This window comes from Magallana gigas, chromosome 3, assembly GCF_963853765.1.
Source record: "Magallana gigas chromosome 3, xbMagGiga1.1, whole genome shotgun sequence".
NCBI classification, from domain to species: Eukaryota; Metazoa; Mollusca; class Bivalvia; order Ostreida; family Ostreidae; genus Magallana; species Magallana gigas.
In genome coordinates, this window is record NC_088855.1 from 29,575,684 (window position 1) to 29,647,772 (window position 72,089).

The following is a 72,089-nucleotide window of genomic DNA, read 5'->3' on the forward strand; positions in this document are numbered from 1 at the left end:
GTCGATGACACGTCCTTGTATCAATTTCTCGCGGGTTTTTCTTCTCCATCACACCTATTTATTTAATTAGTAAATAAAAAACATATTATGCATACACACGATAGCATTACACTGACACTTCTGAGTTTCATCGAAATTTAAAACAATGATACTAAAAGGTGAAATTAAATGCATGTGGTTTTAATTTCAGCGTTTTCCTAGAGATATTCAGTGCTTGTATAAAGTGTAAACAGAAAATTCTTCAGGACACTTCCCCAAACACCTGTTACCCATTCTCCCGAGCACCTTTTACGAGAAGATTGGGGCGGAGCTTCGAAATCTGATTGGGTCAGGCGTTGTCAAACTTCATGAAATCACGCGTTCTGATTGGCGAAGGCTCGAACTGATTTTCCTAAGAAAGTAAATGTAGTATTTCAGTAGTAAGAGCATGATTTTAAAAAAGAAGAATCTGGAGACAATTGAACTAGGGTTCATTTCATGTCCACTGAGTTACCTAAATCGTTTATCCAAGCGTTTCTCAATCTGAAAAAGGGTCCTGGAATGTTCTCATAATTTTTGTTGTTTAGTTTAAAAGATTTACAAGATGGATCTCGATCGTACGGGGCAAGAGACCATAGATTTAAGTAATAAGTCAGCCGCAGATACAACTATTCTAAAGATACCCAAAGAGAGGGACAGTCTGCATAAATTCGCTATCAGCAAAATGTTAGGAATAACTGACGAGGAAGAAGACGGGGTGCCAGCAAAAGCCCCCAAATTGACCAGAACCGACCCAGAAGTTAAAAAAGTAGACGAAAACTGCAACAATGTGGCAAATACAGGTATGTAATGCAAAGAGCTTTGTGTAAGAATTAAAAGTGATTTCATTATTGTTTCAAAAGTAGAAATGCAATTTTTATGAATTTTATAAAAATAATTATTTAATTCATACGAATTGTATTCCTAATTTTGAAAAAAAATGTGTCGAATGATTTTTATTTTTAATATTTGTCTGCCTGCAGTAAAAAAGTGTGTCAAAACAGTAATGAAAATGGGTTTTCTATTACCTTTTGAATATTGATATTAAGATTGAAGAGGGTTCAATAAGATTTCAGAAATTCTCCTGCAATGCCTTCTTTTCTTTGACAGATTTTAGAAACGGTAAATCCTTGAAAGAATTTTTACATTAAAAATATCCACTTGACTTAATAGCAAATAAGTCAAGAGACAACGTGAATAATTTGGGAACAGGTGTATCTGTTTTATTATGTTAGTTTGGTCAAACGTGTGTGGTGTGTCGCCATTTGAATACAGATCAGCCCTCAGGGGGAAAGGGATGGTCCTGTAATTGTCCCATAATTTTCTGTTGTATTGTAGTGGCTATTTTCAAAGTATTTGTATACAAATGAATACAAATGTCTCTGTGAAAAACAAAAAATAACCTCGTTGGTCGTAGGGCTTTTAAAAAATTGTTTTAATAAAAGTATAGTCTCTTTTTCTACAAAACGAATCATTTTCTCTATCAGCATTGGAAATTCAGCCTCTAATATAATTGCTAAATAAATACAAGTACATTTTTTGGAATTCTAAGAATCGATATAATGTATTTTTTACTTGTCTTTATATAATATGAAATTTATTTTTTAAATCTATTTTTGAATGATTTATTTGTTTTATTTATTTGCAGAGAGAAAATCTCCTTCGGCCTCCGGATCCCGGAATTCCTCGCCACACAGTGTAACCGGTCCCTCTCGGTCCAGAGAAGAACAGCCCGAAAGATTAGGGCCCTGTCCTCCCCTCAGCTTTCCTCACACATCATACGATTTTTCCTCATGGCCAGGTTCCCTATTTCGTGGAATGGCTCCTCATTTTTCACCCTATCTTCCATTTGGCATGCCCATTCCCGGGTTTCCAGCAGCATTTCCGCCATTCCATTCCATGACGTCAGAGCACCAATTTCCGTTGAAAGCACTCGGTGACCCATTCTTAGCATTCAATGCTATGCGCCATGCTTTCCCCCAGCGGCCTCCGCTGTCAAGTCCCCATCTACCATACCCAGTACCTGTCTCCAAATCGATGAAAACATCTAACAATGTAGACGAAAATAGTTCAAAAGTTCTGACCTCGGCCTTTGATCCAGTTGTTTCTAAGTACAATAGTTATGAAGAAAACTCCATGTCGTATGAACTCGATTTGTCGGTGTCAGGAAAAAGGAAAGAAAAAGAGGGGGATACAATGCGATATCATTGCGATGGGTGTACCAAAGTATACGCAACATTCAGTGGGCTAACAAAACACAAACAATTCCACTGTGCAAGTCAAGTCAAGAAAGAGTTCAGTTGCAAGTATTGTGATAAAACCTACGTCTCGCTAGGAGCATTGAAAATGCACATCAGGACTCACACTTTGCCATGTAAATGCAAACTCTGCGGGAAAGCATTTTCGCGCCCGTGGTTACTCCAAGGTCATATTCGAACGCACACAGGAGAAAAACCTTTCAGATGTGACCACTGTGCACGTGCGTTTGCAGACCGCTCAAATCTTCGCGCGCATCTGCAGACTCATTCCGACATCAAAAAATACAGTTGCAAGTCTTGTTGCAAGACTTTTTCACGTATGTCTCTGTTGTTAAAACACGAAGATGGCTGCTGTAGCAAACCTTTATTAGTGTAGAAATCCAGTGTCAGAACTTTGTATTGATAAGTTAATCTCGTGGGTGTCTCTAGTCATAATCCGAGGGTTCCGTGTGCATTTTTTGGAGTGCTAATTGGTTGCAATAGTATTTATGTTCCATTTGACTTGATGTATGGTATGATTATTTAATCATTAATAAATATATATATATGATTTTAAATACCTGTGATCTGGGTTTTTTTTTTTATTTATAGAAACTTCAGTGAATAGGAAAATCATTGAATTAAATTCCAATTAGCATTCTTTCATAGGATCATCTGTGACAGGTATATACCTTGTTAAAATTCGACTTCCGACCTTTCGCGCTGTTCAAAAAGAATTTGAGCATTATTCATTTAGCTATTTAACTTCAGATCAGTTCGATGTTTGAATTATTTCTTTATGTAAGATAGATTAAACTTGCTCCTCTTTTTTATCTTGGAGAAGCTCTCTAAAAACGACTCCCATTGAATCAGATCTTTGAAATATCATTAGCTAAATAGCCCCCCTTCACGGCAGGTGCGAACTGCAGGTGTAATTTGAAAGTGGTCTTCCTAACTTTCTCTTCATACGACAGGTGATTTTTACCTTAGGAGGGAAAGGTTTACGTTAATTAAATAAATTACGCACCTTATCCTAGCTTCTTTACATTGGGGTGAAAGACATAAACCACTCCGAATAAAGATATTGTGTTTGTAATTCACCTGCTCTCACCGAAAAGGGGGGTATACTTAAAACGAATGAAATCGCTGACACGTTTAAGCAAGTCATTATCTGTCTTGCCATTTGTCCCCCCGTATCAAGGTTTCATCAAATAAAAATCAGCATCATTAATATTCCACAAGTGCCTTGACACCATGCACAAGACAAAGTAGATAGGGGATTCGGTTGCCCGCGCGGGTGGGAAATGCCACGCGAGCAGTTTTGTAAGCAGACGATTAAGGTCGCGTGGCGGCAACCAAGTGAAGCCATCTACATCCAATATCCCGCCTCATTTAAATGCATTGATGATTTTGTCTGTAAATGGAACAAAAAATTGATGGACTGGTATTTTTTATCGAGAGGCCCTTTTGACATATCGCAAAGTAATGTCAACAGATTACTTTCTTGAAACCGTTTGCGGTTACCATTGCTGCAAATTAAGAAAAATTAAGTTTATACATGGATATTGTATTTAAACACGCTTTTTATATTTAAAAGAAATATGAAAAAAAAAATATATTCAAACTTTTAGTATCAGAATTCATAAAGAGACGAGGAAATTACTTTGAAGTATTTTGTCCACCGTATACATGTATATTTATATACAGTAACTATTTCTGCTTTTTACTTTTATATTTACATATCATATTTACTTATACTACAAACACCTGCAAGTGTGTCAGAATTTATAAGCTCTCAATTTTAACTTAAATATCTATAAAAACACGGCGAGAATTATACCAAAACATGTGAAAATATTGACATCTCCCCCCAAAATCGGCGGACTGGCAGGTGCGACGTGATTTGGAATCCTCGCACCTGCTTTTTACTCGCTAGAAGTGTTGGTTTTGGGGATCTATGCGGGAGGGTTAAAGGTGAAGGGATACTTGTCCACAATTTCATGTATACGTCATCGGTAAATAGATGACTTGAAGTGGCTTGTAACAAAAGCTAACAAGGACTATTAACTACACATACAATCGGGGGATTCGTGTGTTAAAATTCAAAATTGAAATCGAGAAAAAAATGCCCCGGAATGTCAGACACCTGCAGTTATTAGAATCATTCTTAATTATTTTAAAGTATTTGTCCATGGTGTTTAAGGATTCGTTTCTCATTTTATTCAAAGGGTTTTGAGTCACGGAAGACGATCGGAAGAGAGCGGTAGACAACGATGTAATATAATACTTCCCTAATTAATTTATCTATAGAATAATATACCTTTCTACCTTATAACTATAATTAACAATTAACACTTAAACTAAATTGACATCACAAGGTGTTTACACATTCATAATCTGGTGTGAACGTATAATTTGATTTTAACCTTTAATTAAATTGTGTGCACTCCGTATAATTCACCTTAAAACATACATATGATCTATGCTTTTTTCTGCTAATGTGCGTATATGCGTCAAATTCTCTCTCTCTCTCTCTCTCTCTCTCTCTCTCTCTCTCTCTCTCTCTCTCTCTCTCTCTCTCTCTCTCTCTCTCTCTCTCTCTCTCTCATAATACATACGCGAAATTAACACCTTCTTACGATACAGGTGCACTGTCGTTGTACGTTTCAATGAACTGTGTTTGATATCGTACAGAAAAAAACCCCAGAGATTGCTTTTCAAAGGGATTAAGTTTTCCTTTCAATGGAGGGCATGACTTCATGAATATTTTAGCCCAGCATTTTACTTGTAGAAAATGAAAAATTGAAGATATCATTTGACATCAAGTGACGGGGGTTAAGGTTCTTTAATAATTGAAATTATTTTACACAGATTCGCGCACCTGCGCGAGTACCTGTCGCTAAATTCCTTTTGAATAACTCTATCTAGTGTCCATTCAGAAACTGTAATAAAATCATGGCGTATTGTTGTATCTTATTTAGAGTAAAACCTGTCGAACTGCGTCGGTTTTTTCCTTCTAAATATCTAATTAAACAAGGTAATCTTAACTTCTATACATTTACTGAAGAGTTCACATGATAGCTATTTTGTAAAAATTGGGAAAAGTTCTCATTGCTACCTTGTGTAAATGTATGATCAACGAAATTGTATGCATGTAGGAAAAACCTGAAAAAAATAAAGAAGCACTTGTTTTTTTCTATAATAATCTCAGTGAGCGGACCATTCAGTGAAGTACATCCATTTTGGTTAAAAATAAAAATTTAGAATTATTAGAAAATAAATAAAGTGTTAAATAGGGGATCTACTTAATGCAAGGTTAATTTATAAACATCTTAATTTTTTTTTTTTGACAAGTGTGCTAGTATATTAAACCTGAATTCTTTCCAATTCTGAAAAAAATGTCCATTGTAGGTAGCGCAAAGTGGAAATAGAAAATTGAATTCAGCGGATTATGGATTCTTTGATCAGTATTTTTTAAATCACGACACCTGCTATGCGTGTTTTGAGACAATTATAAAGATAGAAGAGACGTACTTTTTTCTGGTAAAATCGCTCCAATTATTTCACAACAGTCCTAATTTTACCCCCACGTTAACCGTTATGTTGAGTCACGATGATCAAGAAACACTTTTAAAAAAACCTGTACCAAGGTTATTACATTATAGGTGAAGAACATCTATTATTTCTAACATTGTATTTTTAATTTGAATGAATGCTTCAAATATTTCTCCCACGGTAAAAACGAATTACATATCTCTCTCTCTCTCTCTCTCTCTCTCTCTCTCTCTCTCTCTCTCTCTCTCTCTCTCTCTATCTCTCTCTCTCAAATGCATGTAAAACAAAACATTTGATATAAATATCTTAATTATGTAATGTACTTAATGTGAGAGTTTTTATGGCCTTTTAAGAAATTACAATTGTCATTTTCCTTTTTACTTCCGTGAAATGTCTTTCTACTACTTTGACCAATAATCAAAATTCTAGTAGGTTGGTTATGTTCACCGATCGAGCCGCGGGAATATAAGATCAAGCATGGTCAAATATCAACTTGTTAATTTTAGAGGAATGACAAGATTAACATAGATAATCATATCTATATACCAGCAATCCGATTTTTCCTACTTTCGATCAGTATATCTATAAGCGATTATCCCGATTCGTAAAGATTATTCAATATTTTTTTCTTTGAGCGATGGATTAATTCTACACTTGTTGTTAAAAAAAAAAAACTTGGAAATTTTATAATTCTCTGTAAACCTTATAATGCCACTGGACAAGTTTAAATTGTGTTTACTGTGATCTTTATAGTGATCTTTTAATGCTCAATGTGTTCTGAGCACGTTCATAAATACCACAAACAAAAATCTCTCTAAGACTTTGAGCACTTGACGTTACGAAATATAAGTATATCCTGAAACGTTTTGCAAAGGATCTGTCGCATATAGTCGCTGAGACAAGTTCGGTCGGTGTTAAAGGTAGGTTTATTCAATGTGATTAGTACTACACAAAATCAACAGAGAGTCTTTAATTTAATGACTTTACTTGCCTTTTGGCTCAGATCAATAATTCTAATGTGAACATAAGCTTCTTCAAAACTAGCTGGGGGATAGAAAGCTTACTGACTACAAATATCTCTCTCTCTCTCTCTCTCTCTCTCTCTCTCAGAGCTATTAATCATTCCTAAACGAAAAAGATTTACATGTAATTTAGATAGATTTGCAATATATCTTAATTTGAACTGAACAAAAACAAAGAATCCCAAATACTACATCTTGCTACGATACTAGATGTACCACATATTCAGATTTTCATTATTTCTTTCTTTCTTTCCTTCTTTCTTTCTTTCTTTTCTTAAACACTAAAACCGCATGACAATTCTTTCTTTCCATCCACTTTAATCGCCCGGTACGCTACGATCTTCAGATATGATCAGCTGTTCACTTCTTTAATACTGATATCAATAGACTTTCTATCTATTCCGTAAAGCTGCTGAAAAACATAAATCGGACATCAATACTTGACTTGCGTCGTCTGTTTACAAGTGCACAGGTTTTCTTCCTTTGGCAAATTATGATCAAGTGCTTCTTTTGGATGAACGGTGGGACGTCTGTACGATTTTTCATCTCCTCTAAACGGCCTGGTCTATGCATCGACCGGCCGGTGCAGGTTGCTAGGGAAACTATATAAAACTGGATGACATATGGGCTTGTTATATACAAAAGAAGATTACAATCTTATTGAGATAAAATCCGGCTACATTTATTTATGAAATCTACTACAAGGGGGGGGGGGGGGTATACAAATTAACGTCACGTCAGCACTGGGAGTGGCTAAAAAAAGTGTCTGAAAGTTTCCAGTGAGACATATTTCTTTGAACAACCACCATAAAAAAATTAATGAAGAAAAATAAATATTTATAGTTAGAGGTAAATGGGTTTTCTTCGCCTTTTTTGGGGGGGGGGGGGTGCAGAGGACTTGTGGGATTCGTGTATACACTAGAGTTTTAAATTCCCCTTTTATCTTCTTTTTAAAATATGGTTAGAAATATAGCATCTTTGCCTACACCCATGTTTGACTGGAAAGTGTTTGTTACTAAAAATAGATACAGGCAACTGTCGCATCTAGGTATTGATTCTACACTGGTATCTGTAACCACTGATTTGTCATAAATTCAAATTAAACATGATTTCAAATCTAGGTACTGATTTTATTCTGGTATCTGTAACCACTGATTTGTCATAAATTCAAGAAAGCTGCACCGAGATTGAATATGATTACAATTGATATTCTAAATCGCGATAACTTCCAGCAAAATGCAATAAATTCAGGATGAATAGATTCTAGTGTTATTAAAAAGGGTTTTTTGTTTTTTTTATACCGGATGTGCTCATACTCAGAACAATACAAGATAATTTTCAAGAAAAAAAAATCCAGCAGATTTGGTAGATGTTATTTAGGCTCTCTATTCTTATCGTGCTTATGTGAACACAAAATAAATATACTATACTCGGTGAAATTTTTAATCGATCCAACGACCGCCGATAAAATCAAACACACGGACCTACGCGTTACCACGGATATAACACTTCCACAAAATGTCTTTTTAATATGTGCGGCTATATACATGATTGTATTAGAAAAGTCACAAATTAAGATATTTGTCAAATTTTCTATACGAAGACTACGTTAAAACAAAATTAATTCAATGTAAACGTGTACTACAATACCTGTAGAACATGATTTCGGATTTCTTTGGTTTAAATAGTGGTTCAAATAGTCAAATATCCAACTTTTATTGCATACTAACGATTTTTCTGTATATACCTAACGAAACCTGAAGATTTTAACGATGTCGTGTAAGATAATTAAGAATTTTTTGATATAGGCAATTGTATAAATTGCATTAATTTTCTTTGATTATACTTTTATACTTTGTCCCGAGTTTTTTCTTCCACCACTTTTTGTTTGATATTTCGATTATCATAAATACCTTTGTGCTCAAACTATGTTCATCCACTAATATGAAAAATGTCCAGATTATCTGTATTGAAACTCCCCCTCTACCGCTTCAGGTTTCAATACACATCCAAAAATAGAAAGTCTAAGGGGATTTTGAATTGCATCAGCCATTAATAAGCCTGGATGATAACGTTAAAAAAATTGCGCGAGGTATCCCGAGTACTTTCGAATGGAGAAAAAATGTAAACATTTCCCAATATAAATCTCCGTAAGAAATTTGTTTTCGTTCCTGTGAACTTTTATGAGTGAATAATGATAATTGTTCAATAAAGATATCTTGGATGTATTCCCTTTTATCGATTTCAACTGTATTTTATTCACATGTATATATATTTTTATTAAAAATCAGCAAAAAGTGATGGAAGCAATAACTTGGGACTATAAGTTAACATAACTAAACATTGTTAATATTTAAAATGTCTGATTTTGCAAGTAAACTATGTCCGCTATACCCCATTGAATCTGTGTGTACAGTATATGCACAAATAATGTATGTCCTTATTTCTTCTATTGACTTAAAAAGTAAAAAAAAAAAAGGGATAAATAAAGTTTAGATTTTTGTAGGCCTACTTAATCTCCGTAGAATCAATTTAAAACGTTCTCTTTCACAAAATTTGATATCCCATAAAAGTATCTGATATCTTTAGACGGCATAACCTGAGTTACATGTATTTTTTAGCGAAAATCGGGGCCGGGGTTAACTTAGACTTCACGAATTGGTTATTGACCGAGCTAACAATCTAAACAAAATGGCAGCCTCCATGGAGGAGACGTGAAGTAAACAAAAGGCCAAGAAATCACTAGTTTGAAGTTCCTAAGCTAGTTTTTTGCTTTTAAAAATGAGTAAAACAAAAAAGATAAAAAGTTACAGACGTTTACCGTTATACATTGTTGAAGATCACAATGAGGTAATATTGCACTTTAATATTGTAATGTAGACATGGAGAAGGGGGGGGGGGGGGGGGGATTCGGGATGACAATCGCTACTGCTTCTTAAGATTACGTACTCAAACACTTTTAATTAACGACAAATGAAACACTCGCGCTAATATATAACCGTTTACCATCGTTTTCAATACCAGAGACATTAATAACATATGTTATTATTATGTCTCTGTCTAAACACATCCTTTGGTGAAAATTGAAAATACCTAAAAACTGTAGACATACTAGTACCATGATTACATGACCATACATGATAAACTTCCTGATGCCATCACTTATCTTGAGTTAAACGTGCTCTTAAACAATGTTAAACATGCTCACCGACTTTGGAAGAAGATTTTTTCTGTACAGCTGCAGACCTGCAGCTAGATGTGTTAAGAGTGATTAAAGCTAGCTATGATGATGTTTGTCTAATATTGTGCTATGATAAATGTACATGTAATAATGAATACAAATAATTTTTTTTTCTTCTTAATTCGAGTAAAATTTCATGTCATTGCAAAATTCGTGTCATAGAATGCATTTTTGAAAAGTTTCTAATGCAAACCCAAAAATGATGATAAAAGAAAATACATTGTATGATTCAGAAGTTAAGAATAATGTGTCATTGTGACTGAAACGTATGATGTTTGTTCATTTTTCCTTTTTTTCACCACCAGGTTTTACCATACATTCACAGAGCTATTGGAAGTCACCATCTACCATTTTCAAACCTTGTGTTTGTGCATTTTGACTCTCACCCAGACATGCTCATTCCAAAGGATATGCCAGCAGATGAGACTTTTAACAAAGAAATCCTATACGAGTAAATACTGTACATGTAATCATTTATTTCTAAATTGTTTTTAAAAATATGAAATATCAATGACGCCCATTTACTATCAGTTTATAGTGAGGATTGTCAGCCATATAGTGTTTGTGTGACAAATTACCGGGAATGGAAAGAATACATGTCTGTTATATAAATTATATCATATGATAATGTTCTTCAACAATATCCGGTATATAGCACGGATCTGAAATACATGTATTGATAAATGTACATAAATAATGGTATTGGACTGATGTTAAAAAAAAAGATAATTGTCTGATGGACACCTGAAGGATAAAATGTCATATATGTGTCAAATTCTTTAACGCAAACTACACTTTCAAATTATGCTTTATTTTGAAAACATGCTTAATCAACCCTTGCTTTATCAATACCAAAATTATGTTACTCTAAGGGAGGTAACTCATTTCTTCATAAGAATTAAGAACTTTTGAGGATCGATGTTCCAAATGTTGACAATGTGACAGAATTTGAAGACTGCATGAGTAAAATCAGAGTTTATAAATCAGATACTTTTAAAAATTATCAAATGTGCCCAACTCCTCATTAATAAATTGTTTAAACTTACTTTTATAAATAAATTCATGTTTACATAGAAATTCTTAGTGAAACCAGCCAAATTTTATATTCTTACTGTAATAATATGTTTACTCACTACATGTAATTGAAAGAAATCAGATACATGTAACACATATTAAATTACATGCCACAATTAACACAAACATGTATTGAATTACACATGTATTTTATGTTTTCAGAAACATAAGCATAGAAAACTGGATTATGCCAATGATCTATGCTGGTCATATAAGTGTGATTCTGTGGGTCAAACCCCCATGGTGTTCCCAGATAGAGGACAACAACATCCACTTCTATGTCGGCAAATGTGTCACCACTGGAACTTTAAGGTGGGTACAGTGTGCCATAAATACATGTATATGTTTTTTTTAAAACACTTTTTTTGCCAATTTTGTAAAAAAAAGAAAGAAAAAAAAGAAGAAGTAAATCTGCAATGTTTTAATTTTTCAGAAGCCTTTTTTTATATTTACCAACATAATATTTAATATGCATGCATTTACTATTTTTTGAGAAATAAAAAATGGTCATGAAAATTGCCAAATATAGTTAATGACAAAAATACCAGATATATTTATAATGTTCTGTCTGAAAACCGATAATTCTGTTAACTAACATACTGCTTAGAATGCATTGTAAAAATTTGATTCTCTTTTGCATTGAAGAACAGTGTTGTCAGTGTGTAGCTGAAATTGCAATTTTAAGTATTGTCACCCTTCTAGCATTAAGAAGCAAACATCACAATATTTTTCTTGTGCAAGGTCTTGAATGGAACTGAATATCAATATCACAGATTATTTTCCTTGGGTGTCACATGTTCCATCCAATAGAATGGACTGTATTGCTATACAATATTGACTTGACACAGATTATGATCTGTTATGATTAAGTCAGTCTGACTAAAGCCAACCCCTACTAATTCATTCGTTGTAGGGACCCTACAATGAAGGGAATTAGTAGGAGCTGGCTATAGTCAGACTGTGATTGTGTGAAAGATTTGAATGTTCTTAGAAGTAATAAGCAAAGATTGCAATACATGTACATGTACCAATATGTTTAGTTTAGTATGAACATCATGAGCTAAACCAAACTTTTCGTTACCATCAGGTGCAGCTGCAAGGAATCTTATTTTGTGAGTGAAACACTGTACAGACCGGAATCACAGCTGACAAATAAGAAACTGGTCCAGCTCGTTGTGTTTACTCTGAGGCCAAATGGCTGGAGAGAGGAATCAGGCTTGTACAAATCAGCGGAAGATACACAGCAAGAACACAAAGGGAATGTTAGAAAGGGAAATGTCAAAGAGGCAGCTATTAAGGGACAAATCAACAAAAGCAGTAAAGTGCAGGAAAAATTAGCTGGTGGAGAGACTGATAGCAAACAGAATAAAAATAATGTTGATAAATGTGTGACGGGAAATTCTGTTAATGAAAAAACTAACAATACATGTGTGAAATGTGGAGGTTTACGTAATGATTTACTGCAGACAGGAGAATCAAGATACTCAGAAAAAGACAAATTGGTGACTGGTGAAAGACGAGACTTGAATGATGGTGAAATAAAAAAACATTGTACATGTACTGATTTGCATTCAGAAACTTTTATAGACAATGCAAATGACTCCCCAGGCCCTAGTGGAAGCCAGAAATCTTCCTCATGTGATATTACCCATGATAAATTCAGACAGTCTTTAAAAGATATCAGCAGTCTGTTGAATGAATTCTCGGACGGAACTTTAATATTAGATATTGACTTGGACTTTTATTCCACCAAAAACCCTTTTCTGGAGGTGTACACTCCTTCACAGTATAAAATACTACAGGAACTGTACAGATTTCAAGCACCCACCAGCAATTCAGATGAGGTTTGTATATAATTAGAAAAAAAGATCATCAATTTGTTTATATAATGATACAGATGATGTGAAAAAAAGTTTTCATTTTGAACATTTTTCATTATTAATTTTTTTTAAATTGTAGGATATTGAGGCTTGTGTAGTTAAAAGGGAAAAGGAATTGAATTATTTAAAGCAGGAGTTCCTGAAGTTTTCACAATGTTCAGAACCATTGCTAAGCCATCCTAAGTAAGTTGTCATATTTACAGAGCTCCTTTTTGGGAAAAAAAATATATAAACATGAATTTTTTTTTAGTTGTACAATTGTGTACAAAACTTCTGCATTGATCTTTTATATTGTGTTTTTTGAAGAGCGAATCAGATAAAAGCTTTGGTAGAGGACCTGCAATCTTGTCAGACAGAGGGTGGTGATGCCGTGAACTTTGACCTCTTGCACGAGGCGGGATGTACCTGTGACGACACAGAGCTCCCCCACCATGTCAGCAGTCAGGAGCAGATAAATCTCTTGGTCGACGCAACTCAAGAATTCCTGTCCCACCTCAAAAGACCAACCATTATTACAATGGCAAGGTGTGCAATGATCTTGATTATTTGCCAGAATTGAGAACACTTTTACTGGTAGTAAATGTTATAATATTATGAGTATTATGGGTGACCTTATTTATTTACCTATCCTCTTTGTGCCCCGGAAGACGCATGAGGTGGTAAACAGTGACCTAGTCAGGCCAAATTACGGAAAATTAAGAAAATGTAAAATGTAGCTGAACATGCTCATTCAAGTACCAGTATTAAACTTGAAGGTACATGTTATGAATATGATATTAATTACCTGGTATATGGATCGCATAGTATACAATTATTTAATGCTTGAGCAGTCAATAGACCAGAATATTTTCCCGAGGTGCAGGGAACAGCTAAGTTGGCCGAGGGCAATAGATCATACTGAGCTGTTCCCTTCACCAAGGGAAAAAATTCTGGTCTTTTGACTGTTCAAGCATTAAATAATTGTTTTATTACATAATTCCTTTTTTAGTTTTCAGGGTTTACAATTTGCATATTGCAGATGGTTTTCGTGCCATTATGTAATATACTAGTAAGATTTTTTTCATCTTTTACATGCACAGAACCTGTTAATTGCATTACAACATCTCAATTTAATATTAGTTTACACAAAGAAGGGGGAGTCTTAAACCCATTAGATTTTAAATAGTCATTTACCTTATTTGAGGCTTTAAAACTGTTGATTATTTGATACTCCATTTTGATAACATTGAATTTGGTTTCACCAAGTACTAAAAACAGCGTCTACGTAAAGGAATATGCATTCCCTGAGAACTATCGAAAGGATGTAACATTAACATACCCGCGTTCTGAAATACGTTGCCGGTCCAATAGATCGCAGTCTATTGACTGGCGGTTTTATAGATCACAGTCTATTGACCGGCAGTTCAAAATAGACGCAAATATTTAATTTGTAATAAAACAACAAAATCCTTTGATTAGGTAATAATTTCATATGGTATCTCTCCCTGTTTGACAGATCCAGCCAAGATGACTACTGCCCACCAGATCAAGTGGAATCCATTCAGAACAGTGTTTTGGAGATTCTGCAGGACTTGTACTTAGAGATAGAGCTTACTGTTGATTATGAGTGAGAAATGGAATCAACAAACATTTGTTTTTGTGTATTCATGAGTTAAAATAAATACCAGTAAATATCCTGTAGAATTTTTATTCTATTATTAAATGTTCAGCTGTTTTGACTATGCATAGTCCTTGTTGGAGTTGCGTCCCTTTAAAAAGCATTCATTGACAACAGAATTGCTTTTATTTCCATATAATCTGTACATAATTATCACAGTTATGTCAAACATTCAACAACGGTAAATCATAACATTATATTCAATTATATATGAATTTCAAAAACATAATTTGTTAAAGATAAAAAAAAGATGAGTTCTTTATATAAAAAATAGGAAAATGAAGAGGAGCTTGAATCTTCATCTCAATATTAAAGCTGAACACCGCTCGTAAATAGGCACCGTCACACAGATACCTGGTATATAAACCCTTCGATTCCGATACACCCGATTGCACACCTGAAACTCGTGGCCGACGTGTAGTATTCCTCTCGTGGTCTTTCGATTTTATGCATTTATTTCTTATTCTATGTGCATACTCTGTTTGTAAATAATGCATTGACCAAATTATTTGATGTTTGTATTCTCCTGGCTTTAAAAAAGTGCGTAAAATTTGATAATTTCATCGCGACCGAGTAACACAGCGAGGCGAGATGTACGTCCACACAGGTGAGACCTCTACAGCAAAGTACTTTGAACTGTTTAGAGGTCTGTGCCTTATATAGGGGTTGTAGGGACAGCTGTGATGAAAGAGAAATATGGCGGACAGTGCCTATTTACGAGTGGTGTTCAGCTTTAATAAAATGCAACTTTGATTGAGACCAAGAATAAAAATAGGGCACTGTAAATAGTCACAAAGAATCAAGTTTACATCATTCCATCAAATATTCATAATCATAAAGTTAATAATTTATTTGGCACACCATTTTTTAAAATCACATTTTATCTTTTCCGGAGGACATTGACCATTTGCCATATCCAGGTCGTATACCCCGAGAATTTATGACGTCCATCACAACCCCACGCTTAAACTGGGACCACTCACTCTTTAGTTTCTGGTTAATGTATTCTTCTTGAATGTCACTCTGAAAAAATATTTAATAAACTAAGATAAAACAGTTTAGGAGGATAACATCAACATCACAACTTACTGTTTTTACAAATGAAGAGAGAATAGGGATGATAATTGAAATATGTTTGATCTGAAAGTGTTTAAATTGATCTGCATATTTAAATTACTGTAAATTCCTAATTAAACGCGAGGAATTTATATCCGCATTAAATCTCGAGAAGCATGCCTCAGGAATTTTAAAACCCCACTATTATTTTCTGAGAGTTCGGAACAATAAAAATATTGATAAATGTTCTGCGTTTGCGATTTTATATTCTCGCGATTTGATACAAAACAGCGGGATCGCGGAATTAAGTACTTGCGTAATATAAGGAATTTACAGTGTCAGTTTCTTGTATATAAACAGATAAAATAATGTCTTTATGGTTTTAACTTTACACAAAATCTATTTAAAATTAGTTTTCATGGTTAGATTTTATGTGGATTAAATTTCAATGAAATAATACAATTAAATTAAACCAAGATGAAATTAAATCCATTTATAGTATTTGAGTATTGCCAACTGACGTACAGTACTGTAAAAGTATTGGAATGTTCAAATGTAGGACCAAAATCATCAATGTGATTTAACATCTGGAAATTTCAATATTAGGTGCATCTCTCTCTCTCTCTCTCTCTCTCTCTCTCTCTCTCTCTCTCTCTCTCTCTCTTTCTCTCTCTCTTACCTTTTTTAAATTTCCAAAGGTAGGTTCTGCAGACTGTTGAAACAATTTCTTTGTATCATCATCCAATTCTGCGTAAAAGAAAAAAGAAGCAATATTAAAGGGCAATAACTCTAGGAGCACTAATAACCCAAACAGTACAGAACAAGCACATTCCTTTTCAATTAATTTATATATGATATTCCATAAGCTAATTACTTTAAATCCTTTACAGTCATATACATTATAGTTTGGAGCATCCATGTATGTTAACAGTGCACTTGTGTTTGTGTTATAAACAGAAGATTAACAATGAATTTCACCGTTACCACGGTAATCATTTCATTGACATGATAGTTATACCTGTGATTCTTTCCTTTCTGATGATTCCTAGCTCAACGTTTTTATCCGTCAGGATTGTGCAGTCTATTGGTTCGTCTAAAAGTACACTCAGTTCTGAAAATGACTGTGACTCCTTCAGTTTCCCCACAACCACTTGTTTGGTTTTCTTTTCCTGTCAAACAAAAAAGTAATTTGTCAAGTATATGACTGAAAGATAGTATTAATAGCAAACAAATGATGTATACCGGTAAATGTTTTAAATTCAATCAAAAGGAATATGACTCAAATATTGGTGATTTAACATATTGCAAGTACATATTTGGCACATCTCTTAAAATTTTTGGTGGGCATTAAATTACATGCATAAAAATTACTCTGAAAATGGAGAGAAAAATTACCCTCTGTCCATTAGGATGAGTATGCATGACTTCTACTTGTTTGAGAACATGGCAGACTCCAGACTTGATGAAGCCAATGTACGGAGCTTTATATTTCTCACTGACCAGTACTGTTTAAAGGAAATGGGGTAAAAATGAAAAAAAAAAATTATCACAAAAAATCTTTGAATAAGTGCAAAGAAGTTTGCTTGTCCATTTTAATACAAATTAATTTTCTTTCCTCTTTTATATTGTGCATTGCATGGATAAACCAAATGAAGACTTAACTACTGGTAAATATCTAATGTAAACTTTGAAATTTAGACAGGTAGGGGATCTGTTTGAGCAGGGCACTCACATGAATTGGGAGGGGCACTCATCCACTCAATCAGCTCTGCTACCTTCAGCACTGGCTGTTTTGGCCACATTTGATATTGTCCACAGGATAATAGTAAGTTCACCTTTTCCGTATGTTCCCGCTGTTTTATTTGCTGAAATGATGATGAAACAAAGACGAATACAGCAAATGAATAAAAAATTTTAAATAATTGACTAGAAATTGTAAAAGTAAGGTGTATACATAGAGGAATTTTTTTTATGATAGCCGATCACAGTTGTGTCCATATAAGGCATCTGGCAAATTTCACTATTTGCACACAATAGGGCCCTGCACTACCGGTAGTTTATTTGCTATGCAATGATAGCTTCATGTAAATCTTTAATTACATGTACCAGGTACATGTAGATTACCAAAAAACATTATTCTAATGCGTTTGCCCTGAGAGTAAAACATTTATACAGTTACATCCATCATTAATCAAATCTAATTTTTCTCTACATGCGGAAAAATATTACAATGTATTTGGAAGTACAATTCGCCTATTGAAAGTAAATTTTACTCATGCCTTACTATTTTGGAAATCAACAAAATGGTATATATAGTATTAATCATGTTTACTGCGTGTGCCGTAATGCCTTTGCATTAAATTTAGAGCTGACCAATGATATTGCATGCTGATCATTCCTTTAAAAAAGAATACTTGTTATTTTAATCAATTGTAACATACTTCGATCACTCTCATATAGTCTGTGGATGATATCTTCAGGAATTCACAATTTGGCTGCACAGTGACAACACTGAAAATTCTGAAATCAAATTGATACTGTATGTAAATCCCATTAAATCTTAAGCCAAATTATAAAGTAGCTAGTAAAAAGATTCTCAAGTGTAAAACATTTATATATACAGTACAGGTAAAAACTACTGCAAATATACAGTAAAATTTCTATCTCCTGATTTTTACTGACCAAGGCAATTAAGTGTACTGGTATGCTAATAAAATAATACATTAAAAATGCTTATAACGAAGTGACCGGGATGGCCAATTTTGTTTCGTTATAAACGTAATTTGTTATATCTGTCAGTTTACAATATGTAATATAAAGCCACTTCACTTTAAGAGTCAATTCATTATAAGCGTGTTCGTTATAACCGTGTTTTACTGTATACATAAAACAATGACTTCTGTTTAGTCTTACATATATAAATATATATATATATATATTATATATATATATTGTATAATTATATGTACATGTACTTACTTTGAACCTTGTTCTCTTGATACTTTAACTAATGTACCGAAACAATCACCAGCAACCAACTATAAAAAAAATCATGATGTCAACTGCATGTATAAACAATTAGATAAGCCAACAGTTTAAAGAGAATTAGCATTCATGTCCAAGAATCAGTGATGTACCAGGATGTTATGTTTTGTCCGCCTATACATCTGTGCTTTTGTCAATTTTTTGTCTCAGCTCTATATTATCTCATCTTTGCTAGCCAAAGGTTTAAGATTTGCTCCTCTCCTCTACGAAAAATTGTACTAAATCCACGAAGGCTTCTAGCAGAGAGGAGCCTATTGTAAACCCTTGGTTAGCGAAGATGAAAATATCTTGGCCTTTAGTAATAATAATCTTTGAACATATACATGTACACGGTAATCAATCTAAATGGTCTTGTTTTAGAATAAGAGTCTACTAAGGTTCTCATCAAGTATTGTAAAAAAAAATAACAAAGTAAGGAGAACCTTTGGGTCAAGGTCAAAGTCAATATACTGGTAGTTCATATGGTATTACCAGTAGTATCTTAAGGTTTATCATTGTCAAGCTAGTAGTATTCGACATGGGAATTTGTCATTGTCAAGAAGCAGTGGCATTGTGGTTGAGATACAAATTAAGTAAATAAAAAAGACAAAAATCATTTTTTTTTCATCTGAAACAAATAAATTTAAGTCAAAATATCTTAATCAAATTTACCTCTTTTTCATTGTTCTCTGGAAGAAGAGGTGTTGAACTACGCGAGTCTGGGACTTCATTGCTTTCATTTAAATGGGGGTCAGTTATTGGTTTGACAGCTCCCCTCAACACCATATGTAACCCAACTTTTCCAAATACTGCAACATATCACAAATATCTTTGACTAGAACAGTTACTTTGTGAACATGCATGTACATGTATGTGCATACCAGAAAAAAAATGTTAAATGTGAACAGTATCTCTCTTGATTTGTTGTGTAGTTTTTTATCCAACTTCTCAATGCTTAACCTTGGCAAAGGATAAAAGATGTTCTTTAAAGATACTGATATACGTTTTCTTAAATGCAAAGAACTGTACAGAGTGTTGGGAAATCATCACGTGGAATGCTTACAATATAATAAATTCAAGAATTTATTACTTGGTATATGGTGATATCTGCTAAACATTTTCACAAATTTTTAAATTTTCTACAAATATGTCATAAAGTTCAATTAAGCATATTCAACTCTATTCAACACCCAAAGAATTTGTCTTATTTGCAATGTACACAAACCTGTAAACCCTGGTTCTTTCCACTGTTCAAGAACACCAACAACACAAAGTTCTCGGAGAACTTTAGGTGGAATCTTATCTTTGAAGAAATCAAATGTCTGTAGAATTGAGAATATTTTCTCTATATCTGGTAGTGATCTCTCAAATGGCCTGCAAAAAATTATCATATTTTAAGAATCAATTTATGTCATCAATAAGAACCTGAAAATTTTAAACAAAAACCATCAAAATTTCCATCCTCATTCCCCCTATCCAATTTGATTGACATTATTATGAAGAATGGATTTGAAGTTTTCTTACAGTTTTCTTAGTAGCTTTCTTAGTGTTCGTAAATTGTCCAGTCGTACATGTGCTGGGTCTTCACTCTTCCTTTGTTTATGGAGCAGGGGCATATAATCTCTGATGTCATGTGTCACAGTGTCAATGGGATATTCCTTGCTTGTGGGTTTCAGCACCTCTGATGTTTTACCTGAAAGTACACACATGCATTCAGTTTTACTTATAAGAATACCTGTAAATACAATTCTGCATTTACTAGTTTCATGTACTTTTAAACAAAGGGTACCTACTAAAAATTCCAATTTTAACATACTACGTACTGCAGTAATGCTCTTAAAATTAGATTCCAAATATACAGATAGTACACATGTGTATATATAATTAATGTCATTTTACGTAACCTTGCCACTATAAGTATCTACATCAATTCAATGGCTTGTAAAACTTATTTAAATATAATTTGCTTCATAAATCATAAATATTCTATTTTTATAGAACATATCAATCTCCTCTGCCAAATAATTTGACACCTTGTAAAACAGGTTTAACTTAATATTTCAATTACATCATGTGTAAATTGAAGACAAGTTCATTTTTGCAATGCAGTATATCTACTTTTAAGATATTAATTGATTTACTCAACTTTGCGGCAAGATCCCTATTAATTAGTGTCAACTCAAAGCAATGACAAATATTTTGTTGGCTAACAAGTCTGAATCAATAAGAAGACATTGATCCTCCTAATACATCCACTCACCTGTGGCTCTGTTGGTAACACTGGCAGTTGAGGACTTAATTTCACTAAAATAGAAAAGTTAAATGTTGTCTACAAAGCATGGATTTATAAAAGCATTTTATAGCATATTTTACCTTATCTACATATAATTGTACAGTCAATATTTTATATCCTGCAAATTATTAATTGTTTTAAATAATAAAATTTTAGTAAGATGTACTATCATATGCTAATTTAAATTTACAAAAGGTTTAAAACAACTTACTTCCTTTTTTCAGAGTGGTTTGGATAACCAGATTTTTTGGGTGGTTTAGCAAATATTTCCTGGTAGTTTCTCATAAATTCTTGATGAGCTTCTTCACTTGATTCTGTGTGGTCTCTTCAAAATAAAAATAATTCACATATAGCAACATTTTAAATTAAGTCACATATTAATACAGTATATGCACAGACGTTTTAAACGTACATCAAATACATAAAAATGTAGGGTGATGGACCTGGTTCAAATGATTTTAATTTGAACACCAGTAGCATATGTAGTTCTGGAAAGACCTAAATAAAATGAGCTGCAACATCCTGCATGGTACTAAAAATCTACACAAAAAGATGGGATGCATGCCTATATTCAGTGAGTGACACATAAACGCAAGGACTCTAAGCTTTTGCAAGAAGAATTAACAACAACCAAATGAAGCAACGAATATGGAGAGATAATATTTGAGGTACCCCGGTAAGAAATGCAAGATCTGTCGGGAAAATTTGGGACATATGAGGAGGTAGAAAGACCTGTTTTGGCTAAAAAAATGAACAGAATTGAATAAAAGGTATATTAATGATTAAAGGACAGTCAGAAAGAGGCAAGAAGAGCAAGGATATAATGATATAATGTCAATCCATTTAAATTTACATTGAAACTTTTAAGCAGCAAAGGGTTAGAAAAGAGGAGTTAAAATACCTTATTTGAACTGGATATATGCACAATGACCCAGGAGAAGGCAAAACATGATAAATCGTTTCAACCAGACAAACCAGATCACTTGCTCTAGAAATCAGAGCCAAACTACAAGAGGCCTTGAGGGCTGGAGCATCATCATCAGGACAGAACAGAAACACGTGACTGAACGTGACTTACTTTAGTTCTTGATGACAAAGAACATTACTTTCCATGCGCGGATCTAGAGGGGGGGTCGGGGGGGTCCCGACCCCCCCTGGAAAATGAAAATTTATTAAATTTACATAGTAAAATTATCGCGAAAATATGCCTCGGACCCCCCCCCTGGCAAACACAATTATCCTTCGGACCCCCCCTGGAAAAATTTTCTGGATCCGCGCATGCTTTCAGTAGAATTTTACTTTGGTATGACATTTTGACCTGCAGTGAAGATAGGTGCCAATCATAATCTTGCTAAGATTAAACAAAATATGCCCATACCTTCCTTTAAGTCCTTCAATACTGCAGAGCATTCGAAGTTTTTCATAGTCTATTGTTGGTTGTGGAATATCACCAATTTTGGGAACTAAAATTATATAGAGCACAACAGTTACAAAAAGGTCTTTTTATATACATAAAAGTAAAGTTTACTCTAGTTACACATGGAAAAACAGAAACAAACCACAAAGCATTCAAAGCATAATCATCAGGTCATATCTTTATATTTTCCTTTACGGACCATTTTGACCGATATCTATTATATGTGAATTATTTACGTTTGAGCCGTTGTCGCCTACTGTCTCCCCACTCATGTTTTTGTAGACTGTAATCTGTTCTGACCAGTGACATTGTAACTTGAGGCTTATTCTAAAACACAAGCACCTGCTTTCATTATTTTTCCGCCATATTGTTGACAATCATTATTGTCCCAGCAACAAGTTTAGTTTCGTATCAAAAAGAATTGATATTACCAATATTTGCTAAATACAATTCACTTCAATAATATGTTAATGTTTTAATGGTTTAAGATTTTTTTTAGATATTCTTTTCTAAAAATAGAGACTGAAAAATCGTCATTGTCTTCGGAGACGCATTGCCAGTCTGCACAGATTGACAGAACGATATGGCAGAGTTTCCAAACCTTGGTGAACACTGTAGTTTAGATGGTTGTAAGCAAATTGGTAGGTAGATTTTATATAAGTACACGAACTTTAATAGTATACTATCAACAGAACAATAAACCTAAAGCACAAAAGTTGTTTTTTTTAAATGGGGAAGGGGGGCTTGGTTGAGGAAATTCGGGATATATAACATAAATAATACAATATATTTATTACATGTACACGTAGTTATAATTATCTCAAGATATAGTATCATAACTTTTGATGCTTGTGTAGATGACACGTTATTGGATATTCTGACATTCTGTATAATAATGGCATCCGATATTTTAGATAAATATCAGCAGATATATTGTTCATGTGATGATAAACTTAACCAACTGTATTGTTAATCACAATTTGTTTTCCCTCGGACTGAAATGTCACACTTTCATTGGATTAAACATGGCACGTGATTGCCTCATATATCTCTATGTAGGTTCTTTGAGGATTAATATTAGGCAATATGGCCGTCATTGGCCGCCGCCTCACCTACTCATCTCAATATATCATATTATTTAACACAGAAATCGTGTTCAGTAAGTCCTTAAAATATTTAGAGTAGTTGCCCTTTGGAATTATTTTTAAATTAGAGTAGTTGCCCCTTGAATATTGACATCACATTGTTATGTCTGGAGCAGAGCAAAATGGCAGCGTCGAAATTTGCTCAAATCTCTGCAGACAGGTTTAAAATTGAATAGCAACAAAACATTGTAAGTAATATGCGAAGATTTTTTAAGTGTATTTGAAAGGTGGTATTGATCATTTTTAAGAGTTTAAATTAGTTTAACTGGACGAGATGTAAGGCATCTTGTACATTGCTTTGCGTAGATCACCGCTATTTGTGAATGAATATGTCGCTTGATAGTCCTTGGGAAAACAAAACACTTATTAGGTTAGTTTCTGACTCACTACGGAAATATATTGGGTTGATCAATCTCATAGACGGCTCGGCTTCGCCTCGCCATCTATGAGATTGATCAACCCAATATATTTCCGTAGTGAGTCAGTAACTAACCTAATAAGTAATAATAGCCTACCTTAATCAGTTGATCAGGAAAATCAAGAGACACACATAATATAAAGTATTCCGTAGGAAAATCATATCTGGTTTTTATGGTGTATTCTTTCTGTCAGGGATGCACATACGTCCCTGTTTCTGTATACAAATAAGAAGTGTATCAGCATTTGGGTCTATTTTGGTTGTTGTTTTTTTGTTTGTTTGCTTTTTTTGTATTGTAATCTCATCAGCTCAAAAACAATTCTTTCCTAACACTCTTTAAATGTATTGATCCATGTATTTTACTTGTACATGTTCTCACAGGCACCTGAATTTTTATCAATCAGTCGCTTAATTTAATAAGTCATATATTGAAAATTTCTACCCCTAATATATATAAATACGTATTTACATACAGTAGGGGTAGAATTTTTCGATATATGACTTACTAAGCGACTGATTGATAAAAATTCAGGTGCCTGTGATGTTCTCTAGGGTCATTTTACTGTGCAATTCATATACAGTATTATATTGATATAGTCAAGATAATAAATGTTTGATTTCCCTGCTTTTCTTTTCATGATTGCATTAGAAGGTGTACTATATGTTTCAAAGCTATAATTTATATTGTACATGTAGCTCTGTGAATTTTACATTTACAGCACTGTGAAGTGATTGATTGATGCTGTGAGCAAACTAGTTAATACAACCTTACCATGAGGAGGAGCCACAGTAACCTCCATGATATTGTGGATAATTTAAGATTCGGATCTGAGAAGTACTTCCAAACATTTATAGAAAAGAAAGGAGATCTTAATCTGAGCGACGGATTTGGAAGAACACTGTTAATGTGGAGTGTGTTGGATGGGAAAATCGACCGTGTAAAGGCCTTGATCGATGCAGGATGTATGATGAATTTGGGCGATAAAAACAAAAATACTGCATTGATGCATGCCATACAGTCATCCAATGTGAACATTGCCCAGATACTGGTGTTGCATGGTGCTGGAGTAAATCATTGCAACGAAGCAAACTCCACTTCATTGATGACATCGGTGGAGCAGGAAAACTTGGAGCTGGTCCAACTTCTCCTGTTGCACGGAGCAGACAGCAATCATGTGTGTGGTCATAGGTATCTTCACAACATAAGAACGGCCTTGACCTGGGCCATAGAAAATGAACTGCATGACATCACTGGAGCCATTCTTTCAGCAAGGCAAACAGTTATTTGTTATCATTTAACAGTCTGTATTCAGAGTCACAACATACGAACATTTCAGTTCTTGCTGGCGCATGGAGCCAACGCCTTTTACGGTGATATGGAAAAGTCTTGTGGTGAAAAAGTGATTAGGGATTATTTAAATGGACATTCAAATTCTGTGAAATTACTAGAAAGTATGTTTATAGAACATGGGTTTTGTACATCAATTTTGAAGAAAAATGATATTGTTAATTGTCTCTACCTCAATGAAAATCAACCCAATAAAACAGAGGCCAAAGACAAAAAAATTCAAACAATATTGAAACACCTCTTGAATTTAGGAATGATTCCAGAAGCAAGCATAGTATCAAAACTTCAAGGAAATGAAGAGGAAACGAGCTCCAAAACAACTTTTTGTGTTCCAGAATTGCAGAAACTCGCTAGGACTGCCATCCGAGAGGCCATGGGTTTTGGCATATCTGTGAAGGTGGAAAAATTGCCGATCCCTCGAAAGCTGAAAATTTTTCTTGCTTTGAAAGGAGCGAAGTTTTTATGATCCAAAGATTTCATGTTACCTGCATCCATGTATTTTGATAGCCTGTTAATTGAAGGAAGTGTTAGTAAAGAACAATGTTTCATTTACACTTACATTACTTGATAAATTATTATGCTGGGTGCATGGTGATGACTGTATAGTGCATGGGACTCATTTAGTCTTATTAAAATTATACGTTAGATCTGTTCGCTTACTCGTTACATGCTACTTGTGAAGTCTGAGTAAGCAAGCGGATCTAACATCAAATTTTAATATGACTCATTATGGTCATAACAGTAAGTGATTTTTGGATATGAATATGTTTATGTATTCATGAAGATACATGTAATACATGTATATGAAAGTGCATGTGTGCTAATGCATTAATTATATTGTTTAATATTGTTCCCTAGTCAAATATTGGGTTAGAAATACACAAAATTTTGATCATTTTTAATTTATTAAGTGATATATTTATACATGTATCAAACTAGTGCAATATTTCTTACTTCACTTCAGTAATTTTCTCTCTTTGCCTGTATTAAATAAAAACCTACTGAATTTTCTTTAAATATATTGGAGAATTCTGTCCAAAAAACTATACAAAGATGTATTTAGTTTACAAGTCAGATATACATGGGTGCCTTTATTTCAGCATATTTTGCTTACCGGTACTAGTTGATCATTATACATGTATATTGAATGAAATTATTTCCGATGATTAATGTTTTAGTTTTGTGCCATATGTATTAGATCTTGTCAACAGAGGCTCAAAAATTTGTTGAAAATAAAATTATTATTTTTTAAAGATGTATTCATGATATCCTCATTTTACAAATGTACAACTGCATCTTCACGTCAAATTTCCAATCTTTATTGGAATTACTGTGACTAAAGATGTAGGATGACTTCTATGATACATGTACATATGTTTATGATTAGTGCGTTAGGTGGTATGGGAGACCTCCATATTGGGACAGATACTTCCGATCGAAATAAATAATAAAATCAAGTATAATTCTATACTTTTTTTTCTTCCCCAAAATTGTTACCTATAGCTAACAGCATAGCGCAATGGGTCATAGCTGTTGACTGCATGAGAGCATTAATTACGTATTTCCAAGTCGTGAGTGCGAATCCCATCACAGCTTTTATAATTTTGACATTTCCAAAAAGTTTCAACGCATATATTTTGGTCATGTATCGTAAGATTAGAAAATTCGAAACCTGTAAAAGTTTTTGAATTATAATGTACTTTCATCCACATTAATATCAACAAGTGTCGCATATATACTGCCTTAAACAGCTAGAATAGACATAATTTAGGTACTATACAAGTCTTGATCAAAATTTTGACATGTAAATGCTAAAGAGATAAACATACCATACTCTGTTGTTATTTTGATAATCTCTTTGCATTTCCAGTATTTTGCAAATTAAGATCTTTACAAAGCAACTGTAGTATTAATGAAAAAAAACCTTCAAATCTGTATTAGTTAAAACTTAATTCCTTGTTTTTCATTTGACCAAATCATTATCTTGAAGAAGAGCCAGAGTTTACTCATACTACATGACTGTTTTTAGCACATTAAACCTTTAAATGTTTATTGAATGATGGAACTAATTCAACTCTTTATGGAGTTTTAAACAGCCCTTTCAAAGAGAATTACATGATTCGGCCTGTTAACATTTATTTGAGTGATAATCATATCTTATCAACCTTTCCCATCCTCCTACAGATTGAGGATTGCACTAAATTTAAAGTTTCAATAATTATTTGAATTTTATTTTTTTTTTCCAGATTTTTTGCCTTTCACTTGTACAAAATGTCAGAAAGTGTTTTGGTAAGCATTATTACATATATGATGAAAAAGTGGGGTTTTATTCAAAACAAAAGTATCATTGATACAAGTAATTCAATTTTAATGATTACTGATAAGTCGTGAACATCTATGATTTATATATGTATTTGCATTAATTATTTCTTTTATTTTGTAGCCTTGAACATAAGTTTCCAGACAACCATTCATGCACAGAGGTACATGATTCAAAATATTTTATCAAAATCTCTACAACATGAACATGGACTTATCCTAATTGAAATTATAAGTTGAATTAATTTTTAAAAGTTTAAACTTTTAAAGAGTTATTGCACCTGTATATTTTTTACTAAGGCTTTCCGGTACCTCCTGCATGTTTCGTAATTATGTACTGTTTTCTTTTCAGTTTAAATCAGACACCCCTCATGTAGAATACACAGGCACTAGGGCTTATTCCTGCAGTTTTACAGAATGCAAAGCCAGAGAGCTCATGCCAGTAGTGTGTGAAAAATGCTCCAAAAATTTCTGCTTGGGGTAAGAAGATGAACTTTTTTTGGAGAGAAATTTGCTCATGACCTTGACCCCATTCAAGGTCAGATCATCATGCATGTCTTTATTTGAGACGAGATCGCTATGTACTCACAAGCAAAAACACATGTACTAACAGTATCATTTCTAAATTTATTTTTCATGTTATAATATGATAGAAGGTTGAGGACCATTGTTAGACTGAATCTGATTATTCATGTCCATGACCTCAAAATGTCCTACTGTAGAAACATATATTTTCGTTGGGTCAAAATTTCGTTGTTTTTAAACCAAACAAGATTTCGTTGGCATTTAATTTCGTCATATCGTAATCTCTTTGTATTCATTAATACCAGGGTTAAAAATTCGTCATGGATTTAATTTCGTTGATTTATATTGCCAACGAAAATAATGAAATTAAATCCTCAATGAATATTTCTGCTTCTACAGTATATATTTACTGTTTTCCCTAAATATTAAGAGAAGTATTAACAAAGCTAGTAGTTTGCATGGAATATTACACCTTAACTGATTGTTGAAGCATCTTTTGCGATTCCACTTCAGACACCGGCATCAAAAGGATCACAACTGTGAGAAGTTAGTGGAAAAAATTACTCCAACCAAAACAGCAGAACATGTGCAACAGATTCTAGGTATTTCTATATTCAGTTTGTACATTTCCACATTTTGTGTCGCTGATACTCAGATTCAAATCTTATTGCTCATAAGAACACCCTAAAAATCTATTAACATAAAAGCTGACCATGAATTATTAGACTTAAAAATAGCATCTACAGCTATATACATGTACTTTTTATTTAACTTTTAAGCTTCATTCAATGAGATGAAAGTTTGTTTGTTTTTTTCAATATTTCAACTACAGCCTCCAAGAAATTAAATATAAATCCAAAGAAACCAAGAGGAAAGAAATCCAGTAAGACTGCGGCCAAGGTGGCTCTAATGAAGATGAAGCTTCATGCAGTTGGTGATGCGAAGATCCCAGACTTTGACAGAGTGTATCTCCAGGTGGTGCTACCAGGTGGTTCAGTCTCAAAAGGCACCACTAAACAACTTTTCTTTTCTAAGGTACATGTAAATCTCATTTATCGGCGAGTCAGTTTAGTATTGTTTAGATATTTTGTTTAGGTTAATCATGCATGAGCCCAGTACACATGTAGCATTATACTGTATGTATCTCTATAAAAGATAAGAGAGATGGCAGAAGGTTGTACATGTACAAAGTTTGCTCAAGATCTAAAGATGTCAAATCCTTTCCAAAATATCAATTTGAAAAAGGATAGCAAGATTGAAAAATTAATTTGAATTTCATTTTTGTCATAAAAGTGCTTGATGTATGAGTAAGAAAAAAAAAACCCATGGATTTAACATTTGTCATCAATATTAATCACATATTATTACAATGTACTGTATATGGTATTCACAAGTAACCATTTTAATTTTATCCTTTCAGTCTTTTATACACAAAATAAATTTGAAATATGAATGAATGTATTTGTTATGCTATTGTTAAAATCCAAAAGTCTTATATAACTGGTATATGTTATGTGTTTTAGACCTGGTCTGTTGGCAGAGCAATAGATGTGGCAGCAGAGAGAGGAAGCATTACCAATACTAACAACACAGGCAGCTCACAGGTCAGGTTTCACGACATACTTATCTCTATTATACAGTTTTTTAAATGCAAAATAATACATTAATAAATGATACATTTCAAAAGTAAACTTATCATATCAGTTTGATTGATAACTTCAAAGAAGGGCATGGTTTATGTTACACATATGAAAATTTGCAATTGCGTTATTGTTAGCATTCTGTGGAATCATTAGATTTCGTGGTGGCTCAATTTTCATGGAATTTGTGGATACCTCTCATCCACAAATTATCATCATCCACAAATTGATAATAATAAGGGTTATAAAGTCATATTTCCATTTGTAGGTATAAAACAAGACATGAAATTTCGTCCTCACAAACCAGTGAAATTTAAGCAATCCACAAAAATTAGCCCCCATGAATTTTAATGATTCCACAGTATGTACTAGTAAAATAATGTACAACAATTACAATTAACATTCTATGGACTGTATTGCAGAAACTACGTCTGTTTTCCATGGATGATGGATCCATTTTACCCATTGATCAAACAATTGATTCTCTTTTACAAAATGAAGCTTTATTTAATGGCGGAACAGTGATTTTGGAAAGAGTGACAGAGGATGTGAATGTTATAGATTTCGAATTATACCAATAAATATATCCATGTTGAAATAGACTGGTATTATTTTTTAATGAAACCAATAAATATATTGTTTATCTATATTTCAATTCAGCAATATGTGATTGTACCCAGAAATTGAAATTGAGTGACCCAGGTGACCTATTGCTATCGGTCTTCGTCCATCTTTGTGCATCGTATTCTGCAAACGTATGTGTAGCATCGTTTTTGAAATTGGGGGAACCAGACTCGCCCAAAAAACCTTGACAAGCAAAAATAAAAATAAAATCAGTGTGATGGTTCTTTTTTTGCCCTTTCCAACTTTAATACATTTATATGATTTTGACTATATATTGAAAATAGATAGCAATGAACAGTTTTGAAGCGCAATTCCTCTTATGTACAGTGAATATTACCAGGACATTTATCATTATGCCCTTTTGAACTTAAAATGTTTTTAGTTGTTAAAGACAAAGGAATAGTTGTGTATGTTTGCATGAAGTTTTTTGCGAGTTATTTCCCTTATTAAATTATATTGTGTATTTAATTAATGCATACCTTGCCATCCATTTGTAAACAGATTCTGAAGGCTTACACATTTTGTGTATCATTGTCAAGTATTAGGGGAGCGTGGGTTGTGCGAGCTTGCTCAATTTTTCTTTAATTTTTTTCCCCTTATTCTTCATTAAACATTGAGCTCCATTTGATGTTTTAGATTTAGGGTTCTCCGATTCTCAGCCTCAAAGTATTTTTTTTTTCATCATAAAAATATTATACATGTATTTATCCTTCAAACTTTATAAACGAATAAAACAAAAAGAAATTTGATTTCATCCATGCATTTTACGAAGTTATTGCACTTTTGGCCACGATGGATATAATGGAATAAATAACGTATACAAGTTAAAATTGAAATCAAATTAGAACAGGTTGTTCCCTTTACCTCTAGGTTGTCATCTTCGCTAGCCAAGGGTTTCCGATACACTACGCTTCTTTATGAGTAGTGTATCGGAAACCCTTGGCTAGCGAAGATCATGATGGCTAGGTTGTAGGTGTCCGTGGAGCCACTAAGTCAAGCAGTTAATGTCTTAGCGTAAAATTAACACTTTAAGACTAATTAAATTTGTCTACATATTTAAAAAGGCAGATTTATAATACGAATAAAAATATTCTGGGTAATTTAGAGTTATCGAACATTGCTGAGGATCTGAGATCGTTAAAGAATGTGTGATTTAAGGGTTGTATGTGACACCTCCATATTGTGACGTATTGTTTATCGAAATAAACAATAAAAACAAGTATAATGCTGTAGACATTTTCTTACCAAACATTGTCACCTGACAGTCTAGCGCAAAGGGTAAGGGCGTTCAGTACGAACCTGTAGGTCACGAGTTCGAATCCTGCTGGGGATTTAAAAATTAAATTTTTTACCTTTCCACAAATTTTTAAAACTTATTTTTTGGGGGTAAAATATCGTAAAATTAAAAAAAAAAAGTATTTTGATTATTATGTACTTTTATGTACATTAATAGCAATTAACTCCTTTAAATATCCAATCATGCAGTGTTTTATTTCAGTTTCAAAGAATATGTCAAGAAAGCAATTAAGAGAATTTTGTGGACACTGTATACATAAAAATAAACCAAAAAATTAAGCATGGTATCATTGTAAAGTGTTATTTCCCGCGCTTGCGCGGGATATTATCTATAGTAGTTTATAAAGCTAAATAACGTCACTGAATGGAATGTCAACAGAAACGTGGAGTGATGACCCACTTTACACTAAGGATATTAATTTGAATCCCAACAATTGAACGGTTTAGAAAAATAATTCAAGTCCATATATTTATAACCAAAGTAACATTTATCATGTAAGCAACACATTTTGTTTATTGCTTCAGTACATAATACAATGTAACAAATAACGTCAGAGGAAAGAAAAAACGTGGTACAGAACAAAAACAAAAAGGAAATACAAGTATATAGTGACATGTATACATAAAACGGAAATGACATGAGAAGATTATAAAGAGGGCAGACAAAGTCATAAAATTTGGTTATTAAGATAGGAATTTTTTTTTTCAGTGTTATTACATTACAATTGCACATTATTCTAGAGGACATCATTTCTTTAAATTTTAAAATATTTGGTATTGTACAGTATTTACTATGCAGATATTATTCTTTCCTGATATTTCATAGTGATGGACATTCTAAAAGGTAATGGACAGTATATTGTATTTATTTTAATTCTAGATCTGTAGCTTTAGCGTGTTTATTTGATAAGTACAGATTTAGTGTACTAGTAGAGCAAGACTCGGTGACATTCTTTTCATTTTATTCACCTGCAACAAAATTGTTTCTTACACGGTGACAATAGATTAAGACTAGGAATTTCTTTTACAAACAACCGGCCTGGTGCCCGTGCATGGAATATCAACCCACACTCCTCCATATGCAGTAGATGATGCAATACATCTTTCAGAGACGTAGCCAGAAGCATCATTCGGTTCACCAGGGAACCAGTTAGTGTAGGTTGACGGAGTTTGACCATTAATCCACGTAAACGTCCCGGAATTATCTGTATCGTATCCGTTCAGCCAGTATTCGTGTGGTACTTCACAAATGGTAGATGCTACATGTATAAAATAACATTGAAAAAATTATGTAAATTGAATTTAATAGTGTATAAAATACACTATATTTTAGTCCACATATTTCATTGATTTAGTTCAGTTTTCTTTTCTGTTTTTCTGTGATTTTGTGTGTGATACCAGTATTTCTATGCTTTAAAAAGTATATGGCTCCGGATAATTCGTAAAAAAAACCCACATACATAACTCGATTAACCAGTCATTTTCAGCTTGAGAGTGCACTTCAATGACACGAGACGGTGGAGACAGGCTGGCACAAAATGTCTGCGAAAAGAATATTGATGATAGTTATGATTTATATAAAGTATATGATATTCATTGTTAATTCTATAGTTTTAACCTGTTTCATATGGTAAATATTTATTTAGTGTACTTGTAGAGCAAGACTCGTTGATATTCTCTCCATTTTGTTTTTAAAACTTGTGCTTAATGTACTTTATAAAACTTGTCGGGGGGGGGGGGGGGGTGTAAGTAATTTTTTAGCCTTGTTTGATTAATCTGAAAATACAGGTTAAAAATTATAAAACATATAAGACATTTCCCGTATTCTTTGGCGGTATCGATAAGTGATGGAATGAGATAGTCTATCAATATGTATTTTCTATCTCATCACCTATGCCGACATCTTCCTAAAATAAAAGATGTTTACTTTAAAATTAGCCTGTACAGAGTGTAGTTCATCATGTCCACACTGCATGTGTTTCACGTGAACAAAATGATCCACACTGTTGAAATCACAAATATTTACATCTACCGAATATGATTTCCTCTAATTCTTACGGAAACTAACTAGTTAATTCATAGCGCTATAGAACCAGCCAGACTGAAATCGACACGCCCAATTTATCGATTGGTCCTACATTAACCTTATAATATACAATTATTTAATGCTTGAGCAGTCGATAGACCCGAATATTTTTCCCGAGGTGCAGGGAACAGCTCAGTATGATCTATTGCCCGAGGCCAACGGCCGAGGGCAATAGATCATACTGAGCTGTTCTCTGCACCAAGGGAAAAAAATTCGGGTGTATTGACTGTTCAAGCATTTAATAATTGTTTTATTACCTAATTCCGTTTTTAGTATTTTGTGTTTACAATTATAAATTACTGATCGAAGGTTTTCATATCATGAAGATAAATTTTAAGAACAATTGTAAAATAAACATAATAAAGTTATCTTTTAATCTTATAGAAGTTTCACTTTTTCTAAAATACGTTGCCGGTCCAATAGATCGCAGTCTATTGACCGGCGGTCCAATAGATCACAGTCTATTGACCGGCGGTCTAATAGATCGCAGTCTATTGACCGGCAGTTCAATAGATCACTTGCAAATCTGAATACACATACAAAATAGACGAAAATATTTAATTTGTAATAAAACAACAAAATCCCTTTGATTAGGTAATAATAATTAACCTACAGCGACCTAAGAAAAATCACCGACTGCACGAAATAATCAAGTTGACTGCTTCTTTAAGCTATCGCACTGATGAACATTAACAGTAATTTAGTGAGTTTTACCTACTTGTTACAATTAAGTTATTAAATAAGTTTGTTAAAAGAAAGATGTAAAAACTAACAATAAATGCTTTTTTTAATGATTCATGCGGGTTATGAAGGTAGCGATCATTGCAGAAAAAATTTACATAACCCAATATCGCGGGAAAAATCAATTCTAAACCTTTTCCCGATTGAATAAAGATGTATAAAATATATTTTCATCATTTTTAAAATCTATTATGGCATACAAAAATAAAACAAACTGTTTTCAAATCGTAGTAAAAGGTTATCTCACCCGAGAATCATTGAATGTTCTGTAATTAGAATCCAACAAATACCAATGACCGAAACGATAGTGCCATTTTGAACAATCTGGAAAAAAATATGGAGAAATTTATTGTTTGGTTTTCTTTAATCACACATAAAAATTCAAAAGACACCATTTACAGAGCTCATCTAATCAATGATATCTTATTTTAAACTTAGGAGCTAGCTAGATTTCTTAGCTTTAATTACAATACAATCAAGGAGATCACTCATTACATGTATTTTAACAAACTTGATATTTAAGGAATGAATTTAATTTCTACCTATGTTATACGATATAACATAACTTGGGGCAGTTTACGTTTTATAAACCGCGAAGCGGTTTATAAAAAAGCGTCGTATTGTGACGTAGGCAAGTTATGTTATACGATATATATAAATTTGTTTAGCCAATCAAATGAGGCGTTACAATCAGAATTAAATTATTCCAATATATTAACTTGCTTTCCTAAATTCTGGCCATCCCAATTTCTTTAATCAGTAGAATTTTTTACCATATTTAACTCTAAAACTGTAGCTCTATAATTTAAATGTTGAACCCCGCTATTACGGCTCCTTCCCGACCCCATTTGATCATCATGGCAAGGACACAAACAACGAAAGTTGTCAAAATTTTTGGGACAGCCTTTCCATTCTTCAGGACATTATAAATATTAATCAATGAGAAAACAAAAGAAAAGCATAAAACTATTACAGAGTGAATTATATAAAAAACACATGCTACATCATTTATATATAAAATGTACCATGTACCCTCATTTATTGCATTGGCTAAACTAATTCATTTATATTGTCCTTTACAAAAATTTAGATTATTGAGAATCAAAATTTGTACATGACAAAATTTAGATTATTGAGAATCAAAATTTGTATCAAAAACTTGTCATGTACAAATTTTGATTCTCAATAATCTAAATTTTTGTAAAGGACAATATTGTATAACATAAGTTGCCTACGTAACAATACGCATGGCGTCCCGTTTAAAATTTGTACAAATTAACGTCGTTTTTAATTATTATAATTGAACTTACTTTCTTATCTTATTTGTTAAAATTAAATTATAGGGAATGAATTTAATTTTTACCTATTTTATACGAGTTAAACAAAACTTGGGAGAGTTAACGCTTTTTATAAACCATTTCACTAGGAATCAAAATTTCTTTTAAAAGCGTCATGAATTTACATCTTTTTTAAGGTTTGTATATATGAATAAATTACCATCGTCGGATACCCACGGGTGATCGCGTTTTATACTGATAAGTAAAAGACGCGATCACCCGTGGGTATCCGACGATGATAAATTACATGCTTCAAAATTTGAAAATGCCCCAAACAACACAATATTTTAAAACAGATATATTAACTTTTTCTAACTGTTTTGAAAAATTAAGGACCGTTACAGTACATATCGGATATCTACCCAATGCCTTTTGTCTCTAGATCAAGGGATAAAAAGGCTGGACATGCGAATAGTGATACGATGCATTTTTTCTTCGATGGATAGAAATCACTAGAAAATGTACTGGAATTGATATTTCAACCTAAAATTGAGAGTGAGTGAACATGGTACCTTAAACGTGGTTCCAATACCTGATAAAAGCATACCGTAACGTCATGTTAATAAATAAATTAGATAGATAGAAGGCATACGCTCTGAAGGAAAATTAAAGCTGGGTTCTTACGTCAATGGCTATATCAATAAGCTACGTTCATGACTTCTTGAAGAGACCCTGACAAACTGATCGCACATTAAATAATCCAATATACTACTTCATCAATTACAAATAGATTAATACATAAGTTACTTTATGAAAAAAAAAATGATTAAAAAATGTAAAATAGACCATCGTGGCGAATTTATATAGAATACTAAATTACGAAATTCTACCAGAACGCCAAAGATCTAGAAATGACGTCGCTAGCGTGCGGCGACTATCGTTCCTCATGCTAATACACAATTTTTTTATATTATCTTCAGAAATACATGTAATTATCACAATGCATTAAAATTTTCAGTTCTGAATTAGGTAGATATTTTAAAGCACGAATTTTAGTCACTTTGCGCTGATTTTTCACGATTTTATCGCATCTATGACATTACTTTTGGATCCACCCTCATATCTTACAATAATAAATATATTCAAAGCGCGTGTTGCCTTTTATTCTTGAGCTCATGCACCGTGTGAAGGCTAGCTAAGTGTGTTTACAGGAAATTGAACGTCGCAAATTTGCAATATAAACAAAAGAGGAAATATACAATGAATGTAGATATAAACAATAAAATACTTTCTCTAAGGATTCATGTGGGTTATGAAGGTTAGTGAGCGATCATTGCAAAAAAAAATTATAAAACCCGCTAACTCGGGTTAGGTGTTCTTTTTGCAATGTCTCCACATTCATATCCTGCATGAATCACCAAAGAAAGCATTTTACTGTTTAAATGAGAAAGAGAAAGAAAGCAGTTTAAATGAGAGGGAGAGGAGAGAGTTAAATATATTATATTATTTAATTTCTTTTCATTTCAAGATGTTTTCGATAGAAACTCAACCAAAATCTATTTTAGATAAAGACCTACCAAACGTTCTCCCATAATACAGCCATCCAAGGAAAGACTGTGGTCCTGTGACTGACAACTCATCCATGTGAACAGACAGAAGTTGACAGGAGTAGGTGTTCATGTTGTACATGATGGATTTACACTCGTCATTTCTTGTACAATAAGATGCACAGTGTGTTGAACTTCGGGAAATAAGTATTGATATAACATTGGTTGACGGAGTTGCCCGGTTGTCGTAAGTGGGGTTTCTGTACAAGAAATCGGAGATGAAGACCCCACGTACAGCTAAGATCACCACAAAAACAAGAAATATGGTTTGTTTCATACTGAGGTTCAAAAAACTAGTTTGACGTTCGAGTGTTATCTGTTATATAGACATGCTTCTACAAAACATGTCATGCCATTGGTTAAGGTTCAGCTACATTAATTAAAGAGGGTCCTCTACTTTCTTGTAATAAAGTTCGTGGGAAAACAAACATCAGTTCGTAAGTAAGTTTATAATTGAATATCGACATAAATACACATTTAACACCGACAATATGCATAAGACAAATTTTAAAAATAGTATGACTATATTCTGCATCACAGTATGTAAGATATAAATGGAAATCCATTTGATCCATTGTGTATGATGCTGTGAATATAAAATGTTTCCGTTTCAAAAATACGAAATTTATGTACCCCAATGACTATGACACTGACACATAGCTGCGAATTTCCATTGTAATTATGTATTGATATTTTATAAGGATCTTTATGATCTGTGAAATAAAGCACGTATACTTAAAGCTGCTTGGTCCGATTTTTTTGTTAATACACTATCATATTTTTTTCCATACAAACCATTTATCTTAGAAAGTTATGGACTTTCTCCTATTTACACCAGCAGAATCAGTCTCCTTTCAAAGTTAGAAATATTCAAAGTAATTAAAAATAATTTCTCTTTGGGCAAACGAAAAAACAAATCAAAATGCATCACGGGAATGTTTAGAAAAGGAAACCGTTTGGTTTCGTCCCCCGAATGATTGGGGTTATCCAACCTGCATGCTATGCATTGATTGTAAATAAAGCAAACTTCAGAGATATTGGCGAACAAAACGTACACATATTTGTAATTTGTCTGATCATTTCGACCTTTATTTCAAGCGATGTCAAAGTCGTAATACAACCATACCCGGCTCGTCATCAGGGGTGAAATTTAACATGAGGCGAAATAACGCCGTACCCTTTTATCTCGTTTGTTTTGTTAGCAAAGTTTGTACGTAATTTTTCTTCATTGAAATTTGGCTTGATTGGCTGGAAAAGTACTGCAATGTCTATTATTATACGTAAACTAAGCATAACCATCGTTTAAAAGCGTGCATAAAATTTGAAATAAAATCGGACCAAGCAGCTTTAAAAAAAGATAATTAATAATTCTTTTTTGCATTATTTCCTTTGCTCTTCTAACAAATTTCATACTGATATAGCAAATGTCTGGTACTCAAATTGCCATGGTGAATTTAAATCACATGAGGGACATCATTCATTTTGCAGTACAAAAATACGTTAAACAAATTAAGTACAGTTTGAAATATCGATATAAGTTTAGTGATTCTACTTTTCTTCGCCCTTCTCTCTATATAGCTGTCAATGTTCACCACTTTCTTTTCGAATGCAAGTAAAGACAAATGAGTTAATAAAATTTCATGAAAAAAATAAAATAAATATTTTAAAGTTTGATATATCCTTTGTCGTGCGTGTGCGTCGTGTGTTAATAGTAGAACATTTTTAGCTTCTTCTCTGACACACTTGACCATATTTGGTGTGTAGCATCACTAGGGAAAGGGGGACATAAATTGTGAAATTTATGACCCTCACCCCCAGGGGCCATAAATTTTGGGTAAAAATTAAAAATTGGCGCAAATTAATTTTTTTTTTCTAAACTACTGGACATTCAACTACGAAAGACGAATAGGGCCACATTAAAGATTAATTTTATCTCGTAGTTACGAAAAAAGATCTCGTTATTACGAGGAAAGATTTCGTTATTACGAGGAAAGATACCGTTATTACGAGTTAATTACCTTGTTATTACGAGAAAGGATCTTGTAATTACATGTTAATTATCCCGTATTTACAAGAAACGATACTGCATTTTATTGCTCTGCATGTAATCTCTGATTTAAACCGCCAAGTCGATTAGTTCACTCTTTCAGTCTATTTTTTTTTCTCCAGAAACGTTAATTCAATTTTGATCAATTTTAAATTACAACGATGGTTATTTATTTATATAAAATTATACATAAAATGATCAAGTTTGACACCTGACATTTGAATATTTAGTAGAAAGAACGTCATGTAATTTGACTTCTCAACGTATATTACTGTGATGTAAATACCTAGTATTCCTATTCATAAAAACACAATTCCATTAATTGCATATAACCATATAGTTTTAATCATGGATAAAAAAGAATTTATCCCGGATTGTGTTTTATATATTCACAACCTTTATTAAAAATATTTGTTTTTGCATATTTGCCTTTCAGAGTCTGCTAACAAATTATTCGACATGTAAATAAATTGGTAAATTTATTTATTAATCAATCAACTTTGCTCCTTCTGAAATTTCTTTCACTAATTTAATAGATTTCTTAAAATATCTTCATCCATTATACTTTAAAAGACTAAGAGAGTTTATGTAGAACAATTTAACGTACCATTTTATATTGATCTTTTTCGTAATTACGAGATCTTTTCTCTTGATAACAAGATCATTAATTCATAAGTACGAAATTTTTTCTCGCAATGAGGAGATTATTAACTCGTAATAACAAGATATCTCTTTGAATTTATCAAATCTTATCTCGTAATAGCAAGATAATTCACTCATAATGACGAGAAAATTAACTCAAAATAATGAAATTGTTAACTCGAAATAACGAGATAATCAACTGGTATAAACGAGATTTTTATCGTAATTACGAGATCATTTATCGTTATAACGAGATAATTAATTCGTATTAACGAGATCTTTTCGAGATATATAATTTCGTAGTTACGAGATAAAAATATTTTTTCATGTGGCCATATTCGTCTTTCAACAGAGAATGAGCAGGGATGCCTCGACTAAAATTGTGAAATTCATAGTCCCTGCGTCAGGAGTTCGGGCCCTATGGCACGGCCAATATGGTCAAATGATGAAAATGTATTTCTTCATCTAAAAATCTTGATTTTTTACTCCCATATATATTTGAGAAAAATAATTGGATGCTTATAATGTTTTAAGGCCTCCACAATGATTGTGAAACTCATGGCCCCTGGGTCAGAGGTTCAGGCCCTAAGGCGGAGCGAAATGGCCATACAAGTGAAAATGTATTGAATCTTAGAAAATCTTCTTCAGAATATTTACTTCCACAGTAGGGGGAGATAAACTAAATGCATGATTATGATGTTCATGAAGCTCTCTACCAAAATTGTGAAATCCATGGCCCCTGAAGTAGGGTTTAGGCCCTTGGGTATGATCAATATGGCCATATAGTGAAAATGTATAATAATATATTTTCTTCCGTACTTTAACTGTTTTAGAAAATAAATTCAATGCATTGTAGTTTTGTCAATAATGTCCTTTTTTGAATTAAGAAAAGCACTATCCTTGGGGCAAGGGTTCAGGCTTTTTAAGGTCTTCCGTTTCCAACGGAAGACCTTATTGTTATTGCTTTGTTTCTTTTTCACTATTATTTTTATTGTTTTTTTTTTTCTGTCACGTTTTCTCAAAAATGCTTCAGCCAATTTTCATGAAATTTTCAGATCTTATTCATGACAAAATTTGTAAGAAAAGTACACGGACTTTTTTTGATCGTCACTTCCGGTACCGAGATATTAAAGATTTTACGTTTTTGCTTGTTCACGATTTTTCTCAAAAAGTATTTACGATAGAACCTTCAAATTTTCAGAGAAGGTAGAGAGTGAACGGCCGCAGTGCCCTTCGTATATCCGAACGTCCGCCGTCACTTCCGGTCGTCACCGGAAGGAAATGAAAAACCTTAATTTTTCAAATTTTTAGATTTGAATTTTTTTTATATTTTTATTCGATAGAGACGCTTAAAACACTTCAGAATATGAAATTCGTGTTAAAATCGATCCAGACATTCCCGAGATTTTGAGTTCAAAAGTTCTGAAGCGAGAGTCCGCGTAGCTCAGTCGTTAGAGTGTTGGACTTGTGCCCAGGCGACCCGGGTTCCATCCCCGAGTGCCGATTATTTGTTCTTCCCTAATTTTGTTTTGTTTAACGATTTTACTTTTAAAATGATGGTTTTTATTGTTTTCCGTTTTATTTTTATCATAAATAAAAATAATAACAGCTTTTTTAGTACAAATATAGAGCTCGTTTTTGTCAGCAGTTCGCATCACCGCCATCAAAGACATGCCGCCGAAGCGCCCCTGCAGTACGACCGCATTAGAGTTCACTGGGTCGCTTTGCCGGCATCAAAGAAATGCCGCCATCTCAATGACTGTGTGCACACAACATTTAGCAATGCACCAACGTTATTCTACATGGCTTTAAAAGGAGAACTGATTAGTATTTGTTCACATATATAGATACACGCTTGCATGTATGCATGCGTTTATTGACATACGATGCTGATATACTAATTCCCTAAACACTATAAAAAACTAGAAAATCTCTCTCTCTCTCTCTCTCTCTCTCTCTCTCTCTCTCTCTCTCTCTCTCTCTCTCTCTCTCTCTCTCTCTCTCTCTCTCTCTCTCTCTCTCTCTCTCTCTCTCTCTCTCTCTCTCTCTCTCTCTCTCTCTCTCTCAAGTACATAAGAACTAAGTACAGGTAACATGCAGTAAATTGGATAGAGGCTAAATGTACATTGGCGTCAAAAAATTATACATGTATTTATTTCAAGTTACGGGATAATGTCTATGGATTCAAATTCTATTGATTCATTGTTTAATGATTGTCTTCTTACTGATTGGAAATCAACGCTAAAAAGTCATTTTTATTAATGATGGTGTACTTTTTCCTTTTTTGTGCATGTCTATATACTGATACAAATCTGTTGCCTGTCTGGGATTAAGAAAAACCTCCGAAGTTTATACTCGTAACTATACAAACGAACGGGTGACTGCGACAAGATTTGAAAACTGACCACCCGTTTATGAGTGTTTGAGCCTAAAAATAAACAGACGTAAAAAAAAAATCAATAGTTACATCTTTCAAACAACGCTTATACATTGTTTTTAACATATGTATTTTATTTAATACCACATATTGCAATATGTGATATTTAGAATTTAATTTTCTACGTTTAATATAGAAGTCACCGACCGACCCCCCCCCCCCCTCCAAATTCCAAAAATCATTTAGTTTTTAGGGCCCGATTTTACTTGGTCTTTGATCTTCGACCTTTAATTTCAACTAATTACCATTATAGATTACTGTACTAATTACCAGACCAATTCGTTCATTATTAACAGAGTTATGAAGCTTTTGGCATTTGAGTTTTAGTTGTTGTGTTTGACATGTACTGTAAAAAAAAAATTCTGACTCCCAAGCCCTTCACTCAATCCTAATGAAAATTCGTGAAAATGAACCTCTGACCCCATTCTTATTGTCTGTCAAATATGCAGCGGATTGAACAATTAAGACGAAATTCCTGAGATTAAACGGCGCTTGTTGCCTATACGTGGAAATTAAATTTACACACTGTACACGCACCGACCCCCCCCCCCCCTTCCTATTCACAAAATCATTTAGTTTTTCTGGCCTTATTTTACTGGATCTTTCATCTTGAGCCTTTATTTTCAATCTAATTCAATTCTAGATTACTGTACTAATGACCAGGCATATTCGTTCATTTTTAAGAGAGTTATAAATTTTTGGGCATTTGAGTTTCGATTGGCGTGCTTGACATGACTGTAGAAAAAAACCTTGGACCCCATTCTTATTGTCTGCCAAATATGCAGCGGATTGAACAATTAAGAAGAAATTCCTGAGATCAAACGGCGAGTATAGCCTGTACGGAGACTTAAAATTTACACAGTACAAGGGATGTAAGCAGCCGCGTTATATTTCTGTTGCATGTATATTTCTTGTTTTCTATTTTGTCTGTATTTACGATAGCGTGTGAACTACTTATGAATGTTAGTACTGTGGAAATTACTGTCATCAAATTTTTACCGAATAAATTTACGTGTTACTGATTTCGTTATTTCTACATTTATAAAGATTTTATCAATCAAATTAAACAGTCAAACATAATAGAAAACGACACGAAAAAAAATCTCAACACTGAAATACATGTACATGGGTAAAATGCATCAGTCATTGTTTTAGGACTTCCCCTAATTGTTGTTAACCGCATCCGAGATCCACACCTCAAAATTCTATTTTCGATTTATTTAAGACGAAAATCAAGTTCGGGTCTTTTCAACCCCCTCCAGACACAAACACGCATCAATATTTCAAATGACCTCGCACTGTTACCAAACCTGAATAGTCAGACATCTTACACGTTGTTTTTCATTTCATACAAAAACTCAGCTCCTCTTCCGGGCGAAAACGCCCCAAATTCAAAGACAAATTCGGGAATTATTTCGCGTCAGCCATGTTTTGAGATACCTGCAAAGGTTGTGTGTTCGAATCTCGCTGGAGCCAAGCTTTGCTCTTTCTCTCTATTACTTTCTCTCCTTTTTGTTTCTTTTTCTAACTAAAATATTCAACATAAAAGGGTTGTTGGACTGTAGTACAAGTCGAAAAACACTCTTCAATTAAGATTTAGACAAAAACAATTTTTTATTATTAGGGTCTTCCGTCTTCAGCGGAACACCCTTCTATTCTTATTGTTATTAGGGTCTTCCGTTTACAAAGGAAGACGCTCTTTTTTTCTTTGGTTTCTTTTTATTACAGGTCATTAGACCTGTTATTAGGTCAAAAGATCTCTTATTTAATATGATATAAAATGGGGCTGGTCCTTCAAATTAGGAATCCAACGGGGTCTATAATCCTTCATCCATCGCTCTTTTAGATCACATCTGCATTTCTTGATATGTTTCGTTGATGAAGATAAAAGGCAAGGTCATTTCCTCTTCTAAAAATCGGACGGAAGACCTCCTCGTTGCTCGCAACGAGATCGTGTCTAGTTATTTTTATTTTTTGAGGGGGAGGGGATGACAAATATTACCATATAGTGGCCATTTCTTTTTTTGGTGGGTCACTTGAGTCACTCGGGTAGCATATTGTCGTTGGCCGTGCATGTCCGTTAACAATTTAGCATTCTTAACTTCATCTTGAAAAATACAAGCTAAAATATCACTTGGCCATAATATTTTTTACAGTGCTGCCGTTGTGGCGAGCGCAGCAAGAATTAAACATACCTTGCATCATTCTCAGCTTAGTGATATTTTGACAGTTATCAACATAAAAAAAACTGAGAGAGAGAGAGAGAGAGAGAAAGAGAGAGAGAGAGAGAGAGAGAGAGAATATCATATAAAATTTCTAAATTAAAAAAAAAAATCTTACAAAATACATAGACTTGCTTCCCCCTGAAAACGTTTTTTACTATTGGAGATAATAATTGATTAGTCTGTAAAATGTTATTTGTGACAATAAAGTATGATTCTTGCTTGTATTTATATACTATAGTAATCTCTCCAACAAACCAAAAAGAAAAATAAATCAATTTGAAATCATATGAGGCAGGTATCGCAATTAATACTGAAATAGCTAGTACACGCATCACAGATGTTTGATCAACCTCTAAATTTATCACGGGAAATAGGCCTATAAAGCGAGATCACTGTGACGTAATACGTCATAATCTATAATCATTTTTTTTACCAATCTCAAATTAATACGTAGGAATGGAAGCATAAAAAACTCTCTTTGGTCTCACAAAAGCTTGTGCGATAATCAAAATGTGTCTTCAAACATCAAGGCACAAATTACAAGTTTAATGTCAGCCATTTTTGGCATAGCACTACGGGAGAAAACTTTAGAGAGCACTATGGGATGTTGTTAAAAATTGCTCTTGAGGAATGTGTAGGTTTAGCTCGTTCTTTTTCCCGCGCGCACTGGTTCTTAGAGCTCACTTTGCTCACTACGTGTTCTATTTTAGGAAATCTACTTTTATTAATTAACTATACATTATATGCTTGAAGGCTGGAAATAAATTGTATGCATGTTGAGTGCATTATAAATAAATAATGAATGTATCAAAATATTGCCATTAAAGGCCTGCATGTCTCATTTTACTAAAAGTTTACAATTTTACGATATTTACTGGCCCCTGAAGCCAGGGGTATACATTGTAATTCCCCCGACTCTTGCCCCCCCCCCCCCCCCCCCCCCACTTGAATATGTCCCTATGATCAATCCAGTTCTTTTTAAAGCAATTCAAGGTTACTGTTGTTAGTGATGTGGGAATCGGGGCAGTTTTGTTTCAAAAATGTAGTGATGAGGAAGATAGCTTGAGTTCGTTCTTATTTTTCAAAGAAACTTACAAAATGTCAACAAAATTATTCTACCATTGATAAAGAATGTCTTGATTTGTTGTAAGCTTAACAGTAATTTGATGTTTATTTGAATGTTTATTTAGATCCAACTCTTGCACATACCCCTAAACATTTTTGCATAAGTTGTCAAAAAATAATCAAATACTGACAAGATGGAGTTTGTTGTTACAAGAATACAATATCAATATTCAACATATCAAAGGGCCAAGATAATGTTATTGCAGATGATGTCAAGAGTATATATTTACATCTTCAAAGTATAATTTCCTCGATTTCTTACGGAAGGTTATAGTTAATTCATAGCTCTATAGAAACAGCCAGACTGAAATCTACACGCCCCATTTATCGATTGGTCGAAATCTACAGCGGCTGAAAGTGACAGGAGTGAAATTGACACGCCCTGTTTATCGACTGGTCTGAACCTACAGCGACCTTAGTAAAATCACGGACTGCATGAAATAATCATGATGATGCCAGACTCAAAGTATCACAGGAGACGATTTGGCTGTTTCTTTTAGCTAACGTACTTGTGTACGTTAACAGTAATTTAGAGAATTTTACTAACTGTTTATAATCAATTTATTAATTAGTTAAAGAAAGATGTTAATATAAACAATAAAATGCTTTCTTTGATGATTCATGCAGGTTATGAAGGTAGTGATCATTGCAGGAAAAATTTACATAACCCGCTAACGCGGGTTATGTATTTTTCCTGCAATGTCGCTACCTTCATATCCCACATGAATCACCATGGAAAGCATTTTATTGTTTAAATGAATACTAGTACACTATGTTTTACTGTGATTTTGCATTGATGTATATGTATTTAAGTTTTCATTCACATTCTGACTTTTTAAAGGGAGGAATTGTGTGGAAGTTTGTATTTTTCCAGTAGAGAGAGAGAGAGAGAGAGAGAGAGAGAGAGAGAGAGAGAGAGAGAGAGAGAGAGAGAGAGAATATTTAAAAAACTGAAATATTCCTCTTCCGGAATGGTCAAAATTCTGGAACATTCTTGATTCTTGAATTTCGTTTGTATCCAGGATGTTTCATTTACAATTATTGGAGTTTCCCAGATTTCTGTTAATCTAGAAATACACTGATGATTGCTTGCATAAAAAAGACTCAAGTACAGAGAAACTGGGATAAAATAGGTGTTGGATACTTTCACTTGGATATTGTGCGTACAATAACGGACACTATTGTATGTATGTTAGGATTCTTGCTATATACATTATGACTTTTTTAAATTTTTATATACTACTATAAATATATTGTTGTTAAGTTAAAACTGTGTGATTAATTATTGCTGACACTTCGGGTTATTCTGGTCCATAACATGTGCGTTACTTTAGCGTTCCAACAGAGCTCTTATTGGTGCTGTTGGTGACCTTATGGCGCTGCCAGGGCGAGCCAACTTCGTTCCTACTGCACGTTTCTTTCTAACGCCATCGTTTTGCGTTCTAGACGATCATACCGCAACAAGTGAAGACGCCTTTGGTTTTTGCGGCGCTGTATAAGACACTACTGCGAACATCTCGACGTCTTATAGGACGCAACAAAATCGCCTTGAGGACGCAGCCTCAATGTGACGGGGGTTTTATATAGATTTTTGGAACCGTTCAAATGTTAATGTAGTTCTTATTCAAACTTATTTCAAAAGCACTCTCTTAAAGCTTTAAATTCAAAATATCGATTTCGGATAAATGAAGTCAGAATTCTAATAGGTATTTTAGTTACTAGTAATGTAAACGCTTCCATAGCAAAATGCCTTGATGTCTTGGGGCTCATGTCAAAAATAGGCGTTATTCGAATGAGTGAAAAATACAGTTAAAAGGTTTAACAATAGTTGTAGACCATTTAGATTCTCGATAACCTTTAAGAACAATTGTTTTTTCACGACGTCAAACAATTTTGGATATTTGTGTAAATGTGGTATCAAAAAAGAAACACTGCGGGAGATAAAAAAAATTAGCCATATCTAGTCCATTTTCTCTTGTGAATAGAAGGTAGAGCTATATTAACACTTTTGCAGTTTTACAAAGTGCAAAGCCAGGGAGGTCATGCTAGTAGTGTGTGAATTTAAAAAAAAAAAAATCTGTTTATGGTAAGAAGGATGTACTGTTTTTCAGAGAAATGTTGCTTTAAATCTCAACCAAACTCAAAGTCTGATCACAATGCATACAAAATGTAGCTTCATTTATGACAAGATCACTGTACACTCACAAGCAAAAATATAATTTCGTACTGACAACTACTTATCATTTCTAAATTTGATTTTCCTAATTATAATAAAAGGTTAGTGGTCATGGTTAGAATTTGTAGAATCCTATTATTCATGTTCATGACCTAAAAATGGTTCATATTTACCATTCCCCTGAATATAAACAGAAGTATAACAAAATGATAGAACACTACACGTTTTCTGATTGTTGTTAAAGTACTAGTATTTTGTGCAATACCATTTCAAATAAAGGCTGCAGAAGAAGAAAAAAACTCTAACTAAAACAGTAGAACACGTGCAACGGATTTTGGGTTTTTCTATATTCATTTTTTACCACATTTTGTTTGGCTGTTATGCAGATTCAAATTGCATTTCTTATAAGAACACCCCAATAAATTGTAAACTTAATAGCTGACCATGACTTATGAAAACTTGATAATAGCATCTACAGCTATGAACATATATATACTTTTTTATAACCTTTTGAGCTTCATTTAACGAGATGATATTTTAAATATTTTAATTACATCTACTAAGAAATTAACTATAACCAGAAAAAAAAGAAACAAAGAGGAAAGAAATCCAGTAAGACTGCAGCCAAGGTGGCTCTAATGAAGATGAAGCTTCATGCAGTTGGTGATGCGAAGATCCCTGACTTTGGCAGGGTGTATCTCCAGATGGTGCTTCCAGGTGGTTCCGTCTCCAAAGACACCACTAAACCTCTGTTATCTTCTAAGGTATATTTATTAAACAGTGTAAGATATTATGGTGTTGTTTATATATTTTGTTGAGGTTAGTCATGAATACTAGTAGGCTGACATCGCCCAATAAAAATGTAGCATTATACCTATCTAGATGGCAAAAAGTTATACATGTTTAAAGTTTGCTGGAGATCTGAAGATGTCAAATCCTTTACAAAATCTGAATTTAAAAAAAGGATTGCAAGATTACAAAGTGAAACTGAATTTCACTTTGTCATAAAAGTGCTTGACTGTATGAAAAAAAACCCCATTGATTTAACATTTGTCACCGATATTAATCACATGCTATTACAATTTACTGTATATGGTATTCACATGTAACCATCATTCTTTATTCATTCTTTTGTAAACGAAATAAATTGTAGATACAAATGCATTTGTTATGTTATTGTTTAAATCCCAAAGTCTTATATAACTGGTATATGTTATGTGTTTTAGAACTAGTCTGTTGGTAGAGCAATAGATGTGGCAGCAGAGAGAGGAAGCATTACCAATACTAACAATACAGGCAGCTCACAGGTGAGGTTCCATGACAGACTTATCTCTATTATACAGTTTTTTTTAGCAAAATAATGAATATATCAATAAATGATACATTTCAAGAGTAAACTGATCATAACAGTTTGATAACTATTTAAAGAGGGGCATGGTTATTGTTACACATATGAAAATTTGGAATTGCGTCATTGTTCAATCTTTCACATAGATGTCGGCATAATTATGTACTTGTAACGTACAACAAATGTAATTATCATTTTATGGATTGTATTGCAGAAACTACATCTGTTTTCTATAGATGATGAATCCATTTTACCAACTGATCAAAGAATCTATTATCTTTTACAAAATGAGGCTTTATTTAATGGCGGAATAGTGATTTTGGAAAGAGTGACAGAAGATGTGGATGTTGTAGATTTCGAATTATACCAAAAAATATATCCGTGTTGAAATAGAATGTTATTATTTTTTTACTGACAGCAATAAATATTTATTCCTGTTTCAAAACATTAATCTGTGCTTGTACCCAAAAACTGAATTTGAGTCTTCAGTTTACACTTACTTTTATATTTTTAGGTCACTTGATTCACTCAGGTTACTTTTAGCTATCGGTATTTCCATCGACGTGTCTCGTTTTTCATTTTAAACTTCTTGAAAAATACAAGGCCAATGGTAACTTTTTTGTTTTGGAGTATCTCTAGTATATAAGAGAAATCTAAACTGTGAAATTTATTATACCTTACCACACTTGGGGCCTCATAGACAGGGCCAAATAGGCAAAAGACTTAATTTTTAAAAATCCTCTACTCTACTCCCATAATATAATAAAATTATATATTACAAGAATGCTATGTCATGTGAGCATTAGCTGCATAAATCAATACATTTGGGACTTTACTTTCTTACTCTCAGGCATGAAGGAAAAAATTCTGTTAATGTCATTCTAACCTTCAATGTCAACGAGCTAAAAGAAACCGAGGTAAATGACGTTGACTATGCAAGCGATTTTATTATGAAAGAGATATTGTGTTAAATACGATGTTGTCAGGATTTTCGGATACCAACCCCCACTTCAAATCAAAAATCAACGTTATCCAAGATCCGTGTATTTTTTTTGAAAAGAATTACTCATCGCATCCCATTCTTATAATTTTACTGAAATATCTGTTTATGAATTCTATTAAAAAATTGGTCATGTATTACGTAATTAATAGCAGGAAAGGACCAGATACTAAATCTTTTACAATTTATACCTTATAAAGGGGAAATGTTTTGATCATATCACCAGTTTTGAAAAAAAAGCTTTGAATAATGTTCTATATAATAAACAGAATTTCATTATTTTATTTTTTTTTGCAAATGGCCCAAAGAGTTAGTTCTTACAATATTTATATTCTAAAAAACTCAAAAAGAAAAAGAAACCTCTGAATAGTTGTATTTATTACAAAAAGTCCTTAGAAACACACGAATTTTATTTGATATCAAGAAAACGGGATGATACTTGAAATTAAGTCACTGTGCCTTTTCAATTAAGCGAAAGGATTACTGAAAGTAGATAACAATTATAGGTGACACTTTAATGTCCTTCCAGTAAGGGTTATTAAAAACTAATCAGTACTGGTTTCAAGAAACAATATGTCACTCAAGATCAAGTTTAGTTTATTCACTAACAACATATTAGAGATGATATATGAGGTTCAGAACATTATACAATGTTCAGAAATAACGTCTGAGGGGAACGTGAAAAACGTGGTGCAGAACAATAAAGGAAATACAAGTATAGTGATATGTTTTCATAATTAAATAACTACATACAAGATTTTAAAGATGGCAGACCAAGTATTATATCTTGGTAATAAAATAAAGTCCCCCCCCCCCCCAGTGTTTTCACATTATCAAAAGACTAATTTCTTGAAATTATAAAATGTTTGGTCTTGTACAGTGCTTACTATGCAGATATTGTTCCCTAATACTTAACAGTGATGTACATTCTTAAAGGTAGCGAAATGCATATGCAATCTCAAAATAAGGTCTTTTCACACGGTGGCAATATTTTCGAGACTAGACATTTCTTTCACAAACAACCGGTCTCGTGAATGAACATGAAATATCAACCCACACTCCTCCATATCCAGTAGATGAGGCAATACCGGTTTCATAGACGTAGCCGTTATCATCATCCGGTTGACCAGTATGCCAGTTGGTGTAGGTTGTCTGATTTCGACTATCAATCCACATAAACGACCCTGAATTATCTGTGTCGTACCCGTTCAGCCAGTATTCGTAAGGCACTCCACAATTGGTTGATGCTACATGTTTTTAAAAAAAAAATTGAAATAGAATTCTTTATATTGAACAATAATCATGTTTAATTACACACAATTGTATTATATACATGTTTTGTTGAATCATATTCCAGTTCGTTTGACTGGTTGTTTTTATTGTGTATCATATGTTTACGTTGTAACTTAAGTCTATGAAACCCTAAACTGCCGAAAAACCTACTCAATTCTAAAAGCCAGTCATTTTCAGCTTGAGACTGCACTTCAATGACGTAAGCTGGTGGAGACAGGCTTGAACAAAATGTCTGTAAAAAAAAATATTGATAATAATTATGATAGATCAATACTGATTGCCAGGTCTTTGCCTTTTTTGTTAAAGAGACAGTATTATAGCTTAAAAATATGTGACTGTGTTTGACTTAAGATATACCTATTGTATCGCTAGGAAATAAAGTTGATTGTGACAGTTATAGTGTTGGTTGTATTGTAGTAATGGAATTTAATTTCGGGGAAGCCAATGATGACTTCTTTTCGATATGTATCGTAACACAAAAACTATATACTGTTAAAATGACAATTATATACATTGCTCGGTACCCGTCAATTTATATTTAATACTTTTCCCAATAGAATTTAGATGAATAAAAATGTTCATCATTAACAACAACAGATGGACAATAACTAATCTTTATCGTGGAAAAACATAAAACAATATCACAGTCCTAAAATGTTATCTCACCCGAGAATCATTGAATGTTCTGTAATTAGAATCCAACAAATACAAATGACCAAAACGAAAGTGCCAAATTGAACAATCTGTAAAAGAAATAACATTGTTAACTTAATTATTCGTATTGCCTTAAAAATCACATTAAACTACATCGCTCACCTGGGTAATGACACCCTATTTTGAATCCAGGAGCCAACTTTAAACACAATTTATTTATGGGGATTTTTTGGCGTAATTCTCTATTCATTTTTTTATTTGCCTTTTTTCTTTTCAGAAAAAAAAATAATTTACATATATCTTTGTGTATGTCAGCAAAACGAACACATTTTTGCAAAATCCAAACAGAGTTTATTTTTCGTGTGTGTTTTTTTCGTAGTGAAAGACACCCGAAAAGAGTTGATACTTTTAATCGTTCTCGTTTAGGTTTCACTGCCGTTGTTCATGGAGCTAATTAAATAGATGTAGCAGTTTACTACGTACAGTTCTGTTGCCGAAGGACTCAAAATGAACTTGGAAATTGTGAATTGCAATAGCAATAAAAAACTGTATGTACATGTATTAACCTCATTCTACTAGCATCTTACCAATTTATAAATCACTGCAAACTTTTCCATAAACTGCAAGAGTTTTCAAAAGTAAGTTTATGCAAAAGTATTATTAGTTGAAATGTTTAAATCAAACAATGTTATAATGTTTAAAAAAAACAGAGAACATTTTTACTGGCGTATTTGCTAATTCAAAAAATATACTGGTAAGGGTGTTATTTATCATTGTCTTTTCAAATTAATATATTTCACATGGGTTTATTTACAGGTAAAAAAAAGTTACATTTGGTCCTTCTTTTCCTAAGACAAACGATGTCACATTTGGAAGGATTATTGAACACTGGGGAAAGTGGGGACATTTTAAAGCATTCCTATGTCAGTTCAGGTAAATAACTACATTAATGTGATATAATTTTAATTCCAGCTCAAATCATGTCTTCATCGTCGATATCGCAATATTAACCAACATCGAGACAATATTGTGTCTATACTGTTTGTATCTTTCATTGCACCGTGACGTCGGCGACGTTTAAGTTTTTAGTCAATTTTAATTAGGACTATCTGCCTTTAGTAACCGATATCTGTTCAACGAAACAATATATCTTGTCAATATTTGGAACCTAAAATAGCAAGACAATACTTAATTTGAGGTTTCAATTTTCTTTGGTTTAAAGTCCAATTTGTAGAAATATTACTTTCAATCGACATTATATGGTTTATTTTTGACATAATACAAGTTTTAACCGCGCGCCGTGACCTCATTTTTGCAGGATTAAATTTTGAATAGTTCTGAAAAATAAAGACATATATTTAATTTTTTGATTTCAACCTATTTGTAACTATTGCTAAACAATGTCTGCCAAATTTCGTAATAATATGACGTTAAGTAAAATAGCGATAGTAAAAGTCTTCGTATTTTTATTGACCCTCGTAGCTAGCGGTCAGATGTTATCTATTACACGAGATTTGCGTCTTTCTGTAATGCATACATGGGTTTATTTATTTACTGAAACACAAACAAAATTCCGATTTGAACGATATATTAAAGAGTAAATAACAAAAAAGATTAAACGTTAACCTACAAAGTTATGTTGTTTTAATGTGTTATTGGACATCTGTCGATATTAATGTGGATAAAAGTACATTATAATTAGAATACTTTCAGCGGTTTAGAATTTTCTAATTTTATAATATTTAACTAAAAATAGAACTAAACAAAATTAAAATGAAAAGGTATAACAGGTAAAAACCCCAGCCGGATTAGAACTCATGACTTAAAGATTAGTTTGATACATTGTTGGGAAAGAAACTACTTATATAATTACACTTCATTTCATTGTTCATACGCCTAGTCATTTAAAAATTATCTCATATGTTACGTAATGCGGGATTTAAAGGGGTGGTCTACACGTCCACATGCCCGGTCTATCATATCTCTAAATGGAGAAATATTCTGAAAAGCAATCTTGAAGACAAAATGCTCGGAATTATGTTCTCAACAAGATTCTTCATTTCAATCTTCAATACTCATCCCCATGAAGTACATGAAGGGCAAGCCCCTTAAACGTTCTTCTCCATATATCAAGAAAAGAAGCTCCAAACACATGTAAAACAAGATAAATTTCAAATTAAATGAGTAATCAATTCACATCCAAAGAAAGGAGTTGGCCCTTTAAATTAAGGGCCTAGAAGGTTTTAAACTTTTTCACATATAGAGTTGGTCCTTTTATGTAAATCCCGATTTTATCCAAATTTAATTTTTATCGTTTTCAATTCCGCCTAACCTTTAACTTTGACAACTGACAGCCTTAAATTCATGATGTTATTTCAATGAATGTCGTGCCAACGGCCTCAATGTTGTAACAATTTTTAGAGGGTTTAGAATAATTCCGCTTTTTTAAAATTTTCAATTGACGTTTTAGTTATGGCCTTTAGAAAATAATTCTTACTTGCAAGTTCTAATGTGAAACGAAATGAAACTTTGAGGTACTGTTCCTTACACCCTAATCCAACTGTCAGTCATCAATAAATTTAAAAGAATGCTCTCCTACAAAAAATATCAAATCCAGACGGCAGTCATTGCCCTGATCACCTTCCGTAATGTATAAATTCTAATTGTACATTCATATGTTAGAGGGTTTTTTTTTCAATCAAAAATATCTGTCTGGTTGTACATGTAATAAATGAAATTTTGACAATTGAAATAATTTTTCCCGGGCATCACTAAATATTTTGATTGACATTTTCTACATGCACTAAAGCGTTTTGTGTGTTAATTCATTCATGCAATCGAAAACACGGAGATTGTGCATATGATCAAATTCATTCGAATTCATTACATCGTCGTGAAGTTCGCTTTTAGCACACAAAATTAGCAACTCACGCCGAGACTTACCAAGCGTATCTATATTGCACGCAGTAGCAATCCTTTTCAACTTTTTATTTGCATTGATAATATTTTATAAACAAAACCCCTTTACAGGACCATTGCCTATTTATTCACACACACGTTTCGTGTAAACACAGCAAGTGTTATATGTTAAAGATGAAATACTGACAACGCATGTTGCGCATCCTTTTTCTCAATGACCACTCTGCAACTCAGGAATTGCACTTACTATTTATTTTATTCTTTTTTTTTCTTTATAAGATATCTTATTAGACATCGTTTATCTCAATTTTTAAGAAATTTAACCAGGTCTTCAGTACAAAACTATCCCTTCGTACCTATATTAGAATAAAGCTTAAAAATAATGAGAATTATGAAAAAAACAACACCCCCTTGCGTATCCGTTATGATGTTGGAAATTACATCCAAAGGTCCCGGGATCAATTACTGGCGTGGGCAGATTTTATTTCAAACAGTAAATATCTTAATGCGCTATTTAATTCATTGATTTTATTTATCATACATATAAGTGTGTTAATGTGTATGTTAATTGCTAAAGACCTTTTCTCTCTTTATTATTTTGCCTTTTCCCCTTTTATTATTTTTTTTCCGGCAAGATTTGTGTAGGCGAATTCTCGAAACCGGCTTATTCGACTTCAAAACCATTTTCATATCTGATTAATATAAACCTTATTGTATTTCATTCTTGTTTAAAATGTCACTTTCTGTTTGGATATATGTGAGTTTAAAAGGGAAATGTCTACCAGGGACGAGTATCAAAGGTTTAAAATACGAAAGATAAATAATTTTTTTATTTGATGGAATATATTTGCAAATTTTATACATTTATTTTAAGAACGGAAACAAATTTCAAAATTATTTACATTATTGGCTTTTTTAAATAGCAATATACATTTAGTGCTAAAATCATTACTTTTTATTCTAGATTTGAACAAAATGTGCTATCATACTTTCATGTTAAATACTGAAATCTGATTGGTTTAGACGCAGTTGATAATCCGTTCTTTTACCCTCAGTCTTTGCAACACACTTGGCAACGGGTAACACAACGAATTGTTACATGCGCATAAATTATGCGCGTACGGTTCGTCGTAAAATTAACTTCATTCCTATATAAAAGCAGTAAAATTTTCTCTAAAATTAAGACATTCAGTATAATAAAATAAATAGTGCCTGTTTGTGAGGGTAACCGTTGAAATTTATATAATAGCAAATTAAAACAAATCTCAATGAAATTTTAAAAAATCAGATATCATCCTATGCATGTGCTTTCAAACTTCTAAAATTTTCATGGCAACTTTCTTGGCATTCAAGGGAGATACTAAAAAAGGAATAAAAAACCTATCCCTTTTAATATGTATGTCATAAATGAACGTATCTTGTTTCTTCACCATTAAAAAAGATGTTTTCGCAATCTCACGATTCAGCGACAGGTACAAATTCTATCAAGGTAAAACCAATGAATTGTAGATCATATGATACTATCATTCCTTAGCGTTATCCAACAGGATTTTCCTCGGTCAATGAATTGCTTACCAAATGTTGTCTGTGTTGTTTCAGTGCTAACAACAGTGGTCTCGACATTGACTGTTGTGGTGGTTGGCATCGTTCCCTCTGTATAATGTAGTCAATTGAAAAAATAATTGTTAATTGCATAACAACATTAATTACAACAAATGTGCCAATGTATCAGGATTATAGGAATGATAAAAATAATTGTCTATACAAAAGATGAAACACTCATCGACATATGACTTTACATTATTTATTGCAAGATATGTGAACCGCAAACTAAGTTAAAAGAAATGTTTTTCAATTTTAATTTTGTAATTTTTCAACATTTTGATCAATATTTTTAAACAAAATCTGGTAAAAAGCACTGATATCAATTTTGTATTACATGCCATTTAAAATCGTTATTTTGTATATATTTTTTGGCAATTAATTCCTAGCTCTTTGATTAGCACTCATCTTAAAATTTAAAAATTCAGCTGCTTGTGAAGAACCAGGTGAATGTAACAGTTGATGTTTCTTCGCTTAACTATAGATATATAGATCGGAATGTTCGTATATCAGCACAAAGGACCGAATTAATAAATCAAGTAGTAAAATAATTTTTGCTGTTTATATTCTAAATAATTATTGTTTTCTATCAACTCAGGCGATTAAAAGTAACTATCGTCAACAGGCATAACTATCTTTCTCAGGTAGGCAATCGTCGTATTAACCAAATAAAAAACCTGACAATAATTGTAATAATAAACGTTTTGGTAAAAATCAGACGCATATAAAATCGTACAATGATGATGACGTGAAATGTAGCGTTCTTCATACTTTAAACGTTTACTGGTCCTAAATACAAGTGGATAAATAACTCTTTCTTACCGGGAGAAACACGAATTATTACTTTGCAAAATTCTTGAAAATCATGACATGATTACATATTAATGACAGTCATTGTACTAAACAAGCTTGATGATGTCCTAAATCTATACTGCTAAACGGTTAAGAAAGGAATAAACTTGTGCTTCAAACCCGTTGAGCTATTTTCGGTGTTTTTTTTTTCAATAATACGATATATCAAACAATTATTTATTTTAAATGGTTACCAAATGTTGACTTTGACGTTCCGGTGCTTACTCCTGTATTCATGACATCAGCTGCAGGAGAAGTTGACATCGGCTCATCTGAAATTTCTGTAAGTCATCACACATAGAGTTTGTCTGATGATTTTAAACTTTAAAAAGATTTGCAGTTCTTTAATAACATGTTAATTAGTTGTTTCTATCATAGATACTTCGACACCTACTGTTATCATCTTAATGGGACCAAACAATACTAATTTGAAAGAACATTAAGGAAAAATTTCCAATGTTTTATCTTTTGAAATGTCCCCTCTAGCGGATCAGGTCAAAAGACACGACTAAAAATAAAGGATATTACGGGGATTTAAAAGTACCCTGATGATAACGTTCAAAATTTTTTCGAGGTATTCCGAGTCACTTCCGAATGATATCAACATTTCCCATTACAAATCTCCGTAGGAAATTTGCTTTGTTCCTGTGACCCCCCCCCCCCCCCAAAAAAATATGATAATATGAGATATGAAAATGATTAATCATTTTCAATTTCATCGATTTTCATCGATCATGCTATTTTTGTCATCCCCTTATGTTTATCATTAATTCTTTTCTTTACTGGCAACTGTATGGTTTTTTTCTTGTTTCCTACTTACCCGTGGCCGTTAAATAAGTTAACAGTTTTACGTTTTTCCTGTCTTCTCCATCATTTTTAAAGAAAAGGCAGCTTTTCTATCCATTTTTTTTCAAGAATGAATACCTACATGTTTTTTATTTGATTGTTGTTTAAATTTAGAAGTGTTTTATCTCGTAGGAATTTAAAATAAAAAAGAACAAAGGAATACCTAACAAAAATTGTTCTAAACTCTTTTACAACTTTTACAGGAAAAAAAACTTCAAAGGGGGGGGGGGGGGCAGTTTGACACTTATTACTAGTATGTATCGTCTTTTCTTAACGCAGCACTGTTAAGGCTTACTATGAAAATGTCTTCGGATTTAAACGTTCATAAAACAATGCACCTGTTATTACAAAATATCTGTGTAATGTTATTTTATCATGATGTAAATATAATATAAAATGAAACATTACAGTAAATGCTACTTTGTATGACACTTAGCATGGTCCCCTGAATTGATATGTGTTGATAATTCTCCCGAATGGAGGTCATAAACAAATTTCAATATTACATGGGCATACCCTTATTTGAATTAAAATTATAAAACGATAATTAAATTTTACTTTCCTGGTAGATTCTGAAACTGCTCTGCTTTGTATAGAGTTCTTCTTTTATTAGAATAAATAGCAAAGAAATGAGCTCCGGTTGAAATTTATAAGACCTTTGCTTAATATTTTACGTATTAATTATTTCATTCTATACATTTCATCAAAGCAGCAGCACTTTTAAATGAATTAAACATTCCCTTTATTTTTTTCCAAAAGATTTGAATAATTGTCGTAAGTGGGATTTCTGGACATGATGTCCGAAATTAAGACCCCACGTACAACTAAGATCACAATAAAAACAAAAAATATGATAAATTTCATACTGAGGTTCCAAAACTACTTTGAAGTTCGGATGGTACTCGTTATATAAACATTTTTCAGAAATGAAGTGTCATTTTATACATTATAGAGGGTCCTCTACTTTCTTGATCCCAAGTTCGTGGGAATACAAACATCGCTTTGAAAGTAGATTAAAAATTAACTATCGACATTAATACTTTTTTAACACGGCGTATGTACATGGCACGAATTTTTAAAAATATTGTGACTTTACTCTGCATCACATTACGTAAAAATTAAATGGAAATCCATTTGATCCATTGTGTGTGATGCTGTAGACATCTAATGTTTCCCGTTTCGAAAATCTATAATCTCCCTACCTCAATGACTTTGGCCCATATATATATATATATATATATATATATATATATATATATATATATATATATATATATATATATATATATATATATATATATATTCAATAAATCCTTTTTCTTGGTACCGGGGATGAATAAACACAAAAATAAGTCCAATGCTCAAACAAGTTGTTTGAGCATTGGACTTATTTTTGTGTTTATATATATATATATATATATATATATATATATATATATATATATATATATATATATATATATATATATATATATCACTTTCTTTACGAATGCAAGTAAGGTCAAAATGAGTTACTGAATTGTAATAATAAAAATAAACATTGCTTCCGAAAAAAGTTAGACATACAATAGTTACATCATTGAAGTATGTTCACCGCTATATCTAATTTTGTTTTGAATTTTGTTAGGCTATGTGTGTAGATTTTTAAAAAAATAATTTAGAAAAAAACTTTAAGACTTTTTATCGCAGGATCCAACGTCTTTAAGTGAAAGGATTACTGAAATTAGATAACTATTACAAGTGGAGGTCACACTCTAATGTCCTTCTATTAGGGGTATTGAAAACTAATCAGTTCTGGTTTCAAGAAACAGTATGTCACTCAAGATCCAGTTTAGTTTATTTACTAACACCTTTCTAAATGTGGTACATGTATATGAGGTTCAGAACATTATACAATATGACAAATAACGTCAGAGGAAAACGTGGAAAAAGTGGTACAGAATAGTAAAGGAATTACAAATATAGTAATATGTATATATATATATAATTAGATAAATATATACATATATGGCATGCAAAGATTTTAAATATGGAAGAATGAGTCATATATTTTGATAATAAAATAAAGTTTTTCCCCAGTGTTTTCACATAAACTAATTAGAAGACTAATTTCTTGAAATTACAAAATCTTTGGTCTTGTGCAGTCTTTTAAAAGTGATGTACATTCTAAAAGGTATTGAAATTCATACGCAAACTCAAAATAAAGTCTTTTCACACGGTGGCAATAGATTCGAGACTAGACATTTCTTTCACAAACAACCGGCCTGGTGTCCGTGCATGGAATATCAACCCACACTCCTCCATATCCAGTAGATGAGGCAATACAGGTTTCAGCAGTACCCAGAGAATCATTCGGTTCAGCAGTATACCAGTTAGTGTAGGTTGACGGAGTTTGACTATCAATCCACGTAAACGTCCCGGAATTATCTGTATCGTATCCGTTCAGCCAGTATTCGTAAGGTGCTTCACAAAGGGTAGATGCTACATGTTTTTAAAACAAAATTAAGAAAAGTCTTCAAATAGAACTTTATTCATGCTTAATTACACACTATTGTATTATATACGTGCTTTTTTGAATCTCATTTCACTTCGTTTGACTGGTTGTCTTTATTGTGTATCATATTTCTACGTTGTAATCTAAAGTCTATGAAACCTTAAAATGCCAAAACTGAAAACTTACTCAATTCCAAAAACCAGTCATTTTCAGCTTGAGATTCCACTTCAATGACGTAAGCTGATGGAGACAGGTTGGCACAAAATGTCTGTGAAACAATATTGATTATAATTATGATGGACCAAGACTAATTGCCAATTCTTTGCCTTTTTGTTAAAGACACAGTACAGCTAAAGAAACGTGGTTTTTTTTACTTCAGATTTACCCGTTGTATCGTTAGGAAATAAGAAATAATTTTGATTATAATTATGAACTTCAATTTCGGGTAGCCCATGATGACTGATTTTCGATGTGTATCTTGAAACAAAAAATCCATACTGTTACATGGAAATTGACACTCATCTACATAGCTCGGTACCTGTCAATTTATAATCAAGGCTTTTTCCCAATTGAATGGAAATGGATAAAAATATAAATTATACAAAAAACATAAAACAATATCACAAAGTCGTAAAAGGTTATCTCACCCGAGAATCATTGAATGTTCTGTAATTAGAATCCAACAAATACCAATGACCAAAACGATAGTGCCAGATTGAACAATCTGCAAAAAAAATAATAACATTGCTAATTCAATTATTCATAATGCTTTAAATACACATAAAAATCATAATAAACTTCATCACTTACCTAAGCAATAACATCCTATTTTGAATCTAGGAGCAAACTTTAAACACAATTTATTTTTGGGGATTTTGTATTCTATTCAAATGTTTTTCTTTGCCTTTTTCTTTTAAAAAAAATCAATTTTAATTTCTAGGTGATACGTACATAAATCTTTGTATATTTAAGCAAAACGAACATATCTCTGCAAAACCCAAACAAAGTGTATATTCATGTGTTTAGAAATGAACTTGGAAATCGGCAATTGCAATAAAACTGTATATATATACCTCATTTTCCTAACATCTTACCAATTTATAAATTACTGCATACTTTTCCACTAACTGCAGGAGTTTTCAAAAGTAGGTTTATGAGAAAATATTATCAGTGAAATGATTTAATCAAACAATGTTATAATGCTTAATGAAGACCAGAGAACATCTTTACTGAAGTAAATGCTAATTTGAAAAATAAACTGGTAAATGTGCTATCTATCATTGTCTTTTCAAATTATTTCATTTCAAATGGGTTTAATTAAGAAATGAACTCAATAGCTACCCAAGTTATACTTGCATAACGTGGGATGGGTAGTTTATGTTTTTTAATCTGCGAAGGAGATTCAAAATTATTTTCTGTAATTTCTGTACAAATTGAATGCGTTTTATTTTTAAAAATGGTATTGATCTATTAAAAAATTCAAACGTAACGTCGAGCAGATTAGTATGTTTTTGACGTTGGTGCATTGTGACGTGTCTTGTGACATGCAAACCAGGTTATACATATTTAACTAAATTTTCTATCAAATCAAATGCTGCGTTAGAACCAGAATTAAATTATTTACAAGTAAAAATGATAGTCACATTTGGTCCTTCTTTTCTAAGACAGACGATGTCACATTTGAAAGGATTATTGAATACTGGGTAACACTAGGGACATTTTAAAGCATGCCCGTATCAGGTAAATAACTACATTCATGTGATATGATTTTAAAGTCGCAAGTTTTTTTAACAACAAAAACAGCCGCAAATTAAACTAGATGCTGTCATTAGACAGTAATACCCGCACCAAGTGTTTGCCCCTAAATAACACTGTTTTGCTCTGGTAATACATTTAAAAATTATAATTTTCATAACTGAAGGATGAGATCCCTTCCCAAATGATAATACACATGAGCAGCACTTTATGTGCAATTTGGGGTTGAACTGTTTGCAGTGAATTTTCAGTTAATCAATAATCTTAACATTTCATGTCATAGAAAGTATAACGGTCTATATAATTATTACAAACAAAATTAAAAATTAAATTATGCCCCCTCCCCGTGGCGGTTGCCGGTTTTAGATTTGTTTCTGTGTGCATACATATGTACATCATCGTGTGCACAGATTTAGAGAAGGGGTGGGAGTGAGGGGTCCAGACCCCCCCCCCCATAAAAATTCATTTATATCAATAGTAAAATTACCAAAAATACACCTTGAACCCCAATGCTCTTACAGACATGTAAACGCTCTAACCCACTGCGCTTCAATGTTAGGTAACATTATTTTGGGGGGTAAATATTTAATTAATATTTAATATATTTTATTGTTTATCTCAATAAGAAGTATACATCACAATATGCAGGTGTCCTGCACCACCTTAAAGCTGTTATTTACCTAATAAAATAGTGCAAGTGGATTTGAAGAAAAGGTCATAAAAATACATGCATGTTACAAATAACTGATCTTTGTCTGAAGTTACGTACACAACACAGGTCTGCAGGTATCATTAGCGGGTACTAGTTTTACCCAGCTCTTCGATTAGATGGGTTCGCGTGTATACATACCAGTCGCAACTTCTCGGGCCTTTCCGGCAGGCTCGGAAAAACACCTCGAATGTATTAACATCACCGGATGTTAAAATTTTATACAAAATGGAGTCGCTTCCCATTAAAATAAGTATAGGCTAGACAGTCTTGTATGTCGCTTCTATGTTATATTTTAGGGTATATCATTTACTTTAATGAAGTCTAGCTTACATCTCAACAGATCGTAAAATATGTTCTATTTATTTCAAGTTTTACAAAAAGGGGGGTTGTCATGGACGCCTAGGTAATACATTCGAGGTGTTTTTCCGAGCCTGCCGGAAAGGCCCGAGAAGTTGCGATTGGTATACATACATGTCTGTGTTTTCCATATGCAGAAAAGGATTAGTTAAGATCAGCTAAAGGAATTCATTATTGTGTTTTAATTGGATTATCATTATGATGCTGACCAATATAGGTAAGCATAATACATGTAGTAGCAGTAGCACAATATAATGAGATGCCAGCATACATAATTTCTACTTTCACTTTCTAAATGTGATCTCCCTTTGACAGCATACTGTATCATCATCTTTTAATATTTAAATAAGCTTATCATCGTTACCTATCCTATCCCATTTGTAAAGTTTCTGTCATTTTAGTATCAAAAATTATTTTTTTTTCATTTGTCAGACTTGCACTATTGAGTTGACCCCATCTTGACCCTGTATAAACAATTTCTTATTAAATTTGTGTATTACATGTAAGTAAGTGTACTAGACACTTAATTATCATTTTTATATGAGTTACAATAAGAAGGAAGGAGTATTATCATCAAATACAATGTAGGTCATTACCTTATGGTACTAGCTGTTCTGACCCCACGAAACAGGAAAATACAAAATATCTTCTAATTTCATTATGATGCATCAAATGGTGACTCCTTAGGTCATGGCACATCAGATCATTAGGCATGTAAGTCATGACCCTAACGGGTGTCAAAAGGGTGTGGGGTCTAACATTGAACCTAGTAGGAAGAATCGTAGACTCTATTTTAAATAGTAACTTGAAAACGGACAAAGATAATAATATAGGGTTTTCATAATCATATATTGACTGTTACTGGCAATATATAGGGTTTATTAGATCTGACCCCTGGGGTCATCCCCACCCCCCAGGAATTTGAAATTACCATATATCTCAGAAACTGTTATAATCATGACCCGTAAACCATATATATTCATGTTTCTGATGTCAAGGGGCATACAATGTTATGTAGGTCATGGGCCCTGGGGTGGTCCTGACCCCCTCAAACAGCAAGTCCCTTAATATCTTCAAAACAGTTGAGATCCCCACCCTTAAACCGAATATATTCTTGTTCCTTGTGTCAAGGGGCATCAAACGGTATGTAGGTCATGGGCCCCGGGGGTGGTCATGACCCCCCCCCCCCCCCCTTGAACAGGAAGTACATGAATATCTCGAAAACGGTTGAGATCCCCACCCCTTAACCATATATATTCTTGATCCTTAAAGGGCATCAAAAGATATATAGGTAATGCGCCTCAGGGTTAAATTTAATTTTTCAAAACCGTAATGCACATCTACATTGACCTATGGAACAGTTCCTATCATATCCCAAGATATGTGATAAACGTCAATTTTCTGCTACTTTTTGACTCCCTGGATGAAATTTAAATTTTTAAAACCTTACTGCACATCTATAGAACAGTCCCTATCATATCCCAAGATATGATGTGTCTATCCATTAAATCATAAGAGGAGTTCTGGGATCTATGGGTTTGTTTTGAGTGATAAACGTCAATTTTCTGCTACTATTTGACTCCCTGGATTTGTTGCCCACTGATCCCCTTAATAAAAAAAATATTCTGGAACCTGATCACACTTCAATATGACACCCCCAATCATATTCTAGAAGATCATTTGGATACTGCAAAAAGAAAATGACGTTTTTGAAACCAGTTTTTTTGTTAAAAAACCGTCATTTTTTAGCAATTAATTCACCCCCAGGACAATATTGAAAATTCCGAAACCTTATTGCGCATCTATAGGATACCCTAGAACATGTTCCAAGAGATGATTTTTCTACTGTTGAAAATGTAGGAGGAGTTCGAGGAAGAAGGTTTTTTGTGAAAAAACGTCATTTTTTACCATTTATTTGACCCCCAGGACTACCAGAGAATTTTTGAAACCTGTTTACAAAACAACATGACACCCCAAATCAAACTCTAAGAGTTTAGGTTGCTGGTTTATAAGATGTAAGAGCAGTTTGAGAAAGTAAAACGTGACAGACGGACTGACGGACGGACGGACGGAACAGAGTAACAACAATATACCCGAACTTTCTTTAGAAAGTGCGGGTATAATAAACTTATCAATCAATCCTGTACATGTAAATTTACATGCAAATCATACCAACATAGAATCAATATAGACAGTTACATTTAAGTGTTATTAGATATACAGGCATTTTATCCAATTTTAATCCATAAGGCACACTCCCTTTCCCTTTTTAATATTAACATAACATGTCTCTATGACAATTTAACACTAATCTTTGTGTGATATCAATTATTCACTCTAGATTGACGGATTCCTATTTATCCAATTTGATATATACATGTTACATCGTTTTAACTTCTTAAGTACCGTATATCGGCCAACTTTGCAATGTTGACACCATTGATATAACACTGCACTTTATGCTGTATCCATATTTTCGACATTGCAAAGTTGGTCAATAGCGAGTCTACATTGTGTTCATATCATTTTAGCGTTTCGATCGTTACTTCTATATCATGTTTACATCCTCAACATCGTTGACATCGCAATTTTGGCCAATATCTAGTTAAAATCATGTCTACATCGTCGATATCGCAATGTTAACCAACACCGAGACAATATTGTGTCTACATCGTTTATTATATATCCTGTTAACATCGTTGACATTGTCGACATTGCAATGTTGTCCAACATCGAGACGATATTCAGTCTACAGCGAATTCTTTTTTAAATTCATGTTTACGTACATCGACGACATCGCATTGTTGATCGATATCGAGTCGACATCGTTTCTACATCGTACCTCTTCTTTCTTGTTTACGTACATCGTCGACATCGCACAGGTGACCGATATCGAGTCGACATTATGTCAACATCCTACCCCTTCTTTATTGTTAACATCGTCGACATTACAATCTTGATCAACACCGAGTCGACATTCTTTCTACATCGTGCTCCTTCTTATTTGTTTACCTCGTCGACATTGCAATGTTGTAAAACATCGAGTCGACATCGTACTATGATCGACAACCAGTCAAGATCACATCTACATTGTGTTAACCTATTTCATCTCATGCACATTGTCGATATCGCAATGTTGGCCAACGTCAAGTCAACACTGCTATTTGCATTTTGCGAATGGTGATAAATGGTGCAGAGTAAATGTTAATCCATACAAAGACGATTTGTTTAAACATAATTTAAAATACATGATTTGTTCTTGTTTAAAATTGATTTAAAGTACAAAGATGATTGAATTGTGAGACACAACAAAAGAGTTAAAAAAGAAGACTATTGAGTGAAATTATACATTATCATATTCAAACCATTATTATAAAATTGAGAAATGTATTGAATTGTACCAATATTGTATCAGCTTTGTCGATATCGCGATGTCACCGATGTCAAACAAATGTTGGCAAAGATGTCGATGTTAACTCAATATTGGTGTAACATCATCGATAAATATCTCTTGGCGTATGAATTTATCCCGCCGTGCAGCTGGCTTACCAGTCTACAAATGCGTACCTCCTGCCAAATGTATGTCATAAATGAACGTCTCTTGTCTCTTCACCATTAAAATACACTTTTTCGTAATCCCACGATTCAGCGACAGGTACAAATTCTGTCAATCGAAAACCAATGAATCGTGGATCTTATATTATTATTATTCCTTAGCGTTATCAAACGAGATTTAAATCGGGCAATTAATTGCTTACCAAATGTTGTCTGTGTAGTTTCAGTGCTGACTACTGTGGTCTCAACATCGACTGTTGTGGTAGTTAGCATCGTTCCATCTGTATAATGTAGTCAATTGAAAAATTATTGTGAATTGCATAACAACATTACAATGTAATTATAACAAATGTGCCAATGTATCATGATTATAGGAATAGGAAGGGAAACCTACCATAAGGTAGTCGATTCCTAACCGTGAGTGAAGTAAAACTGATCGAACACCCTTATACATGTATATACCTGTATTCTATTGACTAATTTAAATCAATGAAATTCAAAGAATGCAGACTGACTTTAATTAGCCAACCAGAAACATCATTATTAGATATATTATATATTTAGGCAAGAATGACAACATGGATACGATTTCCTGCATGTTTCTCAAAACATGTGTTCTATAAATTATTGAAAAGAACTAAAATATGGATTGCCCAAAGTAAGTTTTTGAATTGTTTATGTAATAATAAACTGCTGAAACTATCAGGTATAAATGTAAGAAAACTGTTTTTAAAAGGTTAGTTTAACTACTATAGGTGTTCCCTACGGATTTGGTAAGGTATCGATAAAGTAGCAATCAACGCAGAAAAAAAAATACATCAGTCCGCTTTTAGCTATGATAGCTTCTTTCATACCCGCATGAATCACCCTAAAAGGACATTTTATTGTTTAAATACAAGTAATTTCGTTGGTAAACCGTTGCTTTGAATAGTTGTTAAGTTACTGCAACAAGCGTCTGTTATCTGCAACAAGAGTCTTGGTAAAATGGGTAGGCAAACCAGGGCCGGGGCAAAATAAAAGCCGGGGCAGATCGATATTTTTCAATTTTCTTTGTTAATAATCAACCAATCTACTTGAAATTTTCAGGATATGTTACCATTCTATATAACTGTATTCGCTGTAAATATTTCTGCACAACATTGTATATTAGAAATTTATCGACGATTGTTGATTTTCAAGTTGGTAAAATGGGTAGGCAAACCCGGGTCGGCATTTTACGGTTTTGTGGACTTATTTAAGACAAAACTGAACATTTCACGTTTAGTTCCGGTAAAACATATGAAATACTTATAAGAAATAGTCATTTATTGAACGGAAAATAATTATTCTTCTATTAATAACAGTTTTTAAGAAAAACCTGGTCACTAAAACCGGATCCGATCACCCGGGACAAACTTGATAATTCCGTAATAGTTGCGTGGCTATGTTACATTGTATCTCACATGGATTTTATTTATGTTTTATTAATGTTACTTTTCATTACAATAATTCACATAATTTGAGAATAAAGATCACAGATACTGTGCCTAGCGATAATGTTATTTTTTTAAATCGCACATAAGCCCAAATGTAAGCTGCTTGATCAATTAACCACTTATTCATCTCATTATGATAATTAGCCAATAGAGAGGAAGCTGACATCTCATTCGGATAATTACAAAAAGAGAGGAAGCTGAGAAGAAGCTAGGTTGTTGTGATGAACAATTGTTTTAAAGTTCAAAGTGATATCTTTTGATGACATAGGCGTCGGAACCAGGGGGGGGGGGGCTATCTGATGTATGTTCTGTAGTTTTCTTAAAAAGTAGGTATGAATTATAAAATGTATATTTTCTTTGAATAAATAAATGTTGTATTTATCTTGACTTTTCATCTCATCGGGCAGGAAATATTGAATTAATATGCTGTATTTTGTCGCGGTATGGGGTTGCAATTTTAACTATGGGAATGATATTAATTTAATGATAATTAATGTTGTAAAATAATTATATTTTGTTAAACAGACAGCATATTGATTGCTTACAAAATAAACAACAACAAAAAAACAAAAACAAAACAAAAAAAACACACACACAAAAAACCCAGCATGCTTATTCGTTCATATTACCACAGCTCTTTTAAATAATTAATGCTATATTATATTTACAACAAAAAATTTAATAAAAAAAATAGTGCTTTTAATATTTTCTTTAAATATTTATTAAAAGTTAAAATTAATGTGTAACACCAAAACATTACTTAATTACCTTTTTAATTTAATAAATTAGGCTCTAATGAGGATACCTCCTTGTGGTTAGAGCTGGGCAATGTTACAATATTTGTGATAGCTAACATCCTCATAATTTCGGAATTTTTAAGTTTGTCCCGGGTGATCGGATCCGGTTTTAATGACCCGGTTTTTCTTAAAAACTGTTATTAATTGAAGAATTTTTACTTTCCGTTCAATAAATTATTATTAGTATTTCATATGTTTTACCGGAATTAAACGTGAAATGTTCAGTTTTGTCTTAAATAAGTCCACAAAACCGTCAAATGTCGACCCGGGTTTGCCTACCCATTTTACCAACTTGAAAATCAACAATTTTCAGAAATATTTACAGCGAATACAGTTATACTGATTGTTGACATATCCTGAAAATTTCAAGTAGATTGGTTGATTATTTACAAAGAAAATTGAAAAATATCGATCTACCCCGGCTTTTATTTTGCCCCGGCCCGGGTTTGCCTACCCATTTTACCAAGACTCCTGCAACAAGCGTTAATTTTTCGTTACTTTGGTTAGATAGTGATAAATTATAATTATACACACTTGTGCCAAAAATATGTTTTATTTTCTTGTCACTTTAGATTTCATGGGTTTTAAGTGATTTTGAAAAGATTACGGTTAATAGATTCAGAATTATTTTAATGCTTTTTTTGGCGTAACTATGAAATATTTTCCAACATTGTTCTTTTCAAATTTGACGTTAACAATCCAAAGTAAAAATATTCGGCTTGCATATTGCAAAAGATATATTGCAAAGCTCTAAATTTTTTTGTTAATTTTTGTTTGAAATGCCAATCTTTTTTTTTTTTATAGGAAACATATTATTCTAATAAACTTTAATAAGTTGTTTTCCTTTTTAATCCTTACTATTTCAATCTTACTAATAATTTTTAGCCTTTTTGTCATTTAAGTGGAATGATATTTACTCAAATACTATAGAATTGTTAAACAGATTGATCTAAAAACCAAAAGTACGTGAAACCATAAAAACCCATAGTTCAGAGAGAGAGAGAGAGAGAGAGAGAGAGAGAGAGAGAGAGAGAGTTTTTATTTAATTTATTCAAAATTTATTTCGATAGAAAATCTTTATAATAAAAATATACCTACCAATTTTTCTCTCATAATACAGCCATCCAAGGTAAGTTTGCAGTCCTGCATCTGACACAGCATCCATGTGAACAGACAGAAGTTGACAGAAGTGGGTGTTCATGTTGTACATGATGGATTTACACTCGTCATTTCTTGTGCAATAAGATGCACATTGTATTGAACTTCGAAATATAAGTGTAGATATGATATTGGTTTCTGGAGTTGCCCGGTTGTCGTAAGTGGGGTTTCTGGACATGAAGTCGGAGATGGTGACCCCACGTACAGCTAAGATCACCACAAAAACAAGAAATATGGTTTGCTTCATACTGAGTTTCAATAACTAGTTTGATGTACGGGTGTAATTCGTTATATATGTTCTACGAAAATTTGAGGTCAAGATTAAAAGCGGTTTTCTACTTCCCTGTATCTAAGCAAACAAAGTTCGTGGGAAAACAAACATATCAATTCGTAAGTAGGTTTATAATTGAATATCGACATAAATGCGCTTTTAACACAGACATGAGCATGAGACAGATTTTTTTTTTAAATAGTGTGACTATATTCAGCATCACATTATGTTAGAAATTAAATGGAAATCCAATTTGATACATTGTGTGTGGTGCAGTAGATATCAAATGTTTTCCGTTTCAAAATTTTTAAAATCTCTATACCTCACCTGTATATTGATATTGTAAATGGCCATGGATCTTTATAATCTGTGAAATACTCAAAATTCCTTTAAGTAATCAATAACCCTTTTTCTTTATTTCAGCCTCCAGGTAGGATCTCTCGATGTTTCCGAGTCCGATGTTTTCAACCAAATTATATGAATATATCGTGTTTTATAATTAGGGGTCCGTATCTCTAAAACATGAGATGACTACTTCACCATTTTCCACAATGGTAGCGGTACTCCAATAATAGATAACCCTGAAAATTTCAACCCCCAGAGTAAGGGCCCAGTTGTTTCCGAGTCCGATGTTTTAAACCATATTATAGTGAATGGTGTTCTATAAGTGGTCGACCGTATCTCAAAAACTGGAGATGACAAATTCACTATATTTTCACAGTGGCTGTGGTACACCACTAGCAGATGACCCTGAAATTTACAATCACAAGGGTAGGGATCATCGATGTTTTCGAGCCAAATGTTTGAAATCACTTTATAATGAATATAGCATTTTCTTCAATGGCCGAA

The 72,089-nt window shown here is 32.9% G+C and overlaps 6 protein-coding genes and 1 long non-coding RNA gene across 11 annotated transcripts in view; 3 read left to right on the plus strand and 4 right to left on the minus strand.

Moving 5' to 3' along the window:
* Positions 1-390: 390 nt before the first annotated feature.
* On the plus strand, positions 391-2,805 carry LOC105320154 (zinc finger protein SNAI2). Its single transcript, XM_011417962.4, has 2 exons — positions 391-821; positions 1,667-2,805. Exons 1-2 carry the CDS (start codon positions 584-586, stop codon positions 2,650-2,652), a joined length of 1,224 nt encoding a protein of 407 aa, XP_011416264.3. The 5' UTR covers positions 391-583; the 3' UTR covers positions 2,653-2,805.
* A 6,717-nt stretch (positions 2,806-9,522) lies between these two features.
* Positions 9,523-14,725, plus strand: LOC105320153 (UPF0489 protein C5orf22 homolog). 2 transcript variants are annotated; one of them, XM_011417960.4, is made up of 7 exons: positions 9,523-9,682; positions 10,379-10,524; positions 11,310-11,459; positions 12,235-12,991; positions 13,107-13,210; positions 13,334-13,552; positions 14,523-14,725. In XM_011417960.4, exons 1-7 carry the CDS (start codon positions 9,614-9,616, stop codon positions 14,635-14,637), a joined length of 1,560 nt encoding a protein of 519 aa, XP_011416262.3. In that variant the 5' UTR covers positions 9,523-9,613; the 3' UTR covers positions 14,638-14,725. The 2 variants fall into 2 exon arrangements, with proteins under 2 accessions (XP_011416262.3, XP_011416263.3); XM_011417961.4 differs by lacking the exon at positions 9,523-9,682 and having other exon boundaries at positions 10,400-10,539.
* Positions 14,726-15,423: 698 nt separating this feature from the next.
* Positions 15,424-22,871, minus strand: LOC105320151 (cyclic nucleotide-binding domain-containing protein 1). The gene is made up of 14 exons (XM_011417959.4): positions 22,711-22,871; positions 22,436-22,520; positions 21,269-21,382; positions 21,025-21,068; positions 20,289-20,457; positions 19,990-20,138; positions 19,437-19,573; positions 18,720-18,778; positions 18,182-18,260; positions 17,473-17,605; positions 17,136-17,245; positions 16,759-16,909; positions 16,420-16,487; positions 15,424-15,707 (listed from the first exon to the last, which is right to left on the minus strand). The coding sequence occupies exons 1-14, from the start codon at positions 22,781-22,783 to the stop codon at positions 15,558-15,560; spliced, it is 1,521 nt and encodes a 506-aa protein (XP_011416261.2). The 5' UTR covers positions 22,784-22,871; the 3' UTR covers positions 15,424-15,557.
* A 126-nt stretch (positions 22,872-22,997) lies between these two features.
* On the plus strand, positions 22,998-30,467 carry LOC105320150 (AN1-type zinc finger protein 1). 3 transcript variants are annotated; one of them, XM_011417957.4, is made up of 8 exons: positions 23,001-23,115; positions 27,632-27,674; positions 27,829-27,868; positions 28,057-28,184; positions 28,743-28,831; positions 29,062-29,264; positions 29,753-29,833; positions 30,292-30,467. In XM_011417957.4, exons 1-8 carry the CDS (start codon positions 23,058-23,060, stop codon positions 30,448-30,450), a joined length of 801 nt encoding a protein of 266 aa, XP_011416259.3. In that variant the 5' UTR covers positions 23,001-23,057; the 3' UTR covers positions 30,451-30,467. The 3 variants fall into 3 exon arrangements, with proteins under 3 accessions (XP_034336411.2, XP_011416259.3, XP_011416260.3); XM_011417958.4 differs by lacking the exon at positions 30,292-30,467 and adding an exon at positions 30,138-30,285; XM_034480520.2 differs by lacking the exons at positions 27,632-27,674; positions 27,829-27,868; positions 28,057-28,184; ... (2 more) ...; positions 29,753-29,833; positions 30,292-30,467 and adding an exon at positions 24,757-26,842 and having other exon boundaries at positions 22,998-23,115.
* A 1,909-nt stretch (positions 30,468-32,376) lies between these two features.
* Positions 32,377-37,771, minus strand: LOC105320149 (echinoidin-like). Of its 2 annotated transcripts, none has more exons than XM_066077782.1 (4): positions 37,471-37,771; positions 34,864-34,940; positions 33,250-33,331; positions 32,377-33,048 (listed from the first exon to the last, which is right to left on the minus strand). In XM_066077782.1, exons 1-4 carry the CDS (start codon positions 37,580-37,582, stop codon positions 32,801-32,803), a joined length of 519 nt encoding a protein of 172 aa, XP_065933854.1. In that variant the 5' UTR covers positions 37,583-37,771; the 3' UTR covers positions 32,377-32,800. The 2 variants fall into 2 exon arrangements, 1 of the variants encoding a protein (XP_065933854.1); XR_010711553.1 differs by lacking the exon at positions 37,471-37,771 and adding an exon at positions 35,159-35,234 and having other exon boundaries at positions 32,379-33,048.
* Positions 37,772-51,375: 13,604 nt separating this feature from the next.
* LOC136273426 (uncharacterized) lies at positions 51,376-52,536 on the minus strand. Its single transcript, XR_010711642.1, has 3 exons — positions 52,460-52,536; positions 51,944-52,025; positions 51,376-51,747 (listed from the first exon to the last, which is right to left on the minus strand). It is a non-coding gene; the product is annotated as an uncharacterized lncRNA (long non-coding RNA).
* Positions 52,537-60,902: 8,366 nt separating this feature from the next.
* The window catches only part of LOC105346513 (snaclec coagulation factor IX/factor X-binding protein subunit A), a 40,384-nt gene continuing 29,197 nt past the window's right edge, over positions 60,903-72,089 (minus strand). The window contains exons 2-5 of the mRNA XM_066077848.1: positions 67,743-67,820; positions 61,808-61,884; positions 61,347-61,428; positions 60,903-61,147 (exon numbers count right to left, since the gene is read on the minus strand). Of these exons, the coding sequence (XP_065933920.1) occupies positions 60,903-61,147; positions 61,347-61,428; positions 61,808-61,884; positions 67,743-67,820 (482 nt within the window). The remainder of the gene's footprint in view (positions 61,148-61,346; positions 61,429-61,807; positions 61,885-67,742; positions 67,821-72,089) is intronic.

Bases quoted from the DNA above. Each gene is read 5' to 3' on its own strand.
- LOC105320154 (XM_011417962.4), top strand. From the start codon at position 584: ATGGATCTCGATCGTACGGGGCAAGAGACCATAGATTTAAGTAATAAG. The intron at 822-1,666 runs GTATGTAATGCA...ATTTATTTGCAG, and splicing joins CAACAATGTGGCAAATACAG to AGAGAAAATCTCCTTCGGCC.
- LOC105320153 (XM_011417960.4), top strand. From the start codon at position 9,614: ATGAGTAAAACAAAAAAGATAAAAAGTTACAGACGTTTACCGTTATAC. The intron at 10,525-11,309 runs GTAAATACTGTA...TTATGTTTTCAG, and splicing joins AACAAAGAAATCCTATACGA to AAACATAAGCATAGAAAACT. The intron at 11,460-12,234 runs GTGGGTACAGTG...CGTTACCATCAG, and splicing joins GTCACCACTGGAACTTTAAG to GTGCAGCTGCAAGGAATCTT.
- LOC105320151 (XM_011417959.4), bottom strand. From the start codon at position 22,783: ATGTCACTGGTCAGAACAGATTACAGTCTACAAAAACATGAGTGGGGA. The intron at 21,069-21,268 runs GTAAGTTGTTTT...TTTCTATTTTAG, and splicing joins AACCACTCTGAAAAAAGGAA to TGAAATTAAGTCCTCAACTG. The intron at 18,779-19,436 runs GTAAATTTGATT...TTTTTTTTATAG, and splicing joins CAGAGAACAATGAAAAAGAG to TTGGTTGCTGGTGATTGTTT.
- LOC105320150 (XM_034480520.2), top strand. From the start codon at position 24,811: ATGAGGAGGAGCCACAGTAACCTCCATGATATTGTGGATAATTTAAGA.
- LOC105320149 (XM_066077782.1), bottom strand. From the start codon at position 37,582: ATGTACAACATGAACACCTACTCCTGTCAACTTCTGTCTGTTCACATG. The intron at 34,941-37,470 runs GTAGGTCTTTAT...ATTTTTTTCCAG, and splicing joins GTATTATGGGAGAACGTTTG to ATTGTTCAAAATGGCACTAT. The intron at 33,332-34,863 runs GTGAGATAACCT...TTCTTTTCGCAG, and splicing joins GAACATTCAATGATTCTCGG to ACATTTTGTGCCAGCCTGTC.